At 40.6% G+C, this 60,948-nt stretch overlaps 3 protein-coding genes across 3 annotated transcripts; 1 reads left to right on the forward strand and 2 right to left on the reverse strand.

Annotated features, from left to right (window-relative positions):
- Window positions 1–14,525: 14,525 nt before the first annotated feature.
- LOC137294517 (probable N-acetylgalactosaminyltransferase 7) lies at window positions 14,526–32,666 on the reverse strand. The gene is made up of 13 exons (XM_067825551.1): window positions 32,574–32,666; window positions 29,459–29,595; window positions 27,000–27,129; window positions 25,928–26,054; window positions 25,550–25,716; window positions 24,472–24,679; window positions 23,806–23,979; window positions 23,056–23,173; window positions 22,271–22,399; window positions 21,425–21,646; window positions 20,575–20,646; window positions 19,793–19,921; window positions 14,526–16,236 (listed from the first exon to the last, which is right to left on the reverse strand). The coding sequence occupies exons 2-13, from the start codon at window positions 29,588–29,590 to the stop codon at window positions 16,117–16,119; spliced, it is 1,728 nt and encodes a 575-aa protein (XP_067681652.1). The 5' UTR covers window positions 29,591–29,595; window positions 32,574–32,666; the 3' UTR covers window positions 14,526–16,116.
- A 3,701-nt stretch (window positions 32,667–36,367) lies between these two features.
- Window positions 36,368–37,213, reverse strand: LOC137294971 (uncharacterized). The gene has a single exon (XM_067826205.1). The coding sequence runs from the start codon at window positions 37,211–37,213 to the stop codon at window positions 36,368–36,370; it is 846 nt and encodes a 281-aa protein (XP_067682306.1).
- Window positions 37,214–43,629: 6,416 nt separating this feature from the next.
- Window positions 43,630–60,200, forward strand: LOC137294841 (leucine-rich repeat-containing protein 74A-like). The gene is made up of 14 exons (XM_067825966.1): window positions 43,630–43,682; window positions 44,630–45,108; window positions 47,761–47,972; window positions 48,409–48,516; window positions 49,001–49,094; window positions 49,813–49,862; window positions 51,806–51,887; window positions 52,530–52,615; window positions 53,045–53,239; window positions 53,999–54,091; window positions 54,565–54,682; window positions 57,008–57,144; window positions 58,595–58,680; window positions 59,379–60,200. The coding sequence occupies exons 2-14, from the start codon at window positions 44,643–44,645 to the stop codon at window positions 59,860–59,862; spliced, it is 2,211 nt and encodes a 736-aa protein (XP_067682067.1). The 5' UTR covers window positions 43,630–43,682; window positions 44,630–44,642; the 3' UTR covers window positions 59,863–60,200.
- The last annotated feature ends 748 nt before the right edge of the window (window positions 60,201–60,948 follow it).

Consider the following 60,948-nt stretch of genomic DNA (forward strand, 5'->3'; position numbering starts at 1 on the left):
AAATATTCACACAGTTCACTGTTTGTTACGAGGGAGAAGTGCAGAGAAAGGGACAGTCAAGTGTTAGTGAAGCACGCGCACAAGTGCTGAGAAAGTATTTTTTCATCAACTTGTGCTGTGCCCGTATTTGTTTTCATTAACGTGTGCTGTGCCGTCTCAATCCTTTCTCGCACAATAACTGGGACTTTAATTTCTGATTCTATACCAATAAAGCTTAGATCCAAACAATATATTTCAGTCATCTACACTTCTACATGGTCCATGTGCATGTTTGAAAATTCTACGATACCGATCACTGCAAGAAAAAATACGATCACTGCAAGCATGCACAGTGGACCCCGTTCACCTCACCATCACAGACAAAATGAATATTACGCGTTCAATAGGGCAAACACGTCACATATATGTAGAAAAGTGTATCATTAACAATATCGGCTCATTGAAATGCTGTAAAATCAAACCATTGGGAAATAAACTTAGACTTAAGTATTTGTCTACGTTAAAAGATATGTTCTGTCTATGATCGACGATTGCATGTTTAAGCTACCAGCTTGAAACTGTCTTTTTATAACCACCACATCCTGTGCATTCGTGAAATGCTAATATTTCAACAGTACTGTTCGTGTTTCACAAATGGTGACTAGATTGTTAATACCGATCATACATTCGCCACCAAAACAAGCACGCGATCACTGCAGACGCAGGCGGACAGTCACTCCGTCACTGCACTCTGCAGGGCAGTGGTTCAAGGGTGTGAAAAAGCTGTCATTGTTGAAATATACTGGTAGTGCCAACACGTACTCCACTGCAGATGTTGTCAAATATAATTAATGCAGCAGAATTTGTCACAGTGGTACTATGATCTATCTGTATCTTACCTCATTTTATTCCATTTACCTTTTAGTGGTGGTGGTGGTTCACATATCATTGGCCGTAACTGCTTTATGCTTTTATAATCTGCTCGATTACCACCAAGTCCTTTACAGTGACAGCAAAATCATGTCCGAGTGATAAATAGAGGATTTCATTCGAGTATCATTTGGTATCAAATATATCATCACGTATGGCCACGAAACGTCACCTTTCACAAATTCATTTAAAAACTTCGTATGAATGCATACAAGTGAACAAAAGTGATGGAAGAGAGAACGAGCGACACCATTACATTATAAAAAAAAAAACAAGCACATACGAAGTAGTGCTAGCATTAAGTCCCTTAAATTCACGATCTCAAAGTAAACTTTTATGTCTCTTTCGGCCTCAAAGACGAAACTCCCAAAGAATTGAAAAACTCTCGCACACGTCAGTTCGAAGTGAAGTATGGAAGAGATTAAAGTAACCCGAAAATATTCACCAATCAGCTCCAAACATACCGAAACGATATCTCCTAGGAGAAATATAAACCAATATTGAATGATAAAACATGACGTGACATATGCTTTGCACAAGAGGTAGAAATGACAACGCGTCACCCGAACCCTGGATGCTAAGTTGTGTTGTCATTTAAATTCTTTAGAGTTCTTTCCCCCGTAAATATCCTGATTAGAACTGCTCTTCAGCGTTCCATGTCGTAAGAGGCGACTAACGTGATCGAGTCGTCAAATTCGCGGACCAAAACTGTTATTTACAGACAGCTGCCAGTAGCTAAACATTTTGCTGAATGCTGCATTTAGCTGCTTACAAAATAGGTAATCCACGTCTTCCTTTCACATTCATATGCATTACGCAGTTAAACGAGATGCACAAATTTGCCACTAATGTCACATGCACTTGCAGATATATTCAGCGAAATTCACTAATAACGTGTTATATCTGCAATTGTGTGCACTTACCGTTCAAATATATATATTTTGATGACCTGTGTACATCTGCAAAAATATTTTACATACACTAACGCGTCACAATGTTTTCATGGAAACCGTCAAGTCCAGAAACTCTACGCACAGTTCGACTGACAAAATTCAACATGCAGTTGAATATACGGAAAAAATGAAAACTAAAAGCATTTCTCTAAAAACTCAAAATACCTCGCTCATTTAAGCATCATGACACAAAACCTACACCATTGTGACTTAATTCGACTAAAAGTGCGTCATTTAGAAATCCTCCCATAGGCCAAAAATAATTATTTCTGTTCAAAATACAGTTCACGTTCACGAAAATGAATGATACTATGTTAATACGGATCATGATTCAATTAAAATTGCTTTTTTAATTATACTGATATCAGTTTTGAAAGTAACTTAATGCTGTACAATCCTTGGAGATGCAAAATAATCCATATTTCATGTTGCTTGGTTGGTTGGTTTGTTGGTTTGTTCTTAAGCACCGCATTCGGGAACTTCACGCACCTGACACTGAAAACTGGAGAAGTCACGGCTTACAGAAAAATAGCATCTCTGCGCCGTATGAAAAACGCTAGAATAGCTCAAAATGAAGTGACGAGAAATTTAGGTGTCTATCGAAACACAATGTCATCGATACGGAGACATTCTCAATATAAAGGGACCACGAGGGATTTGCCTCGGACCGGCCGTCCACGCGTTACGTCACGTCTGCACAGACTGCAAGTTTTGATTGGTGCAGGCTTACGTCGAATCAGTTGAATGTACAGAACCGAAAGAAGGTGTACAACATCCGTCCTGCAATATGTCCAGTGTTGCTCCAACGTCACCGACAGGCACGTCTTGCAGACACCATCTACGATACAGAAGGCAAGATTGACGAGTCCGGATTTCACCTGGGCAGCTCAAATGGCAAGGCAAGAGTGTTCAGATGGCAAAGTGAAAGGCATGCCTTGTTCAACGTTTTGTTGAGAAAGCGTTATGGTGTGTGTGCGTGCGTGCGTGCGTGCGTGCGTGTGTTGGGGTTGGAGGGGAGGGGTAAAGATGACTTCTCCTCATGGTTGTGAACAACATTTCTGATGTACTTGGCTGTGATTATTTGGACTTGTGTGCGGCCGTGCATTCAAGGACACTAACGTAATCTCACACTTCAGCAAGATATTGACTCCGTTGAACCGGAAGCTAGAAGGGGAAATGGAGGCGAAGAACGGTCTGATATACCACGGGTTTGTTTGTTTGTTTTTGTTTGTTTTGTTTGTTATTTATTTTTATCTTTATTTGTTTGGGTTTTTTCTTTGTCTTTGTTTTTTGTTCGTTTAGCATTTTTTTAATTAATTTATGTTTTTATTTATTTATTTACATTTTTTGTTGTTGTTGTTGGAGGTGGTGGGTTGTGGTTTGTTTGCCAAGGGTTCCTTCCGTTTTCACAAATAATGCCAACATCTTTTTAGTGTCTGGGCCTAGTGTTCAGGAAATCCCAAAGTCACTCAGATCCTGCACACGTGCATGCTTGTGATAATATGAAACCATATTGGGCTCTAGGCATCTGTCAGTGTGTCTGTAGTGTAACCACTAACCAGGTCTTGGGACGACTAAGGGTGAAATGAATCGCCTTCTGTCGTCTTCTACACAAAATGACCATCTCTAACAGCAAAAAAACCTCCGCTGAAATAGAATAAAAGCAGAAAGCTTGTTATTTTGTCCTTCAAACTGTATTATATTCTAATTCGCCGCTGCATTCCTTTCAGTTCAATTTGACAACGCATGAACGAAACGAGACTGGTCTCACAACAAGTATGTATGTGTCGCAGGTTTACAAATGGTTTGTGCCAGACACGGGATGGGAGTTCTTCAGTACGAAACCAGACGAAAAGGCTATATCCTTTGAAAAAATAAAGTGATAATTCATCACAACAATGCATCTTTTTAAAAAATGTACCTAAATTGTTAAGGAATTTTTCACGTTCACTTTAAACAAAGTTCTATTGTAACAGACGGGATTTCGAGTCCGGATTGTTCCATAGTCACCTGTGATGATCCTGGTTTGATTCAGCCTTCAGTAAAAGACGAAACTTCAGAGATTTAGCTAAGTCAAGGGAGGAATGAGACATTACGTGAGCCCCAGGAGCAGTGTGGAACCGAGAATATGAGCTGTCACGACAGGCGTTAGAATTGTTCCTCAGCAACAAACGGGATCGGGTGGTCAGACTCGCTGACTTGACTGACACATTGTCATTGTATCCGTATTGCGTAGATCGATCCATACTGTATCACTTTATTGTTAGGTCCAGACTAAACTGTTTACAGGCCGATACAATGTATCTGGTATATAGCGTTATACAATAAATATTGAGCCATAAGCCATTGAGACACACGATGTACATGTTTCTTCTCAGTGACAGGTGATGTATACGTGCAATATAATTGTAACATTGAAACTATTACGGACTTTTCTTCTTTTTCCCCCTTAAGATGCATTTACAGCTGACAAAGTACAAAAATGACCTTTCACAAAAATACCTCCATTTTGCTCTCGTTAGGATCTCGTTGACAAGAATGCTGATTGTTCAAAGTTTATATCAGGTTCTCAAACGCTTTCACAACGAATTTTATATCAAATCAATGCAAAACGATCTTTTAAAGCCTATCGCAGCTTGTCTTTATTGTTTGGTAAGTCGTTTCATGACACTTTTTCGTGAATGAAATCCGCACATATGAATATGTTTCCACGCACCTGTGCATGCAAGGATTCACAAAGATGTCAGCTTAACACATTAAAAGCCACAGTGCCACACATTTACGACAATATTTTGGACTATGTTTTATATATTGGGGCAAATGCACTCAATTTAGCTTCCTATTGATTCAATAAACGACTTATTATCCCTCGCGACTTGGCAGAAATCGTTAAGTGAAACATCGAGGCGAACAACTTCCAAGGAGAGAACACCTGTCACAAAGTCATGTGGATGTAAACAATCGCTCCGTGCATCGAAAACTGTCGCCACGGTGTTGCCGGTTTCAACCACAAGGAATATAGGAAACTCATTAAGAGCCCAACAGGGGACATAACTCTGTAGTGTTCACCTTAAATAATGTAGGTCTGTGTGAGGGCGCGAGAGTCGATTTAATGCCGCGTTGCGTTAATTTTTAATTTGATATTCAAATCGAAATAAGTAATCCGTAATATTTTTGAATAAATTATATGGTTGCTTACCCGACGGCTAATAGTTAGTATTATTGAGAGAAATGCATTATTTTAGAGAAGTGTGGTGTGATAGAGCACCTTTAAGGTATATTGGGAAAGAGTTGTAGACGTCGCTAAATTGTAATAGTTGTTGACGTTGCTAAATTTTAATGCCTACACGCTGAAAGTTAATCCTGGTTTTGAAATGGGACAACGAAACTATTTTACGTGATTAGAAATGGCACATGTGAGTTCAAGGCAGAGCTGCGACTCATGGGCACACCCGGAAGCTATGATCGTGAATTCGAATCCTGGTTGGTTGGGGAATATTTTTCTTGGTTTGTCGGCGTCATACTCATTGTTGATCTTTTCACCAAAGTGATAATGAGACCAGGGCCCCTTTTCTTAAAGCGAACACAGCGCTACGACAGTCTTAGGTCTATGCTATGTTATGTTATGTATGAGAGTTACGATAATCTTATTTGGAACATTCCCATTGGATCCAAACACCTAGAAAGCTAGAGTCGAACTCCATGAGTCTTCACACCGGTGATGGTGAAATTTGCCCTCACGCTTATTCTAGATTGGACCGTGTCCACTTTCTTCCGGCAATGACAATATGCATCCTATGCTTCAGTCACTTCACTGGCTTCCCAACTCTGCAAGAATCACCTTCAGTCTCCTGGTTGTGTGTTCATATCTCTGGGAGGAAAGTTAAGCCGACATTCCTTGAATATGTTCTTAGGTGACTGTGTTTACTGCCATTGTGAAGCCATTTATGAACATTTGTACATGATGATTCCTCTCAAAATCTAAGATGCTTGAACATTGGACACAATCGAGGTAAGCGTCAAAGGCCCGAAATAGATCTCATGCTTTGGCGTGTGTGTGCACGAGCGTGCGTGCTCGCGTGTGAGTATGTGTATATGGAAAATATGTATGATATGGAAAATATTCTAAAGTGATATTTTTAAACGTTTTGTTTTATTCACGAGCGAAGTATTTTCCATATTCATCACCCACGAGTTTTGTAATCTATCTTACACACAGGATGGGAAAACAGTGTGACCCATGATGACAAATCAAGAAGACGATGCCGGATGCGTTCGTCACAAACTCGTGTTATTTCGGGACAAGCTGGATAGCGACTCGTGCCGCTCTGGAAGGATTCCTATCGGCGCATACCATACCATACTTTAAGCAGGAACGATAACTCTATTCCTGTTTCATTCCAATGACGATCGAAGTACTCATACATTATATTGCTGTTTTGGGTTTTGTTTTAGCTGATATATTTTATAGAATTAGACCTCCTGGGTACAACTAAAAGAAGGAGAAAAACATATTTGTTAAAGGCATATTCTGACTTAATTTTAATGCCTACACGCTGAAAGTTAATCCTGGTTTTGAAATGGGACAACAAAACTATTTTACGTGATTGGAAAAGGCACATGTGAGTTCAAGACATATTCTGACTTAATTATTTCCAGATTTACACCTTATGTTTTAAACATATATAGAAATGGGTTCAGTAATCATAAATTGGATTTAAAGCATCGAGTTGGGGATGAGTCTTCTTGGAGGTTACGGAAAGGGGCGACAAACAAAACAAAAGGGAGAAAACTCTATCACGACTACTTTATAGATGAAAATAAACAAGTACAAATATTCCACCGAAAAATGATACTAATTCCACCGAAATTTAATTTAATTATCCACAAAACTAATGTTTTGCTTGGTTGGCATTACTGGTCAAATTCTGCTTGAATGGAGTCGAAAGTTGAAAGTTCGGCATTATGACGTCACTAATGTTGAATAACCTAGTCTGGTTACATTTCAGATAACCCAAATCTCATAAAGATATTCAGAACGCACACATACACAGGTACCTTTAGATAGATATAATATATATTTTTGACAATTCAGAGTATATACAGATATGAGTAAAGCAAGCAAACAGGAGACACCTTAGTTGTTCTAATGAACTGCAAATAGTGTAAGCTTGGGACCAGTACGTCCATTGCTTTCATTGTAGGTATGGGGTAAGTATGTCCTAAAAAAAGGGTTTCATTGTAGGCATGAGTACAGTATGTCCACTGCTTCCGTTGTAGGCATGGGTGCAGTTTTTGCTTTCATTGTAGGCATGGATTTAGTATGTCCATTGCTTTCATTGTTTGCATGGGTCCAGAAAGTCCATTGTTTTCGTTTGAGGCACGGATTTACTATGTCCATTGTTTTCATTGTTTGCATGGGTCCAGAAAGTCCATTGTTTTCGTTTGAGGCACGGATTTACTACGTCCATTGCTTTCATTGTTTGCATGGGTCCAGAAAGTCCATTGTTTTCGTTTGAGGCACGGATTTACTATGTCCATTGCTTTCATTGTTCGCATGGATTTAGTATATCCATTGCTTTCATTAAAGGTGTGACTTTAGCATGTCCATTGCTTTCATTGTAGGCAGGGTTTAGCATGTTCGTTGCTTTCATTGAAGGCATGGGTTTATCATGTCCATTACCTCCACTGTATTTACTATGTCAGGGATTTAACGTCAGTGGGATTTGTGTTTCCATGGGATTCGTGTACCAGTTGATTTCTCTATAACAATGGGTCTACTCTAGCCCTTGGTTTAGGGTGCCCATGGGATTCGTGTGTCTATTGCTATTTCAATAACCATGGGTTTGTGTGCCCATGGGTTTAGTGTGTCCACTACGTTCAGCAAAGCCAAAGGGTTAACTGTATCCATCGTTTTACAATACCCTTTAATGTTAGTGTGTCAGTTCCTTTATGATATCATAATACGTAACAAAGGATTGTTACCAAGCACAAGAGTTTCTTGCGGCCTACATGTCTCTATAACAATGCAATGACTTTTCTTGGACACATGCTTTATGTTTTATCTGATATATGTATTATTGGTCTAATTATCACAATAAATTTACTTTCTCCATTGACTTTTATATTTACTTCAACTTCACTGTACTTTAAATATATTCATTTGTATCACATCCGTTTGGTTGAACAGTTGACGTTTATCGATAATTACATACTCCAAATATATTTGAAAGAATAATAATACTTTTAAATCGTTGGAGAGGTGGCATCTCCATCAAATACAGAGAGATGATAGTTATAGTCCAGTAAACACGATTGCCAAAACCGCTGTCCAGTGGCAGCCCAGCTGCATGGATGTGGGAGGTACACATTGATTATATCAGCTAGGTATAGTCCTTGGTGTTTTAAGCACTTCTGTGAGCTAGTTTTGTCTCCAATTAAGCTAATGTTATAATTATTCATCGCTGTAGTAACTGCACAAAGACTGACATAAAATAGTACTATTTTGGTTCAACAGTTCCTGAAATAACAGCCATCATCTTGAATATCCTCTGGAAGTCTCATCATTACAATATAATTTCGAGATACACATTCATTTTTCATAGTTATCGTTGTACTAAGATGACAATCTCTCAAATACGTATATTGTGTTGAATAATGTATCGAACCCTTGCCCATAACGTAAAGCCTATGATCACCTGAGTGTTCCATAACTCCATACCTAACATTCACATTAAACATTACTATAACTTTACGACAAAGCCAGTGCATCGGGGATGTCCACTATGTGAAGGAGTTCATCTCTGCAAGGCGCCTACCGTGAGTCTGAACGGAAAGAAGACTGACGAGATGGTGAGCAGATTCTATTTTTTGGTGTGCATGAGCAGTACAATGGTGTTTCATTTTGGTTGGCATATCCTGTACGGTAGACTTTCATAATTAAATTTAACAGTAATTTATTAGCCGAGCTTAAGTCATTTAATACTTTGCAACTCATCAGACAATTTTTTGACAAAGGCATTGATTAAAGGATAGGCAATATAAACGTCACGAGATGTTGCTTGCTGACAAAATATGTGCAATCGGCAGAAAGAAGGCAAACGGAATTGGCACCTTCTGAGAAATGGTGTTCTCTGTAACCGTGACATTCTGTGTGTGTCTTTTGGGGGTCGCAGTTGTATCTCTAGACCTTTCTTGCATCCTTTCGCGAAGGAATTTCGGAAACGACGCATGGAATGGAAACTATTTGGGCCAACCTAGATCCCGCCTCCACTGTACCGCTAACTGTGTGAGAGACGAGCGATGCAGAGGAATCAATTTCAAGACATCACAATGCAACATCATTGACCAGACCCCTCCAACCAGTGGCCAGTGGGGGCGGGTCAGGTATTACAGATTCATTTGTCGTAAAGTGGGAATAGCTGCGATGACTCCAACGGCACTATCTTCAAAGATGCCAGTGAGGTCTCCACATCTAAAACTAACACCAGTGCAAACCACAAGTTCACAAGCGCTATTAACAACGATGCTTATATCGGGTAAGTTCAAATCAGGATCACTTATGATACCAAAGTCGCACCTTCCATCAATTTCAAAACAGAGAAATCTGCAAATTTCAGACGTACCGTCGCCTACAATTACAGAGACATCAAGGCTATTTCTCAATCAACTAATGCCAATCTCCAAATCAGCATCACAGAATCCTGTGGATGAAAGCACAGGTGATATATGTCCAAGAATATAAAATATGCATTGGGCGAATTCGAATATTGTAAACAATACATCTATCTAAAAGAGAACAATGTCAGTCAAGATTCATGATTATCTGTAGACATTCTGACATCAATGATTGACAACATAAATTGTCATGCTTCCTTCATTTTAACTGAAACATTACAGAACTAGGTCTAAACAAAACTGGTATGATACAGACTTATAAATGCTTAATGCCAATTCCTTCTACGGCATTGTTGCAAAGTTGCATTTCGAAGTATTTCCTATGACTTGCTGTCGATGGCGTGATATTGCTGGAATGTTGCTAAAGCGGCATAAAACCATATTCACTCACTCAGCTACTATGTGTTACCATTACAGAGAGTCCGTGTGCCTTCTATAACATTACAGTCAAAACAGGAACGGATTCAGGAGCGGGAACTGACTCCCAGGTATCTCTCTATCTCCTGGGCGACCAAGGACGCTTTACCCATGAATTAGAAAATGCCGACGACAACGACTTTGAATCTGGTTCCAAAGACATATTTCAGGTGTCACCAATATCTCATTAGAATATCTCATAAGACCCTCTCATATATTCCTAACAGTTTCAGTATTGGCCCTTCTTTGAAAAAGAGGATGAGATCCAAGGACGAGGGTGTTATATGAGAAGCTTGGTATTATAATAATATAACAACAATTTATTTCTATAGCGCCGAGTATCCATCTGAATAGTTGTTCACTGGACGCAGATCATTATTACCCCGGATAACCCAAACTGCCTCTTAGGCACCAGGAGGTTACTTATGTCCGAAATCTTAGATAATGAGATTCCGAGACACAGCTATTTCATTATGACAAAGGATTACGTCGGGACCGTAAGTTCAGTCCGCTCTATATGTCAGTCCGAGAAAGACAGAATCCGAGTTGGACAGAGCAGTGTAATTACCTTACGTGATGCAACCGGGTACTCATTTCTGCTGGGTCCATTTAAATTTGAAAAGATGCAGTAACTACCATTTCAATAGTTTAATGATCAGTAAACAATAATATAAATTATGTAAACATAGGAACCGAATTTCCCTGACACCATCAAAACAGCCAAATAGTTCATCATGATCTGCTCAGCATCGTTTGTCCTGGACCCGTAAACACCCAACATGTGATTTCGTGTTATGCACAGCTGCATTAGAAATGGTCGTTTTTCTTTGTGAGAATATTTAAGAGTACCGATAAACAGTTTGACGGGGTTCAAACATTGATCTTAACATACCCGTGAAGTTTCTGGTTGGAACTGGTCCACAGCATCCAATGCTCGTAGTATCGGGATCGGGTGGTCAGATTCGGTGACGTGGTTGATACACGTCATCGTAGTCCAATGCGTCGAACAATGGCGGGACTGGATTGTTTGGTCCAGACACAATTATTTACGGACCGCCGCCATATAGCTGGAATATTGCTGAGTGCGACGTAAAATAACAAAAACAAAATATACTTATTGCTATTGATTACTTGTGTTTTGTCATGAAGCAGTTGAAATATTGCCGATGTGACTTAAGATGTAACTCAAATATTCACTATTATTGTTAATCATACTTGATATGATTATTTCAGTTTGGAGGTGACTGTATAGGGGAGCTGGTGAATCTGACTGTGAAGGTGGTCGCACGGGGAATATCGCCAGCATGGCAGCTTGACAGGGTTCGTATTTTACAATCCATATTTTCTGTTCTGGGTTAAAAGTTGGATATATGACCAGTGGAAATCAGGAATTAATTTGCAGTAACTTGCGTTTGTCGTAAGAGGCGACTAACGGAATCGAGTTGCCAGACTCGCTGATTTGGTTGACACATGGCATCGTATCCCAGTTGTGTAGAGCGATGCTCATGATGCTGATCACTGGATTGGTTATAGGCCGCCGCCATACGACTGGATTATGCTAAGTGCGGCGTTAAACAACAATCAAACAAACAAAACTATGTATACCGTGCACTTGCATCTAGTCAGTGGGTCGTCTGGTCCAAACACGATGGTTTTCCTGCCGCCATTGAAAGTTACACTTTCTCTACAAAGGAGTTGTGGGGAATTGGGGTAGCCAAGTGGCTAAAGCGTTTGCTAGTCTTGCCGAAGACCCGTGTTCTATTCCAACATGTGTGAAGCCGTTGTTGCCGTGATGCTTTTGTGGAATATTAATAGAAGATCGTAAAACCTTATTTCCCCACAAGTTGCGTTCATCTCCATCCTTGTAACATGTAACATGACGATAATCATCTGGGGTTATTATAAAAGCGTTGCCATCACTACTTTCGTAGGATTGCGGGAAGATCCGGGTTAAATTCATCTTCAGCAACCCACGCTTGTCAAATTATCATCGTATCCCAGTTGCAAAAAGTAAAAAGGAGCCCATAGATTCTCCACTTTCAGAAATCTAAACTTTCCACATTTTCTACACATGCAGGGGTTTCCTTGCTTCTGTGTCTGTATGAAAGACTAGAGGGAATTGGTCAGAAGATTAATATGTTAATTAATTAAATATTTTTTATTTCCTTTTTAAAGTCTGTACCAGTAATGTATACGAAAATTTCTATTACTTTCAACAATCTGACGTATAACTATGTGACTCTTCTAACATTTATATTAACGAGTTTGGTTTCTTGTTTAATGTAGCACTGTTTGATTACGCCGGTCTTTAAATGATCTAGTCTGCGCCAGACAATCCAGTGATCAACAGCATTAGCATCTAATACGCAACTGGGATACGATGACATGTCTTACAGGAACGCTTTATTTTATTCAAAGTATAAACATATTTCAGATCCGAATTGAGATCAGCCCCATTATCGACGGAGGACCTGCAAACACTACAATATACACAGCGGCCGTCAACTCCTGGTTGTCTTCCAGCTGGAGCAGTATAAGTAGAAAGCCCGATATACGGGTATTGCCCTTCCTCAAACTTCTGAGGTCTACCTAATAATCCCGTCTGACGTGGTGCTGAATGAGCCTGAGTGATGTCGGAATGAAACATTCTGGAGAATTCTGGAAATCCGAACCGAATTATAAAACTTCTTACTGCGTTCCGAATGCATTCCACGTTGCACACATCTCTCCGTCCGGATAACTGGATCATTTGTCAATGGAAATCTGTGGGAATGGTTTGGAAATTCGCCGTCCGGGTCCGGAAGCGCGGGGTCCGGTTAAGCGAGTACAATTAATGAACGTAAGATTCGTTTCACATAAAAATTGTCTGGAAGGCGGGGTTTCCGGATATGTGGGGTCCGACTAAACGGTGTTCGACTGTATTCGAGTCAAATTTTGTAGCACACCCGCAGAAACTTCGAGTACATTCGAAGTGGATTGAACGTCATTTGAGTAGCATTCGAACTGCATTCTAAGACGTTTTACATGTTCTAACTGCTTGTAAGTATTCTGAACATATTCGAGGGCGAATAGAAAAGACTGCAAATCCTGTAAGAGTGTCTCGAATGCGTCTCGAATGAGTTGGAATGTATCTCGATTGCTGCTTGACTTCAGGTGGAATATTTTTCAAATGAATCGGGATATTACGACTGAAGTTGGAATGCAGCTAAATGTACCTCGAACACACCTAGGATACATTCAGAACTTCCCGAATGCTCTTCAAATGAGTCATGACGTCATCAGAACACCACCGAATCGCATAAAAAACGTGGCAACCTACCACTTAAACGCCAGGAAGTAATTGGGAGTCGTACTCTTACAAGGCTCGAAATATTTTTCTGGTTGATTCTCCTTGATTCCTGTCAGTTCGAAACAAGTGTGACGAAGCCTTTATACGATAAAAGAAAAGAAAAGATTCAGACTACCTGTTCAGTTGGTTCAGGGACAACTCGAATCGAGTCTGATTCTGACCATGTAACCTTTCTCAGTGAAAACGTTAATAATGATCTTGAGACGTCGCCAGACTAGTACCAAAATTGTATTGTATTGTGATGGAACAATTGTGGAATCGAGAGATGGAGGTCGAATGACACAAGGACTTGTTATATATCAAGAATAGTTGATCAGTCATGAAATCACCAAATACCTGTCAGTTAAAACTTTCTGATTTCTTCATTTCGTGTAAAGTAAATTGGAGTAAATCTAACTTTGTATATTTCAAAATGGACACTATGACAAGATTACCATGTGCATTTGCAATCTTTGCGAGGACAAATAAATAATAGACATACAATCTACTGTTTTCTTTTGTTTTCATTCATTTCTTTCATGTTGGTATGTGATATGCCCAACTCGGATTTGTCGATATTCGGATAAGTCTATATTTTTCCTGGTCTAGTAAATATCGAGAAAGCGGTGTTCGCCTGTAATTATCCCTAACAACTCGCCATTCTTTTTTATTATTTCTTATGACTTTAGAGAAATTGTGAAATTTCAACAGACATCTGTGCTCTGCGGGGTCTGTGTGGTCAGCAAAGTACACGTACATGGTCTAGACAGCCAGCTGTCTTATTTACATTTTGGAGGGGTGAGCGAGTTAACTTTTACACAGCATTTAGTAATGTTGCAACAATATTACGGCGGGAGACAGCAGAAATGAGCCTTACAAGTTGTACCCAAGTAGGGAATGGAACCCGGGTCTTCAGCGTGACGAGCAAACACTTTAACCACTAGGCTACCCCACCACCCACACATGTGGGAGTCTCGATGGGTGAGTGAGTCAGACTTTGAATGCTGGTGATTTGGTGGCTCGGTCTGTGTGTAGGGGTTCGCATTCCGAAGGTCTCAACTCGCGAAAGCTACAATGTATTACATTAACCAGACAATGGCATCCTCTCTTTATTCTGCATTTCCCGTCAAACTTTCATCTTCAAATAGCGGGACCAACATTTACTCCTCTTTGGAAATCGAAACTGAATCCTTAGTGTGACAAGCAAACACACACACAAAAAAAATAAGAACAAAGACAGCAAAAAACAGATTCATGTGTATTTAGTTCTAAACATACAGTCCTTTTAAGAACACCACCCACATTGCAACTGTCTAGTGATCAGCATGCAATTTTCTGATATTGTCTTTGATAGAAGTAGAATCTACGGAACACACTTTTCACTAACATTTGTATTTAATTAACTATTTTTTAAAATTTCACAATAACTCATGCACAGTGTCAGAGCGCAGAAAGTACACACGCGAGAACTTGATTTTACTAAAATATTACTCACAGTATTTTTAAAAAGGATGAAACAGTCGTCAAAACAACGCCAACAAAATGTTTAAAAAACGTATTTTCGTATCAAATATGTTACTATCATTGGGCGTTGATATTTCTTTTAGAAATGGAATCTAATGGTTTTAGTAGTTTTGGGTCATCATCATCATCATCATCATCATCATCATGACAGTTGTGATCCGTGAAGGTCCCGGGGTAGAATAGGCCTTCAGCAACCCATGCTTGCCATAAAAGGCGACTCGTAAGAGGCGACTAACGGCATGGAGTGGTCAGACTCGCTGACTTGGTTGACACATGTCATCGGTTCCCAATAGCGCAGATCGATGCTCATGTTGTTGGTCACTGGATTGTCTGGTCCAGACTCGATTATTTACAGACCGCCGCTTTATAGCTTGAATATTGCTGAGTGCGCCGTAAAACTAAACTCACTCACTCATCACAGTTGTACACTGATACAAATATGCTATTCTGAGGAATTTCTTATGGATATGGAAAGATTTTGGTAGTTTTGTTCATCATAATCATCATCATCATCATCACCATGTTTTTTTCATCAGTGTTGTTAACAACCATCTGACTTAAGAGTGTACTTTTGTTTGTCAGTCGGTGTATTTCTGCATTCGACAAATGTCATCTCAGCTATGACAATCTACATCTACACCCCTGTTGTTGATATCAGGACAACCATACAGTTGTGTTTGAGACACGAAAATTATAAAGTAAACAAACAAATACATATTAATTCGACAAAGTTTTTTGTTTGCTGTAGTCACTTAGCATCGTTCCATTTATATAAGAGTGCATTTCAAGCATTCCATGCAGGCTAACGCTGTACTATATTTAGCACAGTATACCGTTGTCAAGCTTCGCACCGTGGACAGTAGTAGTTTATGGACCAAAGCTACTATACTAGTTAGGGCGGCTGGGGTAGCCTGAAGGTTAAAGCACTCGCTTCATGCGGCAGACCCGGGTTCGATTCCGCATATGGATATAATGAGTGAAGCCCATATCTGGTTTCCCCCTACGTGATGTTGCTTGGAAATTGCTAAAAGCGGCGTAAAACTACACACTCACACACTCACACACTCACTCAATGTACTAGTACAGCGCCATTTCGATACATATTCTTTCACCGTTGTCAAGCAGCACAGCGTAGACGCAGTTATAGACAACAACTTCTTTGCTTGACAACGGAAGTTTGTATCTATAAAATGCGTGTACTTTTATCACGCATGCGTAGTTGAGCACATGAAATATTCACGGGGTCGTAACTAATCAGCGTCACTTGAATGCAGTATCACAGAGATGTTGTTCCTATTCTTTGTCCAATCACGCTGCTTTCATGTCCCACTGTTGTTTTGGGTTGTTTTTGTCACAGTCAGAAAGAAACACTTGCGGGGCACTGGTGAGACACTTATTCAATTCCGGATGTCGAATTAAACCCGTTTCCTGAAATAAAATAAGGGCCGAGGCATAAGATATTCAGTATTTATAGGCATGGTTTTAAAAATGTTAACTTCTTGATTTTCAATTTAAATTTTACATGGATATACATATTCTAAAAAGGGCATCTTGAAAGTGAAACTATAGACTCTGACGCATGCAGTTTGTAATGACATGCAGGAAATAGTCTGTCACGGATACTGGAATTGTAATTAAACCAAGACACCTTGGAATGAACTTGCGACGTGGATGAATAAATACCTCAACAAATCAAAATAACAAAATATCTGATTTAATTTGTTACTTTACAAGACAGCAAAATACTAAACCAGATAATGTTCTCTGTCGTGTTTGATCGTAAAGGTCCAGGGTAGAATATGCTTTCAGCAACCCATGCTTGCCATGACGACTATGAATGTCGTAAGAGGCAACTAACGGATCGGGAAATCGGCTCGCTGACTTTCCTGACACATGTCATCAGATCCCAATTGTGCTGATTGATGCCCCGGTGTTGATCACCGAATTGCCAGGTCCAGACTCGATTATTTACACACTGCCGACATATAGCTGGAATATTACTGAGTGCGCCGTAGAACTACACCCACTCACTCTCTGTTCTGTTTATATACAATTTTGAAAAAATACACAATTAATTAATCATCCTTAATATTCATCTTCCTTTCAGCAAAATTATTTGTAAAAGAAACAATGACACGGAACATTTTGAGAAAACAGGGTCTACTTTGATTCTATATCTCAATATCTGACTGTGTTCAGCCAACATATTTTAAATGTATCAGCTTATTTTACTTGTATTTTGCGTTTGTTACTATAATAGGTCTGTCATTATATACCTATGAACTGAATGAAAAAAAGACCAAGGTACTAACTTTTAGTAGCCGATACCCGGAATTCATTTGGAACCGTCATCAGGGAGTTGCTAATATACAATTTTATTTATTTACAAATCGGAAAATAATTTTGTCACAATTTGATATTTCAATTTTGTATTCTCTCTCTGCGTGTGCCTAACAGTTGGGCAGTGAATACATCGTCCATCTTGAACTCTGCAACGATATGGTAAAGTGGTGACGTCATTTGCCTCAGTGCTTGTTGTTTCATGTCACGTTAAACAATATTCCAGTTGGACCAGATAACCCATAGATTGATATCATGAGCACATCGCTAACATGTATCAACAAAGTCCGCGAGTCTGACTACACGATCCCGTTAGTCGCCTCTTGCAAGCATATGTTTCTGAAGATCAATTCTAACCCTGATCTTCACTGGCTCGGCATGGCCAAACAATGTCATAATGCTCTGCAAAGTAAACTCATGGGCAAAAGAAACTTATCACTTTAAAATTTCCATTTACGCTTCTAAACAAAACTGAACTAGGTAAAACATACTGAGAAAACATTCGCTAAAACACATTTTTAAGCTGAGTAGCAAGCAAAAAACCCGAGATATTGTGATTTTCGTGAAAGCACGAAAAACAGTGAAAAAGGTTTTTTGAGTGTAACCAAAAGTTCTCGTGCACATTGGTTGCATAAATACAGCTGTTCGACAGTGCAATCATGCATTATCAAAAAGCATATCAAAGTTATGCCACGACTGTCATCGGAGCAACGCAATAGGGCCATCGGTATGGCCCATATGGGGGCGTCACAACGTCAGATTGCCAGAACATTCCACTGCAGCCAGGCAACAATCAGCAACCTCCTGAGACGTTTTCAGCAGACAGGTCAGACCACTGACCGTCCAAGATCAGGTAGACCAAGGGTTACGACGCCCGCCGAAGACCGCCATATCCGTACGATACACCTACGGAACAGATTCGTCACAGCGACGTCAACGGCGACCACAGCCTTGGGACACCGCATCAGCAGACGAACCGTACTAAGACGTCTCCGTGCTGCTGGTATCAGAGCTCGCCGTCCATTCCGTGGAATGCCCTTGACCCGCCAACATTGTCAACGTCGGCTGCAGTGGGCACGAACAGTACGTCGGTGGCAGCGACGTGACTGGCAGAGAGTGCTCTTCACTGATGAAAGTCGTTTCAACTTGTACAGAAATGATGGCCGAGCCCGTGTATACCGACGTAGAGGTGAGCGATTGGCGAGGAACTGCATTCAAGAGGTGCACCCATTTGGAGGAGGTGGTATCATGGTGTGGGGTGGGATTTGTGCTGATCAGAGGACACAGCTTGTCATCCTGCATGGAAATCTGACAGCCCAAAGGTATAGGGACGAAGTCTTGAGGCCAGTTGTTTTGCCCTTTGTGCGTCAACAGCCAAGAGGTGTTCTTTTGCAACAGGACAATGCACGTCCGCATACTGCCAGAATCGTTGAAGATTACCTCAACAACGCCAACATCAACGTTTTGCCCTGGCCAGCACGTTCCTCAGACATGAATCCCATTGAACACCTCTGGGATCATCTCGACAGACAGCTAAGACAACGACAGCAACCACCAGCAAATCGCCAACAATTGGAGCAAGTTCTCTTGGAACTGTGGCAGAGGATTCCTCCTGACGTCATCAGGCGTTTGACGACATCAATGCGGAGACGTGTACTAGCGTGCATTGATTCAAGGGGTGGACACACTAGGTACTGAGTGCTCAGACACTTCCAAGATTCAGTTTTCCACACACTCTGTGAATGCAATCCTCTGTGTAAACTTTCACGTCCACCCCATGTGTCATCTACCTCACTTCCTGCATGCATGAACATTGACAGGGCATCAACAAATACAGTTTTTGCTGTGTAAATGGCTTATCTTTCTTATATAAACATTCTTTCTGACATTTTTTTGTTTTTGTCGTTTTTAACACAAATAATGTCGGGTGATAAGTTTCTTTTGCCCATGAGTTTATTATGAAGCATGTGTCATGCAGTGACATCGTTATGGCTTGATCTCACCAAAGCAATCAATCCTTTTACGAGATTAATGCACTTCTATCCAATCTAAGTAAACTTAATCTCAATGTTATTCGTTACACTTCGAGTCTAACAAACCCTAGCAGAAGGTCGCGTCAGGTAACCTTTGAGCGACCTGTGACCGCCCAATCAATAGCGAAACTGTTAAATAGATTTAACCAATCAGACAACGGCTACTACTTATGGATCGAAGGGACTCTCCACAAACAAAAATCCGCATATAACAGTTATCTGACCCGCAGTATATACGCTTTGGGGTTTCAAACCATACCATATTTCCCCAAGATGACATCCTTGAATATTGCCAAAAACACTGTTTTCATCGACTGTTTACTCACTGTTGCCATGGTTGTGCGTACGCCGTGTGTAACACACGGAAGCGAGCGTACGGTAAATAGCATTTGGAATCGTTCAGGTGCGAACCTTTTCGAGATAAAAAGTTCAAAAGGTATGTGCGAATGTGCACTTTTGAGATTTGGTAAGCTGTGTTCTGATTGGTCAATCTCAAAGGTTACCTGACGCGACCTCCCATAAAGTTTTGTTAGACTTTAGTAGTGGAGTGTAACGAAAAGTACTGAGGCTAAGTTTACTTAGACTTTCCTTCTATCCAAAGCTCTCCTTACCTGGTTCCAGTCCCAGGGGTGACTGCGTCCATCAGGACATTTGGGAAACATTAACACCTGTGATTTCTCTTTGTAAAACAGGCAGTATTCCCCGTTAGATATCTGCCCGGCAGTATTGTATCTGAACACCTTAAACATCAATATACGTACGTTAGTGTCGACAGATGATATGGGGTTGATTGTGAAGCAGGATAGACACACATATACGCAAGGAAACAAACGTACAAACGTAACATTGATACGGTAATAAACAGTAGATATGAAAATGAGGATTAATGATTAAGAGTATAATCAGCAAACACACAAAAACAGACCAGGACATGAGCAGTTTCAAAGATTAACAAACATATTAAGACAGAAAAGAGGCATACAACTATATTCTTACACCGTTAAGAAGCTTAGCAACCATATCGAAGCCTCGCTCTTTAAACAAGAAGTTGCCATTCGTAATTTGGTATGCTTCGTTTTTGACTCACCTCCTCACTCCTGATAAAAAAATAAGTAAAGAAAGTGTTGTTTTACTGTGTACTAAGGCTGCCTGTAAAATCACAGCTCACATCTCAATAAACTTCATAGCTGATTAATATTTCAGTGGTACAATTCCTATTGCAATATCGTTTTCTAAATCTTTTTGCGGCAGGCGAGGACGGGTTATGTCCCCTACGTAAGCGGTAAAAAAAATGGATGATGAAATGTGATATTTTGGGGTTTGAACTTTGCGATTGGGATTGATCCCACCGTAGTTACTTAATTTAGATTTGAGGAATATAGGTACATCTTACCGAGCCTCCACAGTAACCAACTATCAAAGTGCGTGCTTTCACGAAACACTGGCTTCCATTTCGTTCTTGGATCTGCAACACGATATACGAACATTTATACAAACCGTGTTCGTATGAGGCAACGTTACAGGCAGACTGTATGAAAGGTAAGTGCTACAGACAAAGCAGAGCACCCTTATACTATCTGAGCACATGGTGTTGCCACTGTAGTGACTTTTACGTCTTGTGGAATCTGATTCGATTTATCGTCGTTTCCTATTATTCTTTTATGTTGTGTTGTTTGCAAAATATCCGCACGGTCCAGCTCGTCTCGTCAAAGACCCGGGTTTGATTCCCTACCTTGGTACAATGTGAAGGCCAAGCACTAATATCTGGATTCTGTGAGATTGGGGGAACGGTAGGGTGGTCTATTGGTTAAAGCGTCCGCTCATCACGTCGATGGCTTGGGTTCAATTCCCCACATGGGTACAGTGTCTGAAGCCGATTTCTAGTGTCTCCCGCCTTTATATTGCAGGAGTATTGCTAAAAGAGGCGTAAAAGCTAACTCACTCACTCACATGTTCCAACTCTCGACGATATCTTTATAACAAAGCGACACGATTCCTTACGGACAATAGTACAGAACGAAATCGAGTGGGCAGGTCGGGCTCGCTGGCTGGTTGACTCATGTCATCTCATCCATGTTGTATGGATCGATGCTCATACCGATCACAGGATTGTCTGGTCCTGGCTCGGTTATCTACAGGGCTCCGTCATATAGCTGAATATTGCTGTGTACGGCATTAAAAAATAAATAAATAAACACACTAAAGATAAAAGTAAGAACTGACGTCATAACGTCCATACTCACATGTCCCCACGCTTTGTTCGGTGGTGGTAGTGGAAAGTGATCCAGGATGCCATAGGCCACATTGTCCAAGTACCACTTGAAGCTCTTACAGCCTAGTTTCTTCCTGAGTTCTAACTGGTCTGTGACATTCACCTCGTGTGCGCGGTGCCGCACGTCTGGTTCCCGGATGTAAAAATATTCCTTGTACTCATCCATCCATCCTTCCACCACACGCAGATAATTCTGTCATAAGAAAAAAACATTTGTTAAATTCACGTTAGAAGCTTACTTTTTTATTTACGTTTCGCCGCCATGTAATTTATCTTCATCGCAAATATTAATTCATATATTTTAAACTTGGCTATTTTGTCTTTTGTTGCTCATGCGTTCATGCGTGAATTTATGCACCAATATGAACTGAAGTATAAAATACAATACACACCTAATGGTTTAGGATTATGTGTCAGAAATCAACGTAAATAGGTTGAAAAGTGTTTTGGTTGATACTAACAAGGCACAGATATTCAACGTTCGCACGTCAGTAAATGTAATTATTTATGGATTTAAAATCCCGTCCTTGTTTGTTATTCTTGAGTGCCCTTTTCGCACATAAAGGTGATCTATTACAGTCATTGGTATATATTGATGACATCTTAGATTTCAGGTAAGACTTCGTCATCAACAGTCTTTCCTTGGCCAAAAAGGCAACTAAAGGTTGCTAAAGATACCCGAGGTCATTTTTCCTTCCTCATAAGATCAATCACTAATTTGTGCGGCGTTTAGCAACAAACATATTTTACGAGATGGTGGTGATGATGACGACGACGACGGCGATGATGATGATGATGATGATGATGATATACTCACGTGTTTTATGACGGACATTTTGGTCGGTTTCTTTTTATTAATATTGAGAGAATATGGCATCCCAGAATGGTACACATGCCCTACCCTAGAGCACGGCACCATCTCCATTCTACCCCCACACATCCACATCTGGAAAAAACCCAACTGACATACAGTGAAACCTAGTTTGTCTGTTCTTCATAAGCACGGAAGCACTGTTTCTGTAAACGTCAAAATGCGTGGAAACGCTCTTTAATGGATACCAATGAAGCATTTTGTGATGTCTTCGAACGAAACAAAAAACATCCTCGATAACAGAGAACATCATCTGACATGCATTAGGCTAGAAAAGCCTTACCAAGCTCTTCTGTATCCTTCTGCACAATTTCAACACCCAGTCAAAATGTTGCATATCTTCAGACAGTGAAAGTCAAGTAAAAGACAAATGTACTGACATCAATTAGATTTGGTTACTTTTCATTTGAACTACTTTCGTCCCATGATCCAATCTTGGCGCTGAATAGATTACGGACTTCACCCCTTCACCTTAAACCCCTTCACCAACAATTGTATATACACAAATCATTTCCCCTGTGAATATATGGTTCCAGTGGCTTGAAAGTTTTAATCCAGATTATCTATTTTATATCAAAATCATAACCACAGACTGCAGTAAGACAGGGTGTGAGACATAAGTAATGGCAGTTCATAAGATGAACGGGTGTTGCAGTAACGCAATTCTCTAAGGGTCGGCATAGAGACAGCCCATAATAACAACGTCACTGTAAGTAGAAAACATACGGTACCTTGAAAGACAGCTGGAAGTTTTCTCCTCCCCACACCAGGATGTTCTCATCGTACCCTCCGATATCAAAGAAGTGTTTGCGATCCACAGCAAACAACCCGCCAGCGTGTGTTGGTGTTCTGCAACATTTGCCTGAGTGGTTGACGGAGGTTTAACGACACAGTATCATACCGTCATAATTTGGAAGAGCACCTCAGGTGCAACATATGTCATATTTGGGATTTCACTTTCTTAGTAAAGTACAAATTCTAGTACTTTTTTTCGGTTGAGTCCCATCCGGGATTCGAACCCGCACCCTCAGAGTCAGGCACCTAATCGCCAGCACACAAAGAAAGCGAAATCCCAAATATGACATATGTTACATTTGACCACTTTCTAAATGGCATCGTGTAATCATAGCATCTCAGGTGATGGAGGGTTTTTATGTTAACCCCTGGATGATCACCCATGATCACATTTAAACCAAGCATCATAACAATGGAGGAGGATCTGGTTTCGTAAGAGAATCCTGGCTCAACTGAGGGATCTAACTCTACACTATATGCGTGTCGCAGTGAACGCTCTCCCTCTTCTCTTGACAATGTATATACATACTTAAACCAAAGTGGCAAAGCACTCTCCATAGTCATTCGAACACAATTAATTGATCTACACTCACTTTTGCCTAAATCTGCAAGTATCCAGATTCAATTTAGGGATACTACGTGACCCTGTTTAAACGAGACCGGATAAACGAGGTCGTCATATTTACCCGTAAGGCTCGGAAGAGTGTTTCCATGTCTCAGCTTGCTCCTTATCAGATGCATACATTTCTTTATACAAAAGGCCCCAGTCGAACACGCCCTTCACCATCTTCGTGAATATATTCTTGTAAGCAAAGTCGTGGTAACTGATGACGTCAACAGTCGGTTGTACCAAAGTCGACCTGGGTCAGAATGACACAAATTCATCAGGGCCTAGAGTTTCGATGCATGGCACTTACGACTATCTTAGCGATGAGAGCCAGGAAAGTTTGGGCCCTGACCACTGATAGCAGTAGAATTCAAATCCGTATTTATTATGTGTTCTTTATTTTTGTTGCTGTTTTTTGTTGTTGTTTTCTGGCAGGATCGCGAAGGAATGAATGCGACTTCATGATTTGAGTTTAGATAATAATTCATTGTGTGGGTTATTGGGGAGGGGGGGGGGGGTGTTTGTTTGTTTGTTGTGGTTTTATGTTTGTTTGTTTGGGTTTTTTGGGTTTTTTTTTTTTTTTTCAAATATGGGCCTCATGTGAAGATTTCCCATCCTGTAGGCTGGATTCAGTTTGTTCCGAGATATAATATATTTTAAAAGTACCCAAAATGACTTCAGTTTTGTTTATCAAATAACTGCAAATAGGATGACCTATACCAAGGGAGGAGAAAATATAAAGCACCTGTTGAGGGCAATTCTGTGCAGCAAGGGCGGTAACCAGTTCGTATTACATTCACAGTGGGAATCAAGCACGATAAAGACATCTCCAGTTGCCTCCCTTGCACCCCTCATCCGGGCACCTATAAGCCCAAGCCTCTCTTCGTTTCGGTACAACTTGACCAACCCGTTAAACCGACTGATGTAGGATTCCAGTGGCTTTTTAAGATGACCTGAAACATTTTCACACGAAGTGTTATTATGCAAATGCAGACAATGAAGAATACTAGCTTGTCAATATGAGTCAGACAATTTTACGCCGTTTTTAGCAATATTCCATCAGTATCACGGCGCGGGAGACCAGAAATGGGCTTTACATATTATACCTATGTGGGAAAGCGAATCCTTGATATAGTCCGCAATGCATACGGGGTGTAACGTTTTGACGACATTCCCGCTATATCACTGCGTTTATTATTGCAGTTAAAGCCTGTCACGATACAGGTCTCTGATGCTTACCATATTAAGGAACGGGTATGGTTCTGACAAACCTTGAAACCTTGACCTAAACCGCGATTCGAACCTACAATAATGGGTTCTGACGCAGTTCTGAGTTTGATGCTGGGCAATTCGTGTCTGCTCAGTGTGTTTTCAGAACCAGGGGACTCAGTCCTGTTCAGAGCACAGGACCGGGTCAGAATTGGTCTTCAATAACCCGTGTATGTCCAGTCTTTCACAGTCCCAGAACCACAGTATTTGTCCTACTGCCTTGCCCTCTCAGCAGTGATGAAATCCTAGATGAAACAAGTCTAGATTTCCACAGGTTCAGGATTTCTGGTCTCCCTGGTTCCCTTTTCAATTTAAATGGGTTTGTTTGCTAGTATCAAAATTATATATATTCAGAGACTAAGCGTGAGTCAAGGTCAAGTGTTTATCGTTAGAGGCGACTCGAGGAAATGTCATCATATCCTAATTGCGAAGAGCGATGATCATAATGCTGATCATTGGACTTGGTTATTTACAGACTGCCGCCATATAGCTGGAATGTTGCTGAGAGATGTTATAAAAACAAGTGCCTATGGCATTTCAAGGAATGTCTCTACCCATTGTACTAGCGTCGTCCACAAGGACCACCTCCTTCAAGAGGGATGGCGGGGAGCGGTTGATGATGCTGTGGACAGTCCTCAGAAGAGTGCTATTGCCTTCATTGTAGAATACGACCACCACGGAGGCACTCGGAAGATTGGTCGGGTAGTGCCAAAACTTGCACCTGGAACAACAACGGAAGTCCTTATTGATACACCGTAAGGTCAGCGTCTTACCTTAAAATTTCAGAAAATTAAATCTGTGGTGACTTTTCAAACGTATAATCTTGAATATCAATCAAGTTTGCATTTCGCATTGAGTCATACATAAAGGCGTTAATTTTATGAATATGGAACATCTTGGATTATCTGATCAAGACACTGACAAAGACTTACTCTCTGGGTCTGGTGTCGGGAATCGCTCTATCCAGGGATATCATGTCACTCACTGTCATATCGCAGCCATAATCTCGTATTGACGAGAGGTCCGTTTTCATTACCTTCATGGGCTGTCCCCCCTCACCTTGTGTATATATAACAGAACAACGTGAAGGATTCCAGGTCAGAATTGCAAGTCTGAACAGTAAACAGGTCACGTTCATTGCTAGAATTATACATCTATCTATATTTGTCATTTGTCTTTAAGTGTGTGTCTTAACGTTAAAACGATTGAGTAGTAATATGTTTTATTTGGGATTACACGTTGTCAGTAAAGCATATATTCTAGTACTTTTGTTGGGTTGAGTCCCAATCGAACCCAAACCCTGAGAGTCAGCCATCCAATCGCCAACATACGAAGTTAGCTCCCTAACCCGCTCCATACTAGAGTCTGTACTTTACTGAGAAAGTGTTATCCCAAATATAGCATATGTTACACTTCCCTACTTTCTAAACGACCTTGTGTATGTAGGATTAAGGTGGCCACACGGTCAACTATGATACTTGCACACCAAGTCTGACTGTAACACAGATAACCTGTAACATTGCTTTAAGACCTGAAGGACAACAGAACTTGCACAAGACTCTGAGGTAATGATTGATAGTTTAAATGCATTGATAATTTGTAACCAATGTAAGTAAAGTTAACTCATTGTCCTGATAGCCTGACACCTTTACTGTCTGTTTATCTGGACCTGCCTCTTTAAGGCATAATTAGTATACATCCATGGGGATAGCATTCATTACAGCCATGTCGTAAGAGGCGTCTAACGTTATCGCATGGTCAGGCTCGCTGACTTGCTTGACACATGTCATGGGTTCCCAATTGCGCAATTCGATGCTCCTGCTGTTGATCACTGGATTGTCTGGTAGAGACTCGATTATTTACAGACCGCCGCCATATAGCTGGAATATTGCTGAGTGCGGCGTAAAACTAAACTCAGTCATTCACTCAATCATATCTGCTTCACTCTATTTTCGTATGTACCCTATCTGGATTTTCTCTCTTGCTTTGCGTTCTCAGACATACCTGGTCCTGTACGAACCGGCTCAGAGGGCGGCTCAAAGTTTCCCATCTCTCCTTGTTTATACACCGCTTCCATGGACGCAGCTTGCTGTTGGCTGTGTTTGTTGCTCAAGTAAAATGGGACGGAAGGCAGCTGTTGGTTTAAAGTTAATCCTTTACTATTTGATGAAATGTTAGTATTTGTACAATCTGAAATTGGTGTAAATATAAACTAAAGCTCGTAATGAACGAACAGTACAGGTTTAATTGTGGCATATCAAGGAAGAAACAGCAAACGGGTTTTCGATTATGATATGAAATTGTTTGATACGACAGTTACAGTTGTGGTATGAGTCAGCTTTCTCTCGGGAAAGTTTTAGTCAAGTAGCCTTTTTTATAACGTTTTTATACTAGAAAACATGACGATTCAGGTAACATGTTGTATGTGCCATGCTTGAGGTCAAATGATACAGAAAACACGAATTAGGTGTCGTGCTTGAGTTCAAATGATACTGGAAACACGATATAGGTGTCGTGTTTGAGTCGAAATGATACAGGTACCATGATATAGGTGTCGTGCTTGGGTTCAAATGATACAGGTATCATGATATAGGTGTTGTGCTTGAGTTCAAATGATACAGGTATCATGATATAGGTGTTATGCTTGAGTTCAGATGATACAGGTACCATGATATAGGTGTATTGCTTGAGTCGAAATGATACAGGTAAAATGATGAAGCTGTCATGCTCGACAGAATATTATTGCCATGCTGGAATGGAACATCAAAAACAGTTTGCATTTTCATGCTAAAATCGGACAATACAGGTAATATGATACTGGGTCATATGTGAGAATGCGAGACGACACAGGTAGCATGCTGATAGAGTACAACAGGTAAAATGGTACAGGTTTGGTTACTGGGAGAATGTGACAGTCTGCAGTCTGTCAGTTTGATGTTGGGGGAAGTATAGATGTGGATATAGTTCTGATCGTAGGATCGTGGCAGCATAACTATGTAATGCAAACGCAGACCACTGTGTACAGAAAATGGGTTGTAGCACAACAGCACGATAGCGGCAAGATTACACTCTCAGGTATTCGGGTAAACTGATACAGGTAATAAGACACATGTAACTTGTTACACCATTACATGTTACCGATGCCAAAATGCATATTACAATAGTGATCTGAAACAGATGGAATGACACAGATCACATGCAAAAGATGCCTTGATGGAGGCGGTATGAAAAAGTCACATCTGTTATGATGCAGTTGTTAAGATACACGAATAAGGTTAGTATCAGTGGTGACTAATGAGGGGGAAAGCAACTACTGCGATAGCGATAGTTATTTACTAAACTATCGATAGTCACACATACTATCGATGCATCGATAGTTTTTCGTTTCTACCATCGATTAATTGCTATCGGAGAGTTGCAATCCATCGATAGTTCGGTGCATCGTCACAGCACTAGTTGGTATGACACAAAGACATGACTAAGCTGACAGACTACCTGTGAAATTTGTTCATCGATTGTACATACCGTCAGCGCCTGTTACCGCTTACCCTGCCTGCCCATTGATCTTTCCATTGACTTCAACAGGTAGACGGCAATGAGTACGCTGTCATATTTCATAAACGTCAAATACTCAACGCACGATTAAACTGATTCTACCACCATCCATCTTTTTGGTTGTGATGGAGTCTCTTCAACAAGTCGTGCACTGACCAAATCGTTTCGTTTTACCACTAATAACACCAAGTATTTTGTATTTAAAATACACAGTGATTTTGGCCCCAATGACTAAATGACTGATGTTCCAAACCGTATTTGTTAATTAAAATATTAGATGAAATATTTTGTTGTTATTTGATCTACACTCCACGAAATTCGAATATCAGTGGAGAAGCAATGTCGTCACTCCTATAATACACACACATGTACGACTGCCGTAACCATTTACATGTAGGCTAAATAAAAAAAATGAAATGTCTCTCGGGCATCGGCGCGTCACCTTTATTTGTGCGCGTGACAAATTTTATTGCCATTTATGTTTTGACTTAAAAGCGTACCGATAATCCATTTGTCCACTTCAAGAGTGTCTGTAAGAACGTCTGTGAGTGAATCTGCAACTCATTAACACGTGCTTGTAAACTTTCCAAGCTGTATTTCTTGGAGAAAAAAATGTGTTCCTGCCTCCTCGCCCTTTTTTCTATCAAACATTTTTTTAAAAAGTCCTACACCCCCCGTCACTTTTGAACAAAATGAGCCTGCGAAACATTTAATTTTTCCAAGGAGCCTTAGTATAGTATACACTTGCGCCAATTACCCAATTTAGTCTGTAGTAACCCCCGATGGTTTTCGTGCTTTTACGGTCACTCCTGTGAAACAATATCAACGTACGATGGTCAGTAAATGTCACAGTTATATCATAACACAACATATACATGTACTCAAGCTATGTAGCTATAGTGACTTACCTCACGGACCCCTATCTTTGCGTGAAGCCGTTCCACGATAACAGAGTTGACTAGAAGTCCAATTATACCAATGCAAAGAAAGCAGAAAATCCATGCTTTGAGAGAGCGTCTCCTACATGTGCACCGTGTCATCTGGTCTGAAATTGCGAGTAAGCGAATTGAGTTTTACGCCGCTTTTAGCAATATATCACAGAGGCGGAAACCAGAAATGGGCTTCACGCGTTGTAGAATGAAGAATCGAACTGGGATCTTCGACGTCATGAGCGAACGCTTTAACCACTGGGCTACCCCATCGTTCGGTCAGAAATAGGCATTGCATGATGAAATTTGTTCACTTTTTGGACGCTCAGGCTAAGCAAATCACAAGCAATGCACCATATGTGCAATTCCCTGTAACAACAGCTGTTAACACAAACATATAACGACGCTAACGTTTATGAATGATGTTGACATGTTCGTTAGAATATAGGATGAAATGTATGTGCTCAGCTGGATGCTGTGCTCTGGGGTTTGGTTCCACCTCTCCTTATTCTAGATTGAGTGTTCAATGTCTGATTAAAACTAGACCACTAGCTCTAGAATTTGGGTATTCATTAATCATCATTGGAAGGAATCGCAAATTTATCGACTCTGCTTCATCTCTAAGGCTGACCCGTGAAGGTCCGGGTTAGAGTATTCACCTTCAGCAACCCATGCTTGTCGTTAAGAGACGACTAACGGGATGGAGTGGTCAGGCTCGCTGACTTGCTTGACACATGTCATCCGTTCCCACTTGCGCAGATCGGTGCTCCTGCTGTTGATCACTGGATTGTCTGGTCCAGACTCAATTATTTACAGACTGCCGCCATGTCACTGGAATATTGCTGAGTGCGGCTTAAAACTAAACTCACTCATCCACGCACTCGTTGCCCACGGACAAACAAGGCAGTAGATTCTTGTGTGTTACATCAACACATGTCCCCGACAAGTGAGGGATATTTGTGTCTCCACATCCGCTAATATTAGATAAGGTGAATGTAAGTCAATGTTACACGTGGTCTGGTTGAATAGAAAGAAGGGAGATAATTCGTGTTGCGATTATTTGCCGCTAGGGGATTTTATGAGAACCAGGAAATATGGCCGTATTAGAACAGAGGTTCGTAGGAAGATATGACAAGTAACCTCTGTAAGAAGAGAATGATCCATGTATTGCATTAGATATCACCACAGCGATTCCAGCGACAGATCATTAACTTTTAGCATAATTATGAGAAATCTATTGTACGATTTTCTAATCCAACTGGATTATTTTATTTTCTAAATACAAATTTTCTAATCCAAGAAGGTATTCGGAATACCATGCATATAATACACAAGTCAAGCATAGAAACACTTACACAGAAATGTAACATAGAGGTTATCTGTCAGGAAGTCATTCCCTAGAATCTCTGAAGACATATGTGTACTTGAGCCTATGATGACCACATATGGCGACTCATCATCGGTCTCTATAATCTGCAGGAACAGATTCATGTGAGCGTAAACGGCAAACTATAAGAACGGATAAAAATATGAATAAATCCTGATATCAACCATTGTGTTTGGCTAGTTGTCCACTTGCACCATAAATTAAGTTTTTTGGGGGTCGTGTACAAAGTTGAAATATCAAATGGTTTGACAAAGATATATAAATATCGAGCAAATCATGTGAGGTTCGTTTATAACCAGTATTAATTCCACTGGTATAAAATCCTCATTGTGAATATATACTGCTATATGGCATTGGTATGCGCTGTGTATCAATGTTCCAAGTGTAACATGATTTGTAGCGTTTCCCTAAATCACTGTTAAACGGTTGACAGGATAGTATGGCAGTCTGAGTGATTTCACACTAGGCATCGTGACACACTCTTACAGAGATGCGATGTTAAAAGTCAGTTCATAAATTCAGATTGGTTATGCACAGTTACTTTTTGTCTTCAGTATATTTGATAGAATTTGGGAAAGACGTCCGGAGTGGGCTTTCTCCACAGAGAATGCATTATTTGTGTTTGGTTGTATACCAAACCGCCTCTTCTGAACCATAAGGTTCAATCAAATTCTCTTCTTACAGCCTATCGATCACAATCAGCAATATCATATGGGACATGTTTGCACACGTGTTTATTCATATTGATCATGTTCAACACACAAGCAACATGTCACATACAAGGCCTCCGTGACACAAGGATATGTATTTATGGTTTAAGAAGATATTTTAAATGACAGCAGTACTCTATCGGTCTCTGCGTGACAAACCGGCGGATGATAGTATGAATAACCCCCATGGCAGCAGGAAACGGTAACAAGCAATCAGCTAAGGCAGCACCTTGACCTGCAGAACTGAACCAACTGGCTCGCATATAAGGCTTGGGAATATTTCTGCCAGGTACTGCCTCCAGAATCCTTGAATCCTTACATTGTAAAATTGACGGGCATTTTAATGCATTTGTCACTCATTTCAAATTGGGTGACAGTTGGAAAACGCGACATATTTTGACCTTCAACAATGCCACGTTGTCGCAATGTCATCCTATAGTCATCGCAGAATGTCGTCACATGGTTTTGTTTCAGCTAATATTGACGTTTTGTTGGTTTCATGAGGGCGACACGACGTCAGTGTATTTTCTAGGATTCCATAACTAACACATTGGCAACTCCTGCGTGTGTGTCTGCAGGCTCTTGTCAGCAGGCATATCGCTAATGTAGTGTTTGGCTGCATGATACAATGGTGTTTTAACATGGCAACCCCGCACGTTCTTCGGACCTTGTACGGCACCAATCCTTCGTCCACGTATGCCCAACACAAACTGCATCGTATGCAGTGTCATGGTATGACGCGACCACCCACCATCAACAGTGATCTCTCCATTTCGCCATGGAGGCTGTTCCTTTATACACCTGCTGTTATGCACATACATTTAAACATCACGGCGCCAAAACATATAAGGCAGTGGCGCTTAATACCGTTTCAGCCAATACTACTGAATTCGGACGCAGAAATAAATGTGCAAATTCTGAAAATTGAAAAAAAACAAACTTAAAAATGGGAACTTTTCTGGAAACGAAACAAAGTTTGCCTAATTTGTATCCTTACCGTCTAATCCCGTTTGCTCGTCGCTGTAGTACACGTATACGATTGTTACCAAGTAAACGCTTTCAAGGTTCTCAATATTATTACTGAATACGTCGATTTGGCTCTCAAAGTTCTTAACAACTTATCAATAGCAACCATCTGTTGCGCATCGATGTTCTCGTCTCCAGTCTAACGTATCCGGTCACATGTGGATGTATCGACCCCTGGGTTCAATGGGAGGCATGATAGTTACGGAAATTCAGCTTAATTGTTACTGTAAACTGGTGACCGGTCTTCGTGGGTATTGTGGGGAGTATAAAAACAGGACGTATTGAGTGAGTGATTAAGTATGGCAGTATTTCAGACATATCGTTACTAGTGACAAATTCGTGATAAATACATTATTTTTTAAACCTGTCGTCAAAAGGATAGTAAAAGCATCTAGAATATCAAGGTATCAAGAAATAACTCTACAACTGATCTCTAAAACTTGATTTCAAATTAGGACGATGCGAGTGAAGGTAGATCACCATACTGGCTTCTTGCATGAATCCTAGCCGGATTTACATCCATCCACCAATCCATCCATCAAACCGATCCCAATTTTCACTACAAACAACTATGGTTATACCTAAATTCAAATTTCTTGTTTCACAAGAAAATGGTATTTACAAATTAATGTTAAGCTGAAAGTTCAAAAATTCTTCTTTCCATATTTTCTGTCGACGTGTATGTCGTTAACTCTGTCCGTGTGAAGAGGTCGGACAATGATTCACTTTACATCTGGCTCTCTGGTCACACCTGTTATGTGTTCTTTGCGTTTGTTAAGTGTATTTTTGTAACGAACATTGTGATTTATATAATATAAAATCCGAACCAGACCGCCAAACGTTTTTGACCACCGAGCCTCGTTTTGTAATTACGACGATTTCTGGGTTAACCGTCTTAGCACCTTGTGTGATGCTACACGACGTGTTTGCAAGGATAAGAAGGAGCGTAGTATAGCAATATACACGTGATTAGAGGCATAAAATAATACTGACTAATATGTATGTATCCATTGAAAAGAGTTGGTCTCAAAATACTATACTGGTTATAACAAGTTGCGCAATAGGACGGCACCCCGTCAGCAGGAACGCCTGTTGCGTACTGATTGTGACTTGTGGTGCACAGTGTATTGGTTAGTGTTATATATAAGTTCTTTTTAATGCACATGTTCTCTTTATCTAGTGATGTATAGCAGTGATGAAGCAGTACAGTGAAATGTCCATAAGAAAAAGTAAAGTGAGTTGGTTTCGAGGAATGAAATAACGGTCGAAGTTTTTTCTGCATTTGTTTTGGAATATGATTTAGGTCGGCAGGTAAGTGGGCATTCATTGGGAATAGATTTAATCATACCCCCTGTCAGCCCCCTGATCCTCTGAATGGGCGGCCGACGCCATTTCTCGTGTAACACATTCCAATTCCAAGTTCTGTTCAGAAGGATCCCTTTGTTGCACACAACAACCAATCATGTCTCAGATATTGTCAAAGGGGTAAGATCTGGTTTTATTCAGTGGTGAGTTATGTCAGCGGGTGCATTAAAAATTGTGTGTATTTAAAATTAAGTCCGCTAATATTCATTTCTTTGAGAAAATCTAAAGATCATCTAACCACAAACTTATTACAGACCCTTTCCAGATCATTTCCACTGATTGACTGATTGATTGATTGATTGATTGATTGATTGATTGATTGATTGATTGTGACAAGCAAGTAAGCGAGACTGACCATCTGATCCTGTTTGTCAGCTTTTCCGACGAGCATGGGTTCCTGGAGACCAATAAGAACTCGCATCTTTACGGGTCTGCATTGCAAGAGATGGGACGAAAGGATCATGATGTACTTCAGGAAACTGTGTACTGAAATTGTGGAAATGAGTGCACAGATATTGCTGAATGTTATCAGTCTTTATAATCGAGGCCGTTAACGACATCTCTGTAAATAGGGCATTGATTTGAAAGATGCAAGTCAATTCGCAACGTGCTTGCAGAAATGTAATGCAAAACCGGTTGCCGATTTGCATTCTGCAACAAACAATGTAAATGTGTTTATCATATTAACATAGGCATGTGCTGTTGGCTTTCCCTTGGAAGTCAAGCATGGATAACACTGACACAAAAATGACGTCCAAAGATGGCACTTGATGTTACCCTGCCTGACGTTCGGCAGTAGTATTGAGAAACTTTGGTGGTTTTGCTTCTTTTCTGGTTGGCTGGTTGGTTGTTTAACATGAGGTGAAATAGGGGTTACCGTTGGACTTAAGAGTATTTCACCCATGTATGTGTGACAGCTTGCACTAACCCAGACTTAAGCTGGTTTTATAGTGATAGTTCACTGAGATAACATGCCGCAGTTAAGCATGAATATCCTACTCAGACACATTATACTGACTCTCAGTCGACCAGTCCCTGATACACCCATTAACGCCGAGCGCCAGACAGAGACCAACTAGTACCACATTTTAAAACCTTTAGGTATGACGCGGCCAGGGATCGAACCCGCGACATTCTGCCCTCCACTACACCACAGGGCGATCGACGTTTGTTTAACGACGCATCAGGAATATTCCAGTTATATGTCGGAGGTCTGTAAATAGTCGAGTCTGGACTAGACCAACATCATGAGCATCCTCTTACGCAAATCGGATATCATCAAGTATACGAGAAGCATAGTTTGCGGAAGAACGATTCTAACCCGCATCTTCAGGGGTGTTTCTTCAACCTGCAGGCATCCGTGTCCTTAATCCGCACTCAGCATGCAATGCATGTGGTAATAGCCTACACTACTGGCTAATCCTGACAACCAGTGATTGATGACATGAACAACAATCCAAGCCGTCGGTCCCAACTATAATGACTATTTAACATAGCCTATAGTGGTTAATGAGTTCGCTTGTGACCTCGAGAACCCGGGTTCGATTCCTTTAATTGGTAAAATGTGTGAAACCGGTTTCTGGTGTCCCCTGCCGTTGATGATGCTGAACCATTTCTAAAAGCGGCGTAAAAATGCCTACTCACTCATTAACTGACATCACCAGGCATTCAGGGGAATAACACAGACAGAACCACCGTTTCCTATTTAAACCATGATATGTGTGGCCCTTTCATCTAAGGCGCCATATTTGGGTATGCTCAGTCACAGCTCTTAGAGGCACAACACTATTATCATCATTCGCCACGATTATGACTTTCGTTTGTCTTTCTACTTATTTGTTTCTTGTTTTAATAGAAATTGGTATTCAAGTCTTCAAAAAGAGTCCTTGGGTCAGCATCCCTGTCTTGTGGACAATGTTTCAAAAGTCATCAAATTGTCAGCTATAATTCAATGTAATGTGTGTTCCAATGCTCTTTTTCAGGTGAATAACTGACATGTGGAATTCACGCGTACCACTGATCGGGAATGATATCCTGGTGTTACAGCGACCACCGACAATATTGATCATAGTTTGATAGTTATGCATGATAAGCTTATAATCGTACAATGGCTCAAGTCAGTAGAGACTTCTTCTGATTATGGGAAAAAAGGTTAGGTCGTTTTCAGTGCAGTATTAGTCAATTCGAAGACTCCATAGAAACCTATTCATTTATTAGGTTCATTCATACACGGGTCTTACAGACAAATGTGGACACATGCACACATCAAGCAGTCATGAACAAAATGTACATTTGGCAAATAATTAAACAGTATTGGAAATCGTATCCATCGATCTTTCGTTAATTGTATAATTAAGTACGTAAATTATATCAGTTTCCATGACGACCATTCGGATGCTATTATTCATACTCTGACCGCAGCTTCGGTATTGTGTAGTGGTCAGTCCATGCGGTTCGCGTGGGAGGGAAAGCGCTGACCCTACGGGGCCGCTGGGTGCCAATGTTACTACCAGACAAGGGTCGAGACCCCGGGGGACGAGAAATGGGTTTTACCCACGACTTGTTGTATTTCGTATTCAATGCCTCGCCCATTGGGCGCCATGTTTCTTCACCTTGGGTATGGTGGTGTTTTCCACAAAACGTGTCCACTTTGCTCGATATTTCTTGAAAACGGTCATGTTCCTGCTTTTTCCTAAGCTGCAGAAGTTGTGAGTAAAAGGTTGTTCGGTCCCGTATTTCCTCATCCTCATAATAACGAACTTCTTTCTGGCCTGTCGATATCCTCGCACCACGTTTCGTTTGCTCACGACTGCTTAACCTAGACGGACATGTGACCGCCGTGCTGGGTCGAAGGTCAATCTTAGCCCGCCGTCGGTCCGTGAAAGCGTCCATGTTGAACTCTTCCGCTTCTTTGTCCAGTTCCGCTTCGTTTATCAGTTTACTCATGCGCTGAATGAGAGGTGACGAAAGCGGTCGGCAGGTTATTGACGTTTTTAACTTATGTAGTCTCATTTGTCTTTCGAGAAATTCTTCCATTGTGATCGTCAATGGACCGTCTCTCTTCTCGCTTATCTCCCTTTGTCTGTCTCGGTATTTCTGGAGCCGACGTCGCATTTCGTTTTGCCCTTTGCGCATGTCCGCAGCGACAACTTTGCTGGCAGCGTTGAGAGTTGACACCTGCATTGCACATCTTCGTCTTTCAAGAAAGTTTTCACGAATTGATTTCTTTTCGAATTCATTGTCCATTTCTTAGGCTTGCAAATAGTTTTAATTCCTGTAAGGTATAGAAAACATGGTGAATTGATGAATTTAATACATTACGTAAACAAATATGTGTAAGGGCATATTGAGTATAGTTGAGTACAATGACAGTAATAACAACATTTGAGAAAACTTCGTTTGCACTATTCTTGCATGTTTTGAGGATGGGGTGAGATGCAATATAATATTAGGTCTCAAAACCCAAACCATGACATTTTCATCCTGCATTTAACATTTCAACTGCTCACTGCCACAGATGCAAGATTGAGTAAAGATTTACTGAGAAAAAAAGAGTGACTGTGTTTTCTGTTCTTTGCGTGGATATGCAATGCTTAATCTGGACTACACCTTCATAATATACGTACAGAAAAAGGAGAAAGGGATCTCATGAAAGCACAAGTGTTCCATATTTTTCCCCCAGGTTTCTTCACAAGCTTGGTATTCTACTGCTTGCGAATAAACTTGGTAAAAAATGTAGTAACGCTTGTGTTGTCATGTGATACCATATTTTTCCTTAAGTTTGTTTCTTCCGAATAGCTACGTTATACATAGCTTTAATCCACAGACAAAATATATTATTTGAAACTACTTTACTACATGGCATGAACAGGTTGTTTGTGATGTAATGTTTGGTACTTAAGATGGGTTAGGCTGAAGGAGAACTAGCATGATCAATCTGTTTTCAATACATCTATATTCTGCGTCTTTGTTAAAGGGTTACCTATACAGCTGAAAATGAACATGTCAACAACAAGCGTCAGTGGGTTATTTGTGCTCAACAGATGACCACAGATTGTTTAAGCTCATATCACACTGACTGGATGATTTCTTGAAAATGATTATGAAAACAATTAAAAACAATGTAAATTGCAAGACTCGAGGTGACAAGGGTACCCAAAGCACACGGCCGAACACAACTAGTGGCTGTGACAGTCAACATAAACCGTTAACATGACAGATAACAGAAGATGCGTAAAATCTGTCATACCAGATAACACGGAATTCCCCCCTTAAACGCTCAAAATGAGACGTTGTTTTGGCACACCAATGGTTGCTGGCCATAGGTGAGTGATCATTAGTGATATTCCCATAGACTTGCATGTTTATTAACTTTTACAAGAATAATTTTCATTGATTTAGTTTCGGTCGAATAGCTTTCAATACGTATCTACCAGCTTTGAAATCATCTCAGCTACACACACATATTTTCCATAAACTTTGATCATTAAGAAACGAGGAACTATTTAAACAACATATATGAGACGTACCAATTAAGCATAACATGGCTGTCTAGGACGGACTAAAATTAAGTTTTACTTATGGTGCTAAATCAGGCGTCATTCGATAGCGATTCAACGGGAGGTGAAGGAAATTATGTACACGTACCTGAAAATGATTTCCAGGATGTTTACAAAATATCAAAATAGAATTACTTCTACTCAAATTATGAAAATTATTTTTACAACATGTAAGTCAATGGAAAATTCTCTAGTGATGACTCACTATGACCAACTACAGCATTACTTATTATCCGCGGTGATCTACCTTCAGTTGGTGGCGATCTATAGCCTGTTTTTATATTGTCCACATAATGATATTGGTTTTATCTTTCCTCGCTAGTTTTAATGGTAATTGTGATATTCTAGTTGTTTTACCGTCCTTCGTTGACAGGTTCTTATAGCAGACATATATTTCATTTCAATATTCAATGTTCTCGTCACGATATGGCTGAAATATTGCCGATGTGACGATAAATCTTAACTCACTCACTCACTCATTATTATCCGTATGACCCGTCAATAATGATGCTGAGTATATATGCTCATACTCATAAATTAACGTCACACTATATTCACATGTGAACTTTGATTAAAAGCATTGGCATATAATCTAAAGGTAATAATTTTACAATATGTTGCAGTCACACACACCGTTAAATTTAATTCAAAATGGGTGCCACGTTTTGAATCACAGAGATCCTTAAAGACAATCCAGATAGTGGTAGATCTAAGCACTAACTTACCTGGCGCTAGTTCATCATATTACCATCCTAGCATGAAAACGTCCAACGAACTTCACAAAAACAAATCCGTGTTTGCTTGTGCTTCCTCTCCACATGTTACAGGAGATTTGGATCCTGAAGGAAATACCACGTTAATCAGATTTCCTTCACAACATTACTCGTAAGACGAGTTGGATTTGACCATATTGTTCCGCTAACATGTCAACAATAACTCCCTAACAGCTTCAGGCGGCGTTTCTGCAATACGAACAATCATAGCATATTGTTGGGATTACTTCAACTTCCATTTCGTCATGTCTTAATGCTAATAGTCAGGTTTAAAGATTTCAGTAGTTAATGTGTTAATCCTCAAGCTGTAGCCCAAGGCTAAGGGTTAGTGCGTCTGTCTGTAGAGGTCTCTAGACCATGCATGACCCAGTGAACAGTCTTGTCGGTGTACACGCATGGTCGGAATATGTTCGTAGTCTTTCAATACGACATTGATTTCAAATATCGCAATATGAAATCAAACATTGACATTCACTGTATGTTTTATGGTGTTGATACCCCAGGGATGGTTGTTAAAGGACTGTTTTGGTCGTCACTGGCTAGTGTTCTTTGTTGTGGTCACGCCCCGGGGGGTGGTATTTGTAGAAAGGTTGTCAGATAAACTTAACTCTGAACTCAAGTTAACCGTTAACTAGCCCACTCGTAATGCTGGGTGTGATGACGGACCCTTTGCATAACGGGAGTGGTTCAGCCACCTGCAGCTTTCGTTATGTCTTGTTTCTTTGTGATTGAGATGAGCTAAATATCATGTTGTAAATTTACTGATTTATTGGACTGTGATTTGTATTTACCTCTCCAGTTTCCATACGTTTTGTGTCTGATCCGTGAAGATCCAAGTTACAGTTGGTCCTCAGCAACCAATACCTGTCGTTTATCTGCCTCGCTAACGTGGTATGTTATCGTTTTCCAACTGCATAGATCAATGTACTGGATTGTCTGGTCCAGGTTCGATTTTGTAAAGAATTCCGATATGCAGCTGAAATATTGCTGAGTGCGTCGTTAAACAAACGTCGACCGCCCCGTGGTGTGGTGGAGGGCGGAATGTCTCGGGTTCGATCCCAGGCGGCGTCAAAAACCGAAAATCTTCCATTAGTACTATGAGTGAGTGAGTGAGTGAGTGAGTTGCACTCAGCAATACTTCAGATATGTGGATGTATGCAAATAATCCAGTCTGGACCAGACAATCCAGTGATCAACAGCACAAGCATCAATCTACGCAACTGGGATACGATGACATGTGTCAGCCAAGTCAGCGAGCCTGAGTACCCGATCCCGTTAGTCGCATCTTGTGACAAGTATGGGTTACAGAAGATCCCCGATCTTCATGAGTCTATGACGATCAATTAACCACTATTGCCGAGACTGACCTCCCGATCCATATATACGGCACAATCTTCAGTACGGCACCATTGTGACAGTGGCAACAGCTGATCGAGTCTGAACCAGACAAACCAGTGGTTTCGATCCCGAATAATGCCAACAATGTTCTGTGACGCCCAGTCAGCCACCGTCACCAAACCTGATAACTCTTCAGGACACATTCGTGGGCCTTATCCTGAGATGTGCAGTCTTATAATAAAATTTATATATAATTCTTTCTATCATTTTAGATTTAGTATTTATGTATTACGGGTTACACAAGCTGTAAGCGGCAGTAACTTGAGAAGAACCTCATTTGCCAATTGTTCTTTGATAAATATTTCATGCAAGTCCTTGAGGAGTATTTTCCATTTATCAATATGGGACGTAATAACTCAGGACATATGGAATAAGTGCAATTTAGTCTGTCTCCCGCTTAATCGAGGTTACTGGACTGAAGCTGTCTTTGTTTCATGCGTGTAATACGCTGTGGTGATTAGGCGGATGAGTGAGTGAGTGAGTGAGTGAGTTAAGTATTGTGTAGCTTCTAGGAATACTCTAGCAATATTATTGAGGTGGTCCCTAAGAAGGAGTTCAAAAATGTGAACAATTAGGGGTGTCGGATGGACATTTTTAAACGACTAACTGAACACACACAATATTATTGTAATATCAAGTTTAATGCTGATGGTTGAGGTAATGTTTAGCACTTGTTTTCTACGAAGGTTTCGCCTGCAGGTTTATTGATTTTGGGAAACTACCACCGTAAATTATAGATACACCCACGGTCATATTTCTTAAACGCTATCTGGGGTGGTGGGGTAGTCTAGTGGTTAAAGCGTTCGTCACGCCGAAGTCACGGACTCGATTCCCCACCTGAGCACAATGTATAAAGCTTCTTTCTGGTGTCCACCGCCGTGACATTGTTGGAATATTGCTAAAAGCGGTCTAAAGTTGAACACTCTCACTCACTCACTCACATAAAGGCAGTCTCCGCACAGTATTCGTGACGACTCCAGGGACGTAGGTACAATTACAAAATAAGCCCTTGTTTACACATGTTTTATGCTAAAGATCACCATGAAAGTTGGGCAAATATTCAATGCTATCTAAATATAAAGCTTTGGAACCTATCGGACTTACACACAAAAAAATGGCTTGAGAGCGCTCACATCTGTACGCAATCCGCACGGCTTGTCCTGGAATTGCTCGGGTTGGCTTGGAACGGACAACCGGATGATGACTGCGTCACCCATCCGAAGAGACTAGAGCATGCGTCCATAAAATCCTGCTCTCTGTACGGATTAGAGCCCAGGAAGCATTGTCGTCTTGAGTACGCAAAATCACACATTTTCTGTAGACTCTTGTAATAACGTTATTGTTATTGCATAACTATAAAATCAACGGCCAGTACATGTACAACTCTCCCCCCAACCCCAACCCTTTTCTCTCTCTCTCTCTCTTTCTCTCTCTCCCTCTCTCTATTTCCCTCCCTCCCTCCCTGTCTCTCTCTCTCTACATACACACACACACAACACACACAGACACACACACAGACACACACAGACACACACACAGACACACACACACACACACACACACACACACACACACACACACACACACACACACACATACATACATACATACATACATAGAGTATGTCATTAAAACTGCGATAAAATACCCACTTAACCCCTTTTCAGAGTAAAGGAAGCTGAGCTCAAATGTCCCCTTCCTAAAAATATTTCTGCACCATTCTGCATATGTAATCATGTTAAAACACAACACTTATACTGATGAATAAGGTTATTCCATTACTTGATGGTGTACATTTTCGACAGTGTCATCCAGCTGGGAACTGACTTCGCCAACCCAGTGACGTCACTTGGATGTGCCAGAAAGTTGTGACCGTGGGTTCGAATTTGGGCATGCACTGAGTACAGTTTAATTTTTGTCCGCAGCTGCAACACTTTGGGTTTTTAGGGGCAGTGGGGTGGCTTTGTGGTTAAGGCTTTAGCTAGTGATGCTGAAGATCCGGGTTCGATTCCCCACATGTGAGTGAGTGTAGATTTAGGACACTTTTATGGGCACGGTGGCGAGCTGTCTATGCGGCAGGATAGTGATCGATCCCACCTGTGACCGGGTGGATACCAGCGTCTTATACATGTACTAAGTGCGTGGATGTGTGCGCTATATAAAATTAAATATCCTATAATTTAGGAATAATTTAGTAATATCACGGCGGGAGTTTCCAAAAATCTTCAACCACAAGCGAACACTTTGACCACTATGCTATCCAGTCCCTCATCATATATAATGAACAGAAGGACGAATGGCAGTTTAATTACAGTCATGCACGCGAATATAGTGTTCTTGATTTGCATTCTGTCTACTGCTGTGACTGTGGACGGGGAGTAGCCTAGTGGTTAAGACGTTCGCTCGTCGCGCCGAAGACCAGGGTTCGATCCCCCCAAGATGTGTGAAGTTCATATCTGGCGTCCCCCACCGTGATACTGCTAGAATATTGCTTAAAGCGGCTTAAAAGTAAAGTCACTCACTCACTGTTGTGACAAACAAACAACTGTCTATTTGTAGTACAGATTGTGTTAGTTTTTATTCATGTGTTCGTTGTTTTGTTGTTGTTTCGGTTGGTGTATTTTATTTCATTTCTTGCTTTTGCTTTTTTCGTTCTTGTATTCGTTGTGGGGTTTAGTACCATAGTCAGTATTACCTGAAACTTCGTAACATAACATAAGCCAGACTTGCTCCTGGACTGCTAATTACGCTGCACAGGTAACTATCATGGGTCGGGCTCTCCTCCCGTAATTACATTAAATATTAACGTGAGCTTTGATCTAATTTGGCTACCCACGCAAGGCGTATCATCACAAGCTGGAGGTAACAACAGGTAAATATGGGACATTGCCTGGACACACACAAACACTGACAGGAAACAAGGAGAAGAACGCTTCAGATTTCAAGAAGCCAACATGGATGAAGGTCTAACGTAACCATCTCCAGGTAAAAAACTGTGCTCTCTCTTTCTCTAAATGTTTTACGGTTTATATACGCTTAGACCATTAAGTAATGTTCTCATTTTATGAATTTGTGTTTAAAATATATGTGTGTGTTAGTTTAATTTGTTCCCCTGAAAAATGTATTTCAGGCATTCTTTTTCGTCATCAAGGTTTGTTTTCTTCTTTAGACACGGTTAAGCGTATACAGAACATTTTACTTTGAAGTATTGTGACATCAATTGGCTGTAATTTTGTCCTTGAAATTTTCCCAATTCACCAAAAATCCTTATTATACTTGTTCCATGGATATATACGGGTAATGAGAATTAAGATTGATATACAATAATCACCAGTTCTAAAATGTCATTGCCTTTGATTGAAACGTTCAATATTCTGAACAAAACAATACAAAAACCAGCTCAAAGAATATGTTTACCTTTCGGGATGTTTGTTTGCAATGAATACAGTGTTTCACAATTTCAGAAAAGATATTCAACAACAATTATTATTTTTATAAAATTCATGTCCTTTGTTTGGTTGAGTATATATCTTGCAAGTTTTATGTTCAAATTCAGTGTGTCACAAATTATCGTTATCAAACCGTACACATACCGGTACACCGTGCACTGAAATCGTTACCCCAGAACAACACAAAGTAAGTAAACATTCCAAAGTATGCAAATTTAATTAGTGTTTGTATTTGGCATCCATTGTCACTAGACTATAGAAATTCCAATCCCATTTGCCGCGGACATTTATTACCGGGGCTGTATATCAAAACATAATAACACTAGAAAGTGTTACTGCTGTAATTCAAGCTGTACTTGCGAACTAAAACTGCTTATGGTTTTATTGCATGTCCAATGAAACGTCCTTTGGGTGTGTTCTACAATACCTCCCGGTGAACATTACCACATGATAACACGTATTTGACCTCATCTACTTGCCCAGCCTCAGATGCACCATGGAGACGGGATGTGAAAGTCCAGGAGTTTCCCCCTACTGTATGTCTGATGATGGGGGCGATGATGAGGTTGATGAAAGGGAACTTAAGATACTCTCCACCATTCCTGACATTAGGAAGGAGGCAGGAATCTTCATCAGCCCAGATGGACACAGGAAAAGCGCAAAAATTCGTAAAAAGAGTTCACGGGTACAAGTAAGGAGCCCGGATGTGACTCCGAACCCGGATGAAGTGACACATGATCAAACTGAATGTCCGTCTATTGAAGGGAAAAATGTAACAAAGAGACCAAATGTGGGCGTGGCATGTGATTCCGAAGTGGGTTTCGATGGGATGGGGGACCCCAAAAGAGGAAAGGTTGTTGATCAAGAGGAACTCTCTGATGACGTGTACATCTCGGTGCCATCGACAGCAGGACACACCTCCGTCAACGAGGACGACGGATACGACACTGATCTCGGGGACAGTAAGTATAGAGTTAGTGAGTGAAGTGATTGGATAAATGAATATGGCGTAGAAAGCAAAATTCCGGTAAATGTGACGCTTTGCATCACGAGTGAAGATTTGCTTTGCCTATGCATGTGTTTTGACGGGAGCCATCGATTGGCCAGGACTTATTCGCTATTATCACTATACAAGAGTATTTAATAAACACCTGCTTATGGTGTTATCGGAATGGTACTGTGGTCTCCATCTTTTGATGAGGTTTCTTATGATTATGGGAATGTTTTCCGATTTCACGTTCCAATGGGATGGGATGGCTTGCTGAAGTTTGCTTCCTAACACCGCAAGTAGCTTTAATCCAGTTATATGACAGCGGCTTGTAAATAATTAAAACTGGATACTCATAAACACAAACAACACGTCCTTTCCCATTTCATTTTGGGTAAACGCAGACTTTCTTCACATCATATAAATATATTCCCTGCTCCCAAACTGGTATTTGTTGTTACAACAACTGAACCCAATACATAAATTCGAGCACTGAGTTGGCGGTAATGTTATGGACATGTACTGAAAGAAACAAATAACGGAACACAGGAAACTTTAAGTGTTCCTGATAATTTCAGTCAACAGCTTTGAACGACACAGAGGAAGGAAATCCAAGAATCAATAAAGGAACACTACCACGAAGTGGTGTTCCCTTATTTGTTTCCTTCAGTATATTCCTTTCATGGATGCGAATGTGTTTGTCGATGTTCCTCCTGTATCGAACCGTGTTTCTCGGACTCGAAATCCAGGCGATGGTAGCAGACATATTCTGCCAATCCCTTCGTTCATTCCTTATCTCACTCCAATAACACCCGTCTGTGTTGGAGTATGAAGGATACGCCCTTCTGCCACTGAACCGGCGTCTTGCTCTTTAATAATGAAACAGTCTGGTTAACGTTTTCTGATTAACTTGCTTATATACAGTTAATTAGTGACGTGACTTAAAAAGAAAGTGTCAGCATCATGTCATGTAGCCCCATCACAGACATTAAAGTGACTTTGAAGAAACAAACGTGAATAGAAGCATGCTACATTTTCGCTGCATATCTTTGTCTCTGTATGTGTACTTATGTGTATTTCAGTATAAGAAATTTGGTCCAGAGCAAAATGTATTTGATTTTCATAGTGATAATATAATTGCATTTTTGTATTGTAGCACTCAATTACGTTTACTATTGGCGACTTAATTAATTCAGCACAGATGTTTATTAAATCGAAATGATAAGTGAGAAGAGTTTTTTTTTCAAAATTATCTATATTTATATTTAATGTCGTAATACAAGAATATTAATAGTATAGTGCAAGCTAATTATTTTGTAATTGTCGGAAGCAGGCACTCCATGCCAAATTGACATTCAGCTTCTCTTGCCTGTAAGGTACAAGTCTGACATATTTGTCCTTCAGGTTAACCGTACCTACCGCACTAGAGTAATTCTAAATGCCAGAACGACAATCTCCATTTCCCTAGCTGCTGCACCATTCATGCAAATATATGCTGGCCCAATGTGGTACAACATGTTCACAAAATGGCTGTCTAGGACTATACCACAATCATGAAAATGGAAGATATTTTGTATTTGCATAGAATGATAAATGTAGAACTCTTCATCAGCAATGATTCCCCTGCGTTCAATTCTCGTGTAATTCCTAACTGTATAATTCAAAAAGAGAACCCATGAATGTATTAAAGATACAATTGTCTGTCTATACTCAGTGTAGGCTGGTATATAAGTATTTCTGCACATCTTTACAACAACTCTCAGTCAAATACAAGAGGTGTCAGTGATCACCCTCTTTTTCATTATCATGTATCTGAAAAGTTTTCTATTCACACAAAAATGTTTTTTGAAAAATTAGGAGATTTAGTATATCATATGCTCCTTTTCGATGCATTTCAATCCCTTGGAGAGAAAATATATTGCTAATAATATTGTAACGTGTACGGAATCCAGTTTGGATTTCATGAAGTTTGTCATAAATTTCACTCCAGGGAGCAAATTCCTTCACAACTAATTTCGTCCTTGCGTGATCCAGTAAAGCTATGAACACGTAAGATGAACGTGAAAGTTCTTGAGAGGCCGTAATATTTACCATTTACTATAAGATGAACATCATTTAGGAAGACATCCAGTTCTGACTAGTCAGCACTTGTGACAAGCATGGGTTGGTAAAGATCAACTGTAACCTCTATTTTTAAACCGGGATTTACCACACCGCGTAAAAGTCTTTAGATTGGGATTATCTTCAGTCTAACTAAACATCAATCATGTTATATCTTGAAACCTTGGAGAATCACGTTCTGATAGATAAGTCCACATCCACTGTCCTTTCTTCTTGAAAGTGGAGACAAGTAAACACATAAAAGTAGTAAAACAATGCCCACTTAGCGAGAACAGTATGAGGGGGTTGACGTGACTACCTTTTGATGGTGTCTAGAACGACCAGGCAGTGTTGACTTGTGACTCATCGTCGCTCTAACTGATTGATAAGACAGGGATGGCACTCTCATCGTGTCAGTGAGGTATGCTTTATAACCTCATTGAATTGTCCAGTGAACATAAATTATTGGCAAAAAACAATCATCAACAGGGTCTCAAGAGGTGACTGATTTATCTCCCTTTTATAGAGGACGAGTTCCGCCACAAGGAGTTGGAACAGCAGCTGATAATTTGCAGAGAGAACACAGACATAGGTCACCTGTCGTACGAGGAAGCGTGTAAGATTCACGGAGCCACACCCCTCAGGAGGGTTATCACTCAGCTGTGGATGACGAAAATGCAGCTGCAACATGTGGGACTTAATGTCAAGCAGGTCAAGGCCATATGTGCGGGACTCTTGGTAAGATGTTGAAGGTCAAGGACGTCTGCTTGACGTCAAGGTTTGTTTTAAAAAAAGTAGTTTATATACAATAACAAGTACGATGTAATTATTTGGTCTGTTTTTCATGTTGTCACTACGAGTTAGCCGGGAAAGAGGTAATGGCTTTAACACAAAATGGTACACAATATAAAGGACTCAGTCGATTGATATAGATACGGCGGTCTGTAAAAAATCAGATATTTTGATACGATGACATGTGTCAACCACGTCAGCGAGCCTGACTACCCGATCCCGTCAGTCGCCTGTTACGAAAAGCACGGGTCATTGAAAATTAATCCTATACCCGGATCTTCAAGGGTATAGACACTGATACAAATGTATAGAGAGCGAGTTTAAAACATAGATAGATATCCAAATTGCGCCTTTCTGACAGTTTCGTCCCGTTACGATGCAGGAAAACACAAAAGTAGAAGACCTTGACCTTGAAGGTAACGGCATTGACGGCACAGGCACAGCACTCATCTCAGATCTCCTGAAGAAGAACACGTTCATCTCCCGAGTGGTAAGAACATGGCTCACAGTGTTCAGACATGCTGTCATGGACGATTATTCGCCTCCTCATTTTTATGAAAAGGGAAGTTTTACATGCAACAAAACAAAATGTATACCTGATGGTTAATAGATACACATGTATTGGAATTATTGTATGAAATGGTCCTACTATTCACACGGTTAGTCCACACTAGACTGTGATACTAACCTACACTGGAAAAGAAAGCAGCCTTGTTACGTGTTGTATTAATGTATTTCCTATTTTCAGTTTGCAATGTTACAGTGACTATATCCAGCCTTATTCTGTCTTGTAATTCTTTAATCCAATCCACTTTTCAACTGTATACATTCTTTTGTTCGGCAGCTGATTTCGAGGTGCTTAGTCAAATAAATGCAGAACCTTACAACTGTATATGCGCCTTGCAGTTTCCAAGAGTGGCTACCAACATACAAAAGCCTGTTTACCTTCACTTTATACATATTATGTTTTCCAGAGTTTAAAGGCCAACACATTGGAGAACAAGGGTGCTATAGCTCTCTCTGATCTGCTGCAGTTAACTACGACCATTACACAGCTTAACTTGCACAGTAAGTAAATAGTTCATGCGTTCAGTTTCAGTTACTAGTGGTTGACAAACCCAGGCTTGCCTTAACCAGGCGACAACGGTATCGGGTGGTCAGACTTGTTGGCCTGGCTGATGTGTGTCATCATATCCCGCTGGATTGTCGGGGTCAGATATTCACAGACCGTCTTTACATAGATGGAAAACTGCTGACCCCGGCATTAAACAACAAACAAACCAATTTCCAACTATTCCCTTTTGGGCAACAAAATAGGGGGAAGTTTGACACTGTCAATTTTACGTAGCAGTCAAATAAGGATTCCTGACATCGGCCCTCCCGACACTACCAAGAATTTGACATATCCACTCATCACAATGTCAACCGCTGCACGCTCAAATGTTGACATACTTCAAGCCCTTGACGTATATTATAAGATAAATGTATTCATAATGTCACATTTTTCTTGGCAAACGCTGATTTTCAAATTCACTGTCCAAAATGTTATAGGTTACAAATGCAAAGTCCCGATGTTTAAGAGTTCGAATCCAATGTTCTTCCTATGACTTATTTGGTCAGTACCAAACCCGATGGTTTCAGCGAAGGGTATACAAAGGTCTTAAACTGAGCCCATCATGTATTCTTCCTGCATGATGTCATACCCCTGTACGCAACATCCTGTTATATGTGTTTATATGATGAATGCTAAAAGTGTCAACGTGTATGTGTTCTTTCCTCTCCACAGGTTGCCAGATAGGTGACCACGAGATGCTCCACGTGGCAACAGGTATACAGGTAAGTGATGTCACGTGGTTTTATGGCCAATTCAAAGGGTCAGGTCAGGCCAAGTAGAGCAATGCCTGGGGAGTAGATGGATGATGACGTTTGTCATTATACCAGGGACCAAATGGCCATGAAATACCAACGAGAACGGCGTATGTGACCATTACGTGATCATATCAAATACTGACACGGAGATTCTGGAGATCAGTCGTTCTCATTAGGGATTTCCGCTTTTCTTACAGCAGTCACTGGGTACCCGGTAGATTGAGATAATAATTTATCTGCTAACTTCCTTTTTGGCAGAGAGAAATGACACAGTGCACACTGATCCATTGACAGGGATACCAGTGTGGCACTATTGGTTTGCCCAGACATTGGTTAAATATTATACCTTGCCTTACTACCAGGTATTGAAACACGACAGAGCGATATTGTAGTGCGATGTCAAGTCGAGTAAGAGTCAACTTTGATTATAATCGGTTTATTGTAATTTGTACCTCATTGACAGTATTTCATCATTTGCCCACTGCTCATACCAGTTTGGTCTTTTTTCGAGACCCGAAAAGATCCGGGTTGGAATTGGTCTTCAGTAACCCCTGCTAATGACTAACGTAATCTTTTGGTCAGGCTCGCTGACATGGTTGGTACAGGGTTGGCTGAAAAGTTCTCAGCCTGAGTGGTTTTTCCCCACCAGGTAGAGACAGGTGTTTGCCACCAATGAGAACAATCATTTAGTGAATCATAGACACAAGAACTACAAACGTACTAATAGTTTTATCTCAACTACAGCTCTTTTGGTAAACCTACCCTCTGAAATCATCAGAAATGGACAAAACTGAATACAGGGCAGTCATCAAGTACTTGCAAAAGAAAGGGATGTCCCCAACACAAATACATGCTGACATGGTGTCCACTCTAGGGGATGATGCTCCTTTATTTTCCACAGTAAAGAAGTGGGCTGCAGAATTTAAGCGTGGCAGACAAAGCCTTGATGATGACCCACGCTCAGAAAGGCCTTCAACAGCAACCACTCCAGAAAACATCACGCGAGTGCTCGATATGTTGATGGATGATCGACGATTGACTACTCGACATATTGCTAGTGTAGTGGGCATCTCTCATGAGAGGGTTGAGCATATTATCACCAACGAATTAGGAATGACTAAAGTTTCTGCAAGATGGGTGCCAAAGCTCTTGACAGCAGAACAGAAACGTGTCAGGTTCCAGACGTCCCTTGACAATTTGCGTCGTTTTGAAGCAGATCCCGATGATTTTGTGGCACGATTTGTAACCATGGATGAGACCTGGATACATCACTTTCAACCAGAAACAAAACTACAGTCAAAACAGTGGAAGCTGATTCACCAGCTCCGAAGAAAGCCAAGTCTGTTCCTTCAGCTGGAAAGGTGATGGCATCAGTCTTTTGGGATTCCAGGGGTATTCTGCTCATTGATTATCTTGAAAAAGGTCAAACTATCAACGGCAGATACTATGCTGATCTACTGAACCAGTTGCGAGAAGCAATCAAAGCCAAACGACGAGGGATGATCGCTAAAGGTGTCTTCCACCAAGACAATGCGCCTGTTCACAAATCGGTGGTGGCCATGTCAACAATCCGCGATTGTGGCTTTGAACTCATTGACCATCCTCCTTATTCACCTGATTTGGCTCCTTCTGACTTCCACCTGTAATTTACAGACCCCCGCCATATATCTAGAACCATTCTGAGTACGGCGTAAAACTCACTCACTCACTGATGGTGACGAACATTCGCTCAGATGATTTTACATATTAGTACACTTGACCATCGTCAGGGCTGTTAAGTAATTATAAATGACTGTATGTATAACGTTTGAAAAGTTTGATTTTAAGAGGTCCTTCTACATTTCAGCATTGCATGTATTAAATGACTGCAGAAATCAGTTCACAAGAGTGATTTCATTTATTCATTTCAGAACAACGAAAGTATTAAATGGCTGTCCTTAAGTCATAACAAGATTGGCATCCTTGGGGGTGTTCAGCTTGGAAGAGCAATGGGTATGTATGGAAAGACCATATATATCACATACATGTATATCAGAATATATACTTTTAACTTTGATCTTCATACTTCGTCACTTCTAGTCTAAAAAGTGAAACATGTGCATTTCTTGCATATCAAACGGCAAATACACACTGTGTAAGCTGACCTGGATGACCAGTAATACTGACCCCGTTCGTCCTTTCTACAAATCTTATCGTTAAGTTGATCATGACTCCCATGCTTCAATAACGGTTATCGATAGTCAAGCGCTGAGCTAAGTGCTGGAAATCCAAGTAATATATATTCCTGAATGTGTCGTTAAAGTAGTAACTCTCGTATATGAAAGTTTGAATTCAAAAGGTCACAGGAAAGGCCACGGCAGTTAGAATCATGAAATAGTTACATGAATACATGGAATTTGTCTAATTGAGAGCAATCTTCAATGTGTGGCACTTTAATATCAATACAGTTTCAGAAACACGATTTGCAATATTAAGAGTTTTCAAGTGACTCATGTAATGACCCTAAATGTATACATTCCAACGTCTTGTAAATGATGCATAGTATATAGAACACTTTGAGCGTTACCACATTAAAACAGGTATCAAAGGTTATTGATTATTGATTTGATTAGGAAATAATTATTTGATTACCAGGTGTCAACAACTACCTGGAGTATGTTGACGTCAGTTGGAACCAGATCAGAGCGAGTGGCGCCGTATCCATCTGCAAGAGTCTGCAGGTGAGCCATCGTCTTCACGAACAACTTCATCAGCGTTCTGGATCTTTTCTGTAATATGATTAATATCCGCAATATAGAGTGAGTGAGTGAGTTAGTTAGTTAGTTTTATGCCGCACTCAGCAATATTCCAGCCATATGGCGGCGGTCTGTAAATAATCGAGTCTGGACCAGACAATCCAGTGATCAACAGCATGAGCATCGATCTGCGCAATTGGGAACCCATGACACGTGTCAACCAAATCAGCGAGCCTGACCACCCGACCCCCTTAGTCGCCTCTTACGACAAGCATAGTCGCCTTTTATGGCAAGCATGGGTTGCTGAAGGCCTATTCTACCCCGGGACCTTCACATGTCCGCAATATCGACGTTTCGCGTGTTGTGTATATATAATATTATATATTCATGATGATTTACAAAATGTTTGAACAGAAAAATCACACTATACGGAAACTGGACGTGTCATGGAATGGTTTTGGATTTGAAGGCAGCCTGGCCATTGGGGAGTCCCTAAAGATGAACAGAACCCTGAAGGTGCTAGATATGGCCAACAACAGGATCAACTGGGACTGCGTGCCGTACATTGGACGGGGGATCAGGGCAAATAGGTGCCTGGAAGTATTGGACGTGAGTACACGCCAGTAGTCATTCCGTGTCTTTAGAGAAAAGTTAGTCCGATGTTTTAGTGGCGGTTTTGCTGTCAGTATACGATAATTATGTTAATAAAGACATGAAGTAAATCAGAATACCTCAGTCCTTGTTGAGCTGCAGTGACATTATCTTGCCAAGCATTTAGTTTAGATCCGCAGTAAATAAAATAGTATGTTTGTAACTATTCGTTTCGCTGGGATTACTGTATGATAAACCCTTGTGCCGCAAACAATAGTCTTGCGATGTCTGAACAAGACATCAAATGTGATAGGATTTGGTCACTTATGCATCAGTCGACGTTTCGCTCTGTCAGGATCAACAATAATGGGTCAGTTATTGGCCGTATGTATCGTTTTGCTTCATCAGTATCAGAATATGATTCAAGTTGCATGAGCAGGGCCTCCGTCCGCAAATCGCTAAGATGATCGCTTCTCCCATATCTAAACATGGACTTAGGACTGTCGCTTTGAGGAACGAGACCCAGGATTGGATCATTCGTAACCCAGTCATCAGTGTCGACTAAAGTATGAAGTTTTGATTGCTCAGCATTTTAAGACTGATGCAGGAAGCAGGGGCCCGTTTCACTAACATTTCCTAAGTCTAAGACATCGTAACTTACCTCGTAACACTCGTCCATCCTACACTGTAACATAGGAGGTACGAATGCTACGAGATCTTGGGCTTACGAGACCTTTAAACGGGGCCCTGGATCATATGTCATAACTCTCGTTCCAGCTTGGCCATAACCCATTGTCGATGGAGGGGTGTGACGAGCTCCTAGATGCAATAGCCAAACCAACTTGTTGTCTTAGACACCTAGGTTTAGAGGTGAGCGTTTTGTATGTAAATATCCGTGCATAATTCTCGGCGAATAGTCTTGCTCACAGTATATTGACATGACTTTAGTTCGGCACCGTTCCAACATACTGAGGAATTCAGGCTCACAACCAGGATCTGTTTGATTGAATGAGTAATATATATTGTTGGTTTTTTTATCAGCTTTTGTTTTTGTTGTTAATTTTGTTAGTTTCCTACTTTTTTTTGTTTTGTTTGTTTTGTGTGTGTGTGTGTGTTTTGTTGTTTTTGTTTTGTATTTTTGGGAATGTATGTGACAAACCTAAAATGTCACTGGCGTTTATATTCGCGGAAAGTTGATCGCCATCGATGAAGACTGATGTGGGAGAAAACAAAAAATGGACGATCCTCTTCGTCTGTCGTAATATCCACTATTTTCACGAAAAGTTCCCTAATAGCCTAGATAAAAAACCTTTCAAAGAGGAAGTCTCTGGTGTTGATTTCAGAACATACCCATAAACTCCAAGGTTGCCTTCAGCGCAACGGAGATCTCACGGACCCGAAAGTTCACTCTTCATCACGGCGGTGTCCTCAGCACTCATGACATCATCGGCATTCAGAGAGGTAAGGGTTGTTGTCAAAGTCATCGTCAGCTGAAATACAACAGCTTGGCATGCTTTTGTGAAATTCCGTTGTCATGTCTATCGTTCGTCATCTTGTTAATGGTAACATTAACAATTTCATCCTGACAAGTTCATGAAACTGCACAAAAATTTTGAAAAATACTTCAAATGAGCTATGATTACCATTTTATATAACTTCTATGGAATGCAATTTGATTAATGGCTTGTGAAATGCGCTGTAAAGCAATATGAAAAAATTGAATCCATGAGTGTCTTTGCTACCGAATGTACATCACGCACGATATATTGACTTACACTTAATGTCAACTGTCTGAACTCATTGAAGGTCGCGGTGTTAATTGGAATATTTTTAATGTGTCATTGTGACTGCTCTATTTTTTTAAAAATGGAAAGTGTCACTATAATATAATATAGAAGATCTTTTATATTTGTTGGAATGAGTGGAATGTATATAAAAGGACCTGTACCTCTGCAAACCATTATTTCTTCAGTACTTATATTGTCTACTTTTTCTATACAAAAGACTTGAAGGAAGGTATGTGCTGGTTTGTCACTATAGCGATAGATGTGATCGGAATGATGTTTTATTTAAAGCTGTTTTCTCATGAATTGGGTGTGTATATCCTTCACTGGTTTGATGGATTTCATTTAATAATGGTAAAATACATGGTCAAACCTTTCGTGTCAGGGTTTAGTCCCCATTGCAACGTTTGTCCTCTTCATGATGATAATTATGGGGCGCGGTCGGCTAGCTGGCTAAAGCACCAGATTAGTGATCCAGCCTGCTTGAGGTGTCGGGGTCGAGCCAACCTATGACCGGGTGTAACTTGTGTGCAGACTCTTTCGGTGTTGTCCTAACCCCTAGTGTGCAGTACACAACCCCCGTGCACTTAAAACAATCCACGAATCCGTTGGTATATTACCTGATGGTGGCCACACGAATATGTGCAAACACCCAGTCGTGGGTACAGCAACGTGCAGTAAACATGGATAAAGTACTGTGACTGTATGTCCAAGTCCACCGACTGTGAATGGGTGCCTCGTACGGATTGGAAAACCGCAATAACTCGGTGCTCCTTGTGGCAGCAAGAGTTATTGATACTACAATGTGCCGTTTTGATTGACGTCAAGTGATCGAGAGAAATATTCTTGACCAAGCACTAGTTGGCTGGACATGTATCCAATATAAATAGCATATAATAACTATAAAAACAATACCTGCGAAGATTAGGTCCCCGGTATAGCGGCCGTCTAGTGGATCATGGGCGCGACGCTATTTTCCTGGCTGAGAATATTCTTATTTAGGGAGAAGTAGTCTCGCTTAATCCTTTTCATCAGCTGCAGTATGCTGCAGATGTTGAATCTATGTTTAGGAAGACATCATATCAGCAACGCTGTGAAAAGACTATGCTTCTGAAAATAGTCTTGGGTTTATATAGTTTCTGCGATCAAAGTCTTGCCTGTGGATCATTCAGGAACAGAGAATGACATATTGTCAACATTTGTCAACAGCTTTGAGTGAATCTGTGACTATGGGTTTACGCCACCGTTAGCAAATTCATTGCATTGATGCAATGCATTGAACTCAAGCATCGAACGCGTATCTTCGGCGTGAAAAGCAAACAATTCAACCACTGGCCTACCCAAATTCCCAGCATATATCATCTATATGTTCTGTCTTAGACAGTTGTGCGGGGATTTTTTATTAAAAAATCTTGAAAGGTATAACCGAGGACAAATATGACTTTACGTATAAATGCTATGCTATTGTTTATTATGACATTATGTAATTGATTGACAATACATTTATTTTTATATTAAATTCTTTTTGGACATATGACATAAGCCAAGTGTTCTGTGTTTCAATTGCATATTTCAAGTTAAAAAAAACAAAACATTTTACTTTGATGCATTAAATATAATGAAATATTAGCATACAGAAGATAACATAAACTATCGTCTAACTGAACATTGTGTTTATACCTTCTAGGGCCACGCGTTACATTGGAACTCAAAGCTGCTTTATGAATTATACGTTTACCATGCGGCATGAGATATGTATTCAAGCATGTACGAATAACTGTGAATGCTGTTTTCCTCACAACTGAATGCAGTGAAGTAATGCTTGCTTATCATTTGTGACTGACTTTACTTCACGAGTGCAGTGCAGTGTTTTGGGCCTTGCGTTCTTGCTTTTCTTGGCGCTGTTTTGGTTTATTTGAAGTGCTTGATTTTTTTTTCACGTCTTGTGTGAAATTATTTTCTGCGTGTAAATTTCTAAATTGTAATAATAACTGCCTTTCAGTGAAGCGCCAAGACCCCATGTCGCTGCTTACAAGATATTTAGGCACGATTGGGATCCGAGTCGTCGATCTGTTTCGAATGTTCGATACGGAAAATAGGTTTTACGTATCCAAAGAAAAGTTTATCCGAGGGCTTAAGGTAAGCGCGTTGTTTCACTGCATTCTTTCATGACTAAAATATAGGGGAATAGTTTAAAACAGAGGGTTTTATGCCGAATGTTAATTATATTACCACACACACAAATGACATTTTCTGATTGGCTGACCGCTATTATCTTCTATGTACGCCTTTATGTGGGAGGGGCGGTGGGGTACCCTAGGGGTTAAAGCGTTCGCTCGTCACGCCGAAGACCCGGGTTCGATTCCCCAAATGGGTACAATGTGTGAGGCCCATTTTCTGGGGTCCCCCGACGTGATATCGCTGGAATATTGCTAAAAGCGGCGTAAAACCAAACTCACTCACTCACTATGTGGGAATTCATTTTGCACTTCGTGATAGAAATTTCTAATAACTGAGTCACGATTTACGGAAAGTACCGATTTTTGAGAATGGAAATCGATGAAAGGGAGATAACTCTAAATTTGTATTTCTTGTCTGTTAGATTCTGTCATCTGAAATTCAAGGATTGGCTATTTGCCTAACTCCCCTACTCCTTATTTTGATCAGATATCGTTGTTTCAAAACAGTTCAAGATAAATATTGAGGTGTTCGGCGAGATAGATACATACTACGAATGTTCAGTCTCGCTACTACGGGGAAAAAACAATGAAATGCTATCAAATACAAAACGTTACAAAGAAATTTTCACACACCGTGTTTAATGATATGAGATTTCAAGAAAAATACAAACTTCATGATTTTTTCATCTAAACCATAGCTCGTAATACACTTTTCGATTAAAGTATACAGCAGGTGGGTGGGATCATAAAAACAGTTCGTCACACACACACTCACACACACATGGCCTGGTGTAACTTTCCCGGTTTATTTGTACAGTTAATGTATTACATTACTCTATGTTAATAAGCAATTATTCGTCGTAACGAGCACTTACAATTAAACGTGTCCTAATGCTGTCCCCCACAACTTGCATCAATCACTCACTCACACATACACACACGCACAGAGAGAGAGAGAGAGAGAGAGACGGCCTGGTGTAACTATCCTGGGTTATTTGCATAATTACTGCAAGTTGCTCAAAGGTGTTATGTGTATATAGTCTTTTCCTGTACATAATGTCTGATTCTGCAAAAAGTTTCTATGTCTGCACAAAATTGTGTTCTACTACAAGGTTAAAAATTTGTTGTTGTACAAAGATTCTGTACTAAATTGACTTCCCGTTCGCTATATCTGTTTCTGTACAAACTTTCTATGTCTACAATATTTGTGTTCATCTACATTTGCTGTTTCTGCGCAAAGTTCCAGTTCCAGCAAAGAATATTTCACTGACCAAACTGATCCTCAGTTCTTATTGCAAGCATTAACAATATCGCAGGACGGTTCATATACTTGTCAAGTAACCTTACTCAGCGTTATCTCTGAAACGATACTTACTTAGCCATGTGTCAGATTTGCTGTTTCCTTTCAGCGTGTACGAGCGCCCTTAGACGAAGACGAAATGCAGGAGGTTGTGAAGAGGATCGGGATGAGCAAGGGAGGGCAGATAAACTACCAGTACGTACATCTCCAGACATCCGCGAATATTTGGACTGGAATAGGTCTCCACCTACCTATGATTTTCATAAGAGGCGATTAACGGGATCGGGTGGTCAATCTCGGTGACTTGGTTGACAAGTCATTGTATCCAAATTGCGTAGATCGATTCTCAGGATACTCATCATTGGATTGTCTGGCGCAGGTTCGATAGACACAAGTTGGAATATGGTCGGGTGCGGCGATAAATAACATACAAACAACCCCAGAGTATGATGGGTTGATTCGATCTCCTTTAGAGAGTCCCATATGGCATTGCATGTTTGGACACGCTGCTTTGAATTAGACAATACTTGCGCGATTTGCAGGCAATCTTTCTGATACTTTAAGTACATGTTGATGATACCCTAGGGTTACTCGGTGAATTTTTAAAATAGATTTAGTTCCTCTACCGCTGAGAAAATACTTGTCAAAAACCGGTTCACGTTTTTTAGAAACATTCTACACGTCCAGATATATTAGGACCTTACCCTGAAACCTAATCTTCCTTCAAAAGGTCTTCGCTCGGGTCAGCTTGCATTCCTATCAAGTTGCATTACTGGATTTGTACTGATTTGTCAGGTGTGACTCCATTATTTACAGGCAACCGTGACGTAAATATTGCGTACATGGGCATAAAACATAAATCAATCACTTTGTAACCTGCCCATCTGTTGCAGGTTACTCGCTGCAGGTGTAAGGAAGCACATTCGTGAGGAGCGAAAGGAAGACTTGCGACAGGAGGCGTTGGAACGGAAACGCCGTGAGGAGCGACGACGGATCTTGCAGTCAGATGCCATCATTTCCGCGCCAATGTCCAACTACTACTTCCCTTCAATGTACAACATCTATGGCACCAGGTTAATTGGACGCCCGAGTGAAGGCACGCCTCTAGCGTCCAATCTAAGTAGACAGAACTCCTTCGCTAACTTTACAACACCCGGAAGCTTCTTGCCAAAAATCTACTCGGAAAGTCCTCGAAGTCTGATCGCTGTGAGTGAGAGTGAATCCCTCCGACAAACACCTGCAGATGCAAAGAAGAAGAGGGTGCGATCAAAGTCTGTGACAAGTCAGAAATCATCCAAGTCAGAAGCCAGTGGCAGTAGCGGGGGTGGATACTTGCCGCCATTGTCTAGTCTCAATCTCAGACACGACAGTCCCTGAATGGATAATCTTCCAGTGGAGTTCATTGTCTGTAAAGTCTGGTTTCCAACCTTGGCGAACTGAACTGGAATTTAGAAATTATGTTTCACAGGACTAATGACCCTATGCATAGACCAGTTCTCGTAACAAAGCTTGGGGGGGTTTTGGGGTTTTTTTTCAGGTTTTGACTATTTGGCCGTGAGAATGATACAAGTATGAACATCACAGAGACTTTGGTGTTCAGCATTGTACAAATATCGATACCTGCCTGTGACCAGCATTAAACACTCTATTTGTTCCAAAGGAGATATTCTTAAATGCACTGTCTACATTATATTCATATTAAAACCATTGTTCTAGGAGGTTGTCATAGTTTCAATGGGTATATATTACTCAGTGATATTTGCTTTTCAACTGTGCACTAAGGAATAGTGTTGCTATTTTCAGTGGCCAGTAAATAGTCAAGTATGGACCAGTCAATGCTTTTAGCATCAGGCGACAGGTAACTGAACCAACAGATTTCCCAGTACTCTCTTGTCAGATGCAACACCACAGAGGTAATGTCACTATCAGGGCATTGGGGCAGTCTGGTGAGTGTGTGAGTTTAGTTTTACGCTGCACTCAGCAATATTCCAGCTATATGGCAGTGGTCTGTAAATAATCGAGTCTGGATGAGACAATCAAGTGATCAACAGCATAGGCATCGATCTGCACAATTGTAAAGCGATGACATGTGACAACCAAGTCAGCAAGTCTGACCATCTGATCCCATTAGACCCCTCAGATGACAAGCATAGTCGCCTTTTATGGCAAGCATGGGTTGCTGAAGGCCTATTCTACCCCGGACCTTCAGGGTTCGGGGCAGCCTAGTGATTAAAGTCTTCGTTTGTCACTCTGATGACCTGGCTTCTTTTCCCAATATGGGTGCAATGTGTGAAGGCTATTTCTGGTGTCCTGCTGCCATGATAGTGCTGGAATATTGCTAGAAACTATGTAAATCTCACTCACTTTCAGACCTTATCAGAGGATGATTCCTCAGTTCAGTTTAGAACAGTTTATCACCCTGTTGCCTCCACAACATCATTTTCTGGTAATTACCTGATTACA

This window comes from Haliotis asinina, chromosome 8 (assembly GCF_037392515.1).
Source record: "Haliotis asinina isolate JCU_RB_2024 chromosome 8, JCU_Hal_asi_v2, whole genome shotgun sequence".
Lineage (NCBI taxonomy): Eukaryota > Metazoa > Mollusca > Gastropoda > Lepetellida > Haliotidae > Haliotis > Haliotis asinina.

What these genes read in the sequence shown, in the direction of transcription:
- LOC137294517 (XM_067825551.1), bottom strand. Translation starts at nt 29,590, where the DNA reads ATGACACGGTGCACATGTAGGAGACGCTCTCTCAAAGCATGGATTTTC. An exon ending in CACTCTTCCGAGCCTTACGG is followed by an intron (nt 23,174 to 23,805) that starts GTAAATATGACG and finishes CAAATGTTGCAG; the next exon opens with AACACCAACACACGCTGGCG. An exon ending in ACCCCTGGGACTGGAACCAG is followed by an intron (nt 16,237 to 19,792) that starts GTAAGGAGAGCT and finishes ATTTTATTTCAG; the next exon opens with GAAACGGGTTTAATTCGACA.
- LOC137294971 (XM_067826205.1), bottom strand. Translation starts at nt 37,213, where the DNA reads ATGGACAATGAATTCGAAAAGAAATCAATTCGTGAAAACTTTCTTGAA.
- LOC137294841 (XM_067825966.1), top strand. Translation starts at nt 44,643, where the DNA reads ATGGAGACGGGATGTGAAAGTCCAGGAGTTTCCCCCTACTGTATGTCT. An exon ending in TACACAGCTTAACTTGCACA is followed by an intron (nt 49,095 to 49,812) that starts GTAAGTAAATAG and finishes TCCTCTCCACAG; the next exon opens with GTTGCCAGATAGGTGACCAC. An exon ending in ACGTGGCAACAGGTATACAG is followed by an intron (nt 49,863 to 51,805) that starts GTAAGTGATGTC and finishes TATTCATTTCAG; the next exon opens with AACAACGAAAGTATTAAATG.